The sequence below is a fragment of the Mercenaria mercenaria genome, chromosome 13, assembly GCF_021730395.1.
Source record: "Mercenaria mercenaria strain notata chromosome 13, MADL_Memer_1, whole genome shotgun sequence".
Taxonomy (NCBI): Eukaryota; Metazoa; Mollusca; class Bivalvia; order Venerida; family Veneridae; genus Mercenaria; species Mercenaria mercenaria.
In genome coordinates this window covers 60,256,300-60,328,388 of record NC_069373.1, presented here as the reverse complement: position 1 = coordinate 60,328,388, position 72,089 = coordinate 60,256,300, and the positions used below count along the sequence as shown (strand labels likewise).

The 72,089-nt window shown below is 34.3% G+C and overlaps 3 protein-coding genes across 4 annotated transcripts; 2 read left to right on the top strand and 1 right to left on the bottom strand.

Moving 5' to 3' along the window:
• The first annotated feature begins 646 nt into the window (after positions 1-646).
• Positions 647-6,259, top strand: LOC123529001 (uncharacterized). Its single transcript, XM_045309148.2, has 2 exons — positions 647-784; positions 3,415-6,259. The coding sequence occupies exon 2, from the start codon at positions 3,433-3,435 to the stop codon at positions 5,287-5,289; it is 1,857 nt and encodes a 618-aa protein (XP_045165083.2). The 5' UTR covers positions 647-784; positions 3,415-3,432; the 3' UTR covers positions 5,290-6,259.
• A 2,413-nt stretch (positions 6,260-8,672) lies between these two features.
• On the bottom strand, positions 8,673-10,268 carry LOC128547768 (E3 SUMO-protein ligase ZBED1-like). The gene has a single exon (XM_053520931.1). It carries the CDS (start codon positions 10,266-10,268, stop codon positions 8,673-8,675), a length of 1,596 nt encoding a protein of 531 aa, XP_053376906.1.
• Positions 10,269-36,505: 26,237 nt separating this feature from the next.
• Positions 36,506-43,146, top strand: LOC128547965 (uncharacterized). Of its 2 annotated transcripts, XM_053521973.1 has the most exons (3): positions 36,506-36,715; positions 36,822-36,849; positions 39,254-43,146. In XM_053521973.1, exon 3 carries the CDS (start codon positions 39,271-39,273, stop codon positions 41,176-41,178), a length of 1,908 nt encoding a protein of 635 aa, XP_053377948.1. In that variant the 5' UTR covers positions 36,506-36,715; positions 36,822-36,849; positions 39,254-39,270; the 3' UTR covers positions 41,179-43,146. The 2 variants fall into 2 exon arrangements, with proteins under 2 accessions (XP_053377948.1, XP_053377949.1); XM_053521974.1 differs by lacking the exon at positions 36,822-36,849.
• The last annotated feature ends 28,943 nt before the right edge of the window (positions 43,147-72,089 follow it).

The following is a 72,089-nucleotide window of genomic DNA, read 5'->3' as shown; positions in this document are numbered from 1 at the left end:
ACCGATTTGTCTAAACAATATAACCATTCTTCTTCAAAGGGGGCATAAAATCATGTTAAGGAGTCCAAAACGAATTTTCGAGTTAGTATGTTGAAATTTCGAGAGAATATATAACACGCACCTGACAAATGCTCTTCTGTAATTTATATTGTGAATGCAAAAATGTGTCGTCTTGTCAAAGTATATCACCTTTATAGGGAATCGATCCCTCTACGGTAACCGAATGAGATATATACTATAGAATTAAAAAATGTATACTTCCGCGTACCCGAGTTCGGATTTTTTGGAAGAATACGCTTTTTCCTAGTGCCTAATAAGCGTCCAGATAACTTGTCCGAACCGCAACGTCTTGCACATCTGTACATACATGGATAAGAGGCGGAAATTACCTGTAATACAATACAATACAATACAACACAATATGGGCAGTGTTGTTTTTATTCCAAAATCTACCTTTAAATTGATAGGGAATCGATCCTACACGTAGCGACGAAAATCGGGATCGATCCCTTCAAGGTAACATGCGATATACCGAATGAGATATACCATCGAATTAAAAAAAATGTGTCAATCCGTGCTGTCATTATACAGTTCTTTTCAAATGTTATGTTGGATCGATTCCCGATTGAAGAAGTGCCTTATTTCATATTATATTTTATGCATGTGCAGACCAATAAAAAGTCCTAAAAATCCTACGCCCGCAAAGAAAGATCAAATGCTGTTCTACTTCCTTCTTCGCCATATTTCAAACTGTTATAACGGAGTATGATTAAGAACATTTGAGGTAAATATTTTGATTTTTATGTGAATAGTTTTAATAATCCTTTGAAAAAGACGTATTAAGTCGAAATATATATCAAATAATATTTTATTTGATTGTTCTAAATCATTTAACGTTTTTGCGTAAGATGACTTACATGTATAATATAAGTCAAGTTTAAGGAATATTTAAAAAATGAAACGTTTTAGCGGAATGTGAGAAGAGAATCTTCTGAAGTAATTAATTAAGTTTTGCGTTATTTTTTTTTGTAATTTGTTTTCACTTGATTATTGTTCATTTCGTCTGAATAGTTACACATTTTATAACGGTCGCTCACAGTACCGCACAAGTTCGTTCCAGTGAAGTATTGAAATATTACAGAAATGGGATTATAAGTCTCTGAAAATCTGATATGCTAGAAAATGTCGAAAAACCGTTATAAAGTAAGTGGATTTTATATGAAATAAAGAAGAGCTGGATTTAGTGGTGTTCAGCCTGTAGCCCCGAGTGAAAATATTACATTAGGTGTTGACGAGAGAAACAGTTAAGCTCAATTAACCTTTGGGTCGGAACTTTGGGTCAGAAATAAAGTATAGGAATTCGATACTTTTGTTTCATAGTTCAATATCGTAAACAGTCAAAGAAAAAGTAAACGCATATCACATATTGGCATTTTTGTCGTTTTTCAAAGTTTCTATACTTTTTCTTTTGTAATATGTTTAAATCCGTCACACGGCGATAGTTCATAACGTACGTGCTGTTAAGAGTTGAATTTGACACGTCCAGGTTAACATAAAAAACTTTTATACTCAAAAACATCATTTTGTGGGAATCAAAACCTCCAAGTTTAGCCAGCTTCCTCTTAAAATGTATTTAATTTTAACTATCGTATAGTGGTTCTCGCTAAGCGATAAATATAGAACAATATCTTATACTTAATGTAAAACAGACAATTTTCCATTCAATGTTTTTAACCAAGTTCTTACGTTTCATAATTTCTCCCAGCGAAAAAAAATATTTTAAATAACTAGATCGCTACTTTACAAAAACAAAAAGAAAAGGGGGTGGTAACCCTTATATAAGAAAACTACAGTTCGGTAAATACAACCCGCTGAATTTACTACTTTTCGCTTCTTTCAATTTTTCTTTTCGAGACATTAAATTCTTACGCCGCCATTTTTACCTAGCATGCGATAGGAACATGCCGATTTCAATAGAATGCAAAATGATACATACTGAAACGCGGTAGGGTAAAAGTAAGCACGTTGCTGTCGAGAAAATTCACTAGGAAAGGAAAAAAGATCAGAACTATTTATATTTGGACTACTTGAACCTGTTGCTATCTGTCTTAAGTTCTCGAGCTTCTAAAACAAACAAATACACATGCAACAAAATAGTTCAGTCATTGACCTTGACAAATTTGGTTTGGTATTTGATTTATTGCTGAATAAGATAAATCAGCACAAATTAAATATCTTGAGTGAAGTGATATTAAACTGAAAAAGATAATTGATTCATTGTCAAAATATCTAAAAGATAGCGAGGTAGTTGCTATTTATACATTTATTTCTAAAGTTTTTTTTTTGTAGATTATTTTATGTCTGTTTCGTATAGAATAAAAAGAACTTGACAACTTAACAATCTTAGTTTTATCAAGCCTATTTTATCAAAGACAAGGAAGGTTTAAACGGACGGTTATCAAAAAGTGTGACAGCTTATATACCACTGAATGTCCACAAATCACTTGTTTCGTTTAAACTTTGTTTGGCCTAAAGTTTAAATACAATATGTAATGTGAAAGTAAATGGCGTTGACATTCAAACTTTTTAATTTGGCAGAGTTTCAAGAAAACATAATGTGTCAAAACATGAATATTCAGTAATCATATTTACAAACTTTACAAAATATTGAAATCTAGAAAGTGTTAATGTAGTAAAACAAATAATATAAATATTGCTTATTTACTAAAACATTTTTTCCTTTCATGTATAAAGGACGTAACTCCGCCTTTAAATAAGGTGACAGCTTGACTATTTCTTTTATTTGTTCTATATACTATTGATCTATTGTAGACGCATTGTTTATGGTTACAGAGATTTCTTCGCTTCAAGTTATAACTTTAACTCCTTTTTCATACACTATTAGGGTGTTGGTGAAAAGGAATTAATCAGCAAATACTTCAATATAATATCTGTTGGTATAAAACGGAAATAATATAATGTTTTAACTTTTAAAACAATGAGTTTTTTACGCATCATCTTGTGTCTGCGTTATGTTATCAATCAGTAACGTCACTTATCAAACTCAGATAAAATGTTAGATTAAAAATATCTTCAACTTGAAACTAAATGAACTACGACATAACAATAAATTTTCAGGTTCAAAACCTTTTATCTCTTACTTTAGAAACAACTTTTCGTAGCAAAATAGACGGTTGTTTTGATAACTCAACCACTTTTCATCTTCCCATGATTGAGTTACCACGGGTTTTTCCTGATACTGCTAAAACTTTATAAAATTGAAACCGGTCAATAAATGTTTAATATACGTATCATAACCGTTTTCCAAAAGAATCTAACCTACTCTCATTTTGAACATGACTGTGCTGTTCCCAGAAGCAATACTTTACTTGTACACTTTAAACTTATTTTCAGGTGCAAAATTCTTTGAAGATGGAAACTTCACAGAATTATTTTACTCCTATGTGTTCTGTCCATAATGATGCAGTTGCAAAAGCAGTTTGCTTGAAGAACAAAGAACTGCTTTGTTTGCAGTGCGCTATAGGTAAAGCTAAGTTAGATGCCTACACTATTCAAGAAATTGATAAAATTTCTGAAGGAAAAGAGAAGCTCAAACTTGAATATATAGTAATGAAACAAATTGCTTCTAGAAAGGAAAATTTTATTGTCGAATACGAACGAAAAGCTGGAGAGGTGACAGAAAACCTGCAACAACAAGTAAAGAAAATGTATGACCAACTGTCAGAGGAACTCTCCAAACTAAAAGAAAATACTCTACATTCGGTAGAATCTAAGAGAGATTTATTTCTCAAAGATTTATATAGCAACAAAAAGGAACTAGATGGAGTGCAAAAGACAATTAATGAAAACCTTGAAAAGTTATCTGTTGCCACAGTTAGCGATGTTGACAGTTTTGAATCACAACTACAGGAAGTAAAGAAAAAGCTGGCCGATGAGATTCCTGATCTTAATTCGAATCCAGAAGGAGTGTTCATAGCAAGCAAAATGTTTCAAGAAACGATGAGCAAGTCAAAAGGTGTTTTGGGGGAAGTGAATTTAAGCAACATGGATCACTATTCACTTCCCACACAAGATGAATCACAGGCTAATAATGCAGTGTATTTGGAACCAACGGCAAGTATCGGTAGTCAGCCACCAAAACTACCTCCAAAGCCTGATGCTGTAGCATCTGATGAATACTGTGAAAAGCCAAAACTATTACCTCGGAATGCGGAAGCGAAGAATAAGAGAACATCTATAAATGAAGACACCAGTCAAACGGTAATGAAAACAACACCAGGTAATGATATTACTACATCACAAACTGATTCGAAAAAAACTGAAACAGTTGCTGAACCCAAACAAGAAAAAGCAAAGAAACCAAAGTTTAAATTATTTGGCGGCTTGAGCGCCAAAGAAAAACCGAGAGAGAAATTAGAAGATTATGAAGATGTAACTTTCACCCCTAAAACCCCAGTACAAGCAAAATACCTTATCAATAGAACAATAACTCTATCAGGACTACAATCAATTCATGCGCCAATGAAATTCTCAAAGCTTGTCACCATAGGTCCGGATCGCATTGGACTTTTAACTAGAACACAATCTACTGTTGTCGTGGCACAACTAGATGAAAATACTAATATCAAACCGTACCGCAATGGAGTCACAAGCATTGCAGCTACAGAAAATGATCAGCTCGCTATACTTACCAAGAAAGACGGAAATAAGATTGAGACTGTTTGTGTGACTGACAAAGGCTTTGATACGAAAAGCACTATCGACTTAAAAGTAGAACTATCTGATGTTACAGGATTTGATTATTCAAAAAACAAATCACGTTTTGCAATAGGTACTAGAACAAAGCAGGTTATCATTGATGGGAAAGGAAAGAAGATCAAATCTACAGACATCGACATTACAACAGGCTCGTCGGATATCGCCACAACGTATGATTTCGAAAATGACTGTATCTTTGTTCTGAACATGGAACAAAAATCAATTAAATGTGTGAGTCTCAAAAATTTGGCACCCGTTTGGAAACGCAAATGTGAGGACGATGTGTTCAAACCAAAATCTGTTTGTTTGTATAAAGACAAACTTTGCGTAGCTTGTTCTGGATCTGTAACGATATTTGCGGCTAAAGACGGCACGCCGATACGAAAGCACGACACCACTGACCTTGTTCAGGACTGTCTTGGAATATGTGTGATTGATGATGTTATCGTGATTTCTTCCAATTCGGATGGATTGGACGAGTCGCGAAAACTTGGTTTCATAGGTATTTAGGTGAAAAATGTTGAGTTGGCATACACTGAAAACAGACAAAATACGAATTTCTAGGTACTAAACCTAATATACTTATAATTTCGCACGAGCATGAAAAATGAACATTGATAGAAAAAATTGCTTTAATTGATAAATGGAGGTAATGTTTCGCCTAAAAAGTACTGGTTAGAAAAATATGCTTTAAATATCATGGTTGCGTATATCGCTGTTAAGTGCGGGTGAACCTGCGCAAAAAAACTTTTGTATGTTTTTGTTATCCGTATAGACTTGTTTTTCGTCAGAGTTTTATACTTGCTTTGTGTGTTGTCTTTCTTATATCATTTTGTATTAGTTTAAAGTTAGAAAAAGATTAACATGTCTTTCATACGTAATAAAAAATGTTTTTTCTGCATGAAAGTTTAGTACATTGATTTAAATCTTAACATCAGTAGATGCTAATACTTAATGTTTCTTTTTTAAAAAAATATAGTGTACTTTCAATACATAGATATAAAAGAAATATCATTATTTATAAAATCGGCTTTAAAATGGTTCAACATCTCTGTTTGTTAAAAAGGAATTATTCTGCATACGTCACTTAGTCCAAATTACAGGTTTAGGACACATTTCAAAGCACAGTTTTGCTATCATGGATATAAGACATGGTGTTTAGCACAATTAACAGATTCAAAGAAAAGATAAGCATTCGTTACACATAGCAGTTTAGAAAATTCACTCTTGGAAGTTAAATAAACCGCCAGACTTTCACTTGGAACGATGACAGCCTTAGTGATAAAAGGATAATCAAGGATTATATTGGTTTTCGATAAATATTATGTTTTCATATCATGAACTTGGTGAATTCCTGCTTACATTAGTATGTTGCGTCTGTGCACGTGTGAATATGCATTATTTTGTTGAATAATTTGAATTCTTTATCTATATAAGTCACTTTATTTTTAATCAGATATTAGATAAATAAATATGTCTTGTGTGTTTGTATACGTGCAATTTAACGGTAACTGTCATTGTGAACATTGTCCAAATCGGTGACTCTAGTCACCTGTTTTGTTCTTGGGCAGATTATCGAAGAAAACGTTCGTTCTAATGGTTTGTAATATCGTCAGTCGATTCTTATAGTGGACTTTTAATATTTTTTATACTGAGATTTTTATATCATTTTGTTTATTTTCTTGACGGGCCGTAACAAGTACACATCAATGGTTACTTCATTAGAGAATATTTTTAAGTATGGTTCGCTTTTTCTCCCTGTTCGCTCTATCTCTCTTGTTTGAATATATAAGCGTCTGTCGCAAAAAAAGGCTTATATCGGCCGTAGCGCGAAAATTAATGGGTCACAAACGAAGACGATTCGGAAGAAATGTCAATGCGCACACTGCACATTAATTTAGCATTGTATTGTTATAGACATTTTATGAACAGGTAAGCTAATTCAATCATGATTACACTGTGAAATAGGATTTTTTCTATGATTGTTTCCTTTTAAAAGCATAGATCTTCAAAGTTCACTACGGACGACATTCTCCGAAAACAAAATAAAAAAAACGTTTCTTTTATAAGCAGAATAAAAGAAAACCAACCAAAAAAAAAGAAAATCAACAAATTACGTATAAAAATGCAGTTACGTGACTTAATACTATAATGACATTTTCGCAGTGCCCTACATAGATTTGTTATTGCTACGTAACAAAAATATCTACTTCAGACGAAAATAACATGAGCGGCGTTCGGCGATCATCATTACTCGCTTTCTGTGTATGTCGATATTGCGATAGGTATGCAATATTTTTATGATATTTTCAAAACATACTGTAAATAGATCAAGATACTTGTGCAGGCATACACATTTTTATAGCTCCAGTGACCTTTCTTTCGGATCAACCCTTGTAGCTACCTATACCAAATTGTAGGATGATGCCTATGATCACAGTTTACTGAATATATCTCTCCATCTCTCCAAGTCTGCAACTTGGCGGAATGATGACGTTACGAAAATGGCGGCCTTTGTAACAGGTTTATGGTACTCAATAACATTAATATATGTGTTGTTTATCAAGCGGTATATCCACCACGATCAAGAGAAAGGCATATACAGTTAATAGTGATACAATTTGAAAAGGCTGGATAGAGTTTTTAATATGCTAACAATTATAGGAATTTATTATACAAATATCTTCAAATCATATTTGAAAGCGTTATCATCTATACATAGCATGTAGCTTCCATGCTTTTTCCGAGATCCACACATGGTAAATAAACAAAAATGTAGGAGATAACAAGAAAAAGAAATTTTGTAGTCCCTGGGAAATAAACGAAGAACTAAGAATGTTAGCAAACATCTAACAATGAAGTATAGACATCAATCAATGAAGACCTGGCCGTGAACCCAGGACGTCTCCACCTTATACGGACTCATTTAAACGTTATATTTAAAGCTTAACTACTTAAATACAGATCGCATAACTAATTTGCCCCAAGTCTAATGAAACTTAAATACCAAAAAAATGTAATTAAGTTCTAACTGTATTTTATAAATGATTGGTATCTTTTAGGGATGTCAACGAATACCAAAACTGGTATCCGAATATTCGGTCAACCATCCGAACGAATATCCGGATATTCGTTCATGCACATAACCTCTTTTTTTCTGAGGACCTAAACGTGTTTATTATAAGGGCTTATGATGTTTTTTCTAGTACCAGTCGTGCTTGCAACATATTAGCGGTCGCCATTTTGAAATGGAAGAAAGGTAACTCTTACAAGATTTTTCTACTTTCGGTTTAGTTTTATAATGCAAACTGAAAAGATACGAATCGTGTTTTTCATTTATATGTAACTATTCATATGAGGCCGGGTCCAGAATATTTTCTTTCAAAAATTGGCTTTATATAATTGCAAACTCATTATGAAAAGACGGATTTGTTTCTTTGATTACACAAACACAGTAATGAAACGACGTAGAAAGTTTGTTTCGTTTATTACACAAAAAGCATAATAGATATGGTGAATAAAACAATTTTCACGCTGTAAACTAGCAACTAAAGTTATAACAACAATGCAAACTTCAAATATCAATAGATTGTCTTTAGCAACGACGTTTTCAAATTGATTGGATATATAATTGGATATACATGTATAATGTCTTTTGAAATTTTCCCAATTACAAAATCACTTAATCAAATGCAGTCGTAACTGAGTCTATAGTGTTCACACAAGTTCGAGTGTTTGCACTTACACAGAAGTAATGTCCTTAGACACTTTGTTTTTGTTCAGAAAAATAATGTTATCCACGAGGTCACTGGACAGTCTGTTTCTCAACTTATTTATCAAAAGTCCGGCGGAAGAAAATATTTGTTCCGACGGAACTGATGTTGCGGGCACAGCTAGAACCTTTTTGCAATGAGAGCAATCTTAGGAAATCTGTGTTCATTATTTTTCCACCACTCTAGAGTATCGACGTCCTTATATATTTTTTCCGACAGATAGCACATAATTTCGTCACTACTATCGTCTTTCTCCGGTGATTCAATACACAGAAAATCAAGTTTGCGCCGTTTTGGTGTTGGTTCACTATCACTTTCACGCGAGATTCGTAACGGCATTTCGTCGATTTTACTTTCCAACATTTCATGAGTTGCCTTGCGTTGTTCACGTGTCAGAAATCCGAGCCGTTTATACTTGGGATCAAGAAGTGATGCCAACATAGGCACCGTTGAAGCAGTGTCCACAGAGTCAGGCTTAAAACGCCTGATGAACTCTCCCCTTATAGTGTCCTTCACCTTCGCGATTAGTCCACTATCATCACTTGTGCGTTTGAGACAACCGTTTATTAATCCAAACACGATCGGATATATCTCTGAGCAAGACACATACTGATCAGAGCACATGTACGTTGTAACGTCCGTGAGAATACGTAACACATCACAGAGATCACTGATAATGTCCCATTCGTGATCCTTCAACAGAAGCGCACTATCATTCTTGCTTGTGATGCTAGTATCCAGCATAATGTCCGTTAACACGCGTCTTTGCTCAGATACACGTTGTAACATGTAGTAGGTGGAATTCCATCGGGTAACAACGTCCTGTTGAAGCTCGTGCTCGGGAGCACCCAGTGTAACTTGGCGTTTCCTCATTTCGGCCGTTAGTGTTGTTGAATGTTTAAAGTGGCCGACAAGTTTCCTACATTTAGCTACCGTTTTTGAAACACTCTGTAGTTCTAGCGCCGGTTTTATACACAGTTGCAAAGTATGTCCAAAACAACCGAGATCGCTCCACTCATCACATATGCGTCCAGCACAATCCATGTTTCTCGCGTTATCATGTACACATGTTTCAACTTTCCCCACGAGGCCGAATTCAGAAATGCAGTCCTGAAGTTTTCGTGCCAAGTTTGCCCCCGTATGTCTCTCTGGCATGGCACGAGTAAGCAGCACATTGCTCCTCATGCGCCACTCATTATCGATATGGTGCTCTGTGGCCGTAATGTAGCTTTCTGTTGCATTGGATGTCCACGTGTCAGTTGTTATAGCAACAGAAGATACACTCGCGAGAGATGATTTTAGCAAGTCCTTCTCACTATCATATCGTTTAACAATCCGAGAACGAATAGTATTCCTGGATGGCACATTATACACTGGCACTACAGTATTCATCAGACTTAAAAATCCTTCTCCTTCAACGACACTTAGTGGCATATAATCCATAACAACCATATTCGCTATCCACTGAGTTATTTTCTCACTTTCAGACGATGACACTTTTTTCGGTGTTGAAACAAACGCTGACAGAGATGTTTGCTTTTTTGTATCGTCCGTATTTCCACTGTTAATTGATGGATGTTTTCCATTGAGATGATTCCGGAGGTTAGAAGTTCCTCCAGAATAAGCAAGGGTAGTCTCACACAGGTTGCACTTAGCCGATTTTCGATCATTTGCACGTGTAAAGTACTTCCAAACGTCGGAAGTAGTCGGAGGCATATTGCTAGCAAATTGTATCAGTTGTTACGTCTATAATATTAAGAACTGATTTAGGACATTGAAAAGTTTGTTCAAGCTTTTATTTTCAACAATATCCAATAAATTAATTCGATACAATTTGAGTAAATTATGAGTAAAAAGGGCGTAACCTTCTATTGACCAGTTATATACAGCGAAACATGTTTCTAGTTGTTAGTCTCTTTCATAAAGCGTGAAACTCAAACATGTATGATGAAAAGAGCAGTGCCGATATTTATCGACAAATGTTTGTTGCAGCCGGCGTCAATATCAAGAGCATAAAATGCACGTGCACTAATTATTACCTTCGCACTCTCCACGTCTTTTCTTTAAAGCTGCAATATTTGCCGACGATTTGTAAACACATTCTTTTTAAATTACGCATAATTATTAATTGACAATAATTGCATTGTTTGACCAAACAGGACTACTTTAGATGACAATTATGTTTCGCACACCTGTCGGGTATGTGTCATTACCATGACGACTGTGTATTACGTTTTGACACGCTATTTACGTGACGAAAAATTACAATGCTATGAACATAAAAATAAATATTTTAGTAATGTGTATGTTACCACCGAATATTCGAATACTTAAATAAGATCCGAATATTCGTACCCGTGACCGAATATCCGGATATCCGGATATCCGTTGACATCCCTAGTATCTTTATGCTACGCAAAGGTTAAGTAATACCTTTGTTAAGTTGTAGACCGGACGTCTAGGCCGTCTAGGACAAATGAACTCAGTCGGAAGTTTTGTATTTCTTTCCAGAAACTTCCAAACGAAAGACATAAATACCCTCTAGTGTTATCATTAGATACCTGAACATGTCTCTGCTATTACATTTTTTGTGCATATGGATCTATGAGGCTTTAACCAGAAAATAAATCAATCGTTTGATACTATGTCACAGAAGGAAGAGTAATTCTGATATTTAGAAAAAAGATAGGAAAAATTAAGTATATCAAGCATAGCCAGAGTCCCACGGTTTTATTTTGATGGGTTTGAAGTCACAGTGTAACAATTATGGTAAAAAAGCAGCTTAACAGCTTTAATAGTGGTATAAGCGAGCACTTTGGCAGAACCCTCAGAATTTCGTAAGCGGAATTGATGACTTTGTCACATGTAAGAATTGTATTCTAACACAGAGGTTTCAAACCAAATGTGTTTGAGAGGCAAGAGATTCGATACCAGCAACTTTAAACATTTTTCCACCTGTCCCCTAAGATAGACAAATGAAATCACTTGAAACAATTGTTATAACTTTGTAAAAATTAACAGTTTAATTCCTCCTTTTTGTATTACTATCAGAATGAAAATATGTTTTATAAAAGGACGTGGGCGGGAAACGTTTCTAATGGGCAAAATGATAAACGATTGCTTGAGTATCTTAGGTCGGATTACAAATTGTGCAATCCGAAGGTAATGTAAATCTCACACACTTTTGATAGATTTAATCGGGTAAACAAATGACACAATTACGCTTTATATGCAAGTCACGTTTTTACCTTAAAATTAAAACATATTTAAATTCGAAGTAGTCGAAAAGGAAGTTTTAAACGATCTTTGAAACAAATTACTGTCTGAACTTGTTTTTTGCTTACTGTGGCAAAACAGAAACAGATAACAACGACTATACTTAATTCAGACAACTGAAATCATTCTTCGAATAAATATACAATGCTAGACCAAATATTAAAATGAAAAGATTATTTTCTTACTTAAAGATATTTTTTTTTTAAAGAAATAAACGCCTGTCATATTTCACGACGTAGTCCGTTGGTGGGCAGCCAACTGGTTAACCTCGGGACAATTCGTCACGTTCTCCAGTTTTATCCCGCCAATATTGCATCAGTCAAACTGAGTTGTTCAACTATATAAGCATGAACTTCCGGAAACAGTTTTCTCATTCATTTTACGACACACTTAAGTATCATACAACAAATAAGCTAAGTTATCAATATGTCTTCAGTTATGCCATGTGGTGTTGCTCGTCGAATGCGCCAACCTTTGTGCCAGGTACGAGTAGATCTCCCGAAAGCACCGAGCACCACAAACACAGCCATAGAGCCAGGCTTCGCAAAGTAGTCCCACAACAAAAAGAAGCTAATAAAATCTAGGGCAGATCTGAAACTAGGTCACTGAAAACTTTTCTGTGAGCAATGTATAATTAAAATTTTCTGTAAACATGAAATTTGACCAGATTTGATGTAATCTAGGTCAAGTTACTAGATACTAGGTCAAATACGGGTAGAATTAGGTCATTATATCAAATTATGCGAAAAACGTGTGTATAAATACTCCAGCAGGTACACTTTCTGCTTAATAACTATACACCTAGTCTGAATGTTTGTCTTCATATTTTTAACAGCAAGCACTAAACTTTCGTTTAAATCAGGAGAACAATATAGGACCCTCAAGGTCCTCTTTGTCAAAGGAATATGCTGATGTTTCCCATCACGTTATTTTCTTGTTATTTCACTGTTATGATATCACCAGACTTTGTGAGAAGCGTCGTTTAAAACTCCCCACCCATAAAACTCAAACTAGGGCTCTTAAATCCTTTTATGGGTCGTTACAGTTAAAAAAGAAAGACATTTAAACGACTTTCTCATGAACCGCTAAACGGATCTTTGTTTAACTCGGTCTGTAGTATCATTATCAGGTCTTCTCTCATAATTGTTCAAATAGGAACACTCTCTACTCTCTTAGGGGCCGCCAGAGCTTAAAAAAAAAAAATTAAAATAAAAATATTTTTAACACATTTTCATGAACCACTTGACGGATTTTCATTAAAGTCGGTTAGTAGCATCACTGAGTATCCTCTCCCAGATTTGTTCAAACTTGGGCACTCGGACACTTTTAGGGGCCATTAGTTTATATAAAAGATCACCTGGAAGCAAAGAATGCAATCACGCAGAATTATAGCAGACTCGGTTTAATTGAGTCTGTTGATAAGAATGTGATGTAATATGCAACACCTCGCACGCCCTCTAGCACCGGCTTCAGCGGAACTCTATTACACATCAATTGAAACTCCATGATCCCAAAGGACCAGAAAATATAACAACACTAAATCCAAGTACGGGGAGACTTCTTACCGCCGACACACGGCACTTAAAGATTACTGTTGTGAAAGTTAATATATAGTTGATAAAATATGTAAAAGGATCTTCTGGAAGCAAAGAATGCAATCAAGCAGAATAATAGCCGACCAGGTTTGATTGAGTCTGTTCATGAGAGGGAAAGATATATGCAACACCTCTCACGTCCTCTAGCACTGGCTTAAACGGAACTTTATTATACATCAATTGAATGGACTTCATGATCTCAAAGGACCAGAAAATATAACAAATCTAATGTACAGGGATACTTTTTACATCCACCGCACGGCACTTAAAGTTGACAGTTGTTATTCATGATTCAATGTGCCATAACTATATCCAAGGTCAAACTATTAAGATCCGGTGAGCGGTGTACGGCTACCATGGCCCTCTTATTTAAAGTTTGAAGCAAAATTAGAGAAATATATTGGATTTGATACGTAAATATTTACGCTCGGGAAATGATAAATGTACCATTACTAAATGTTTATGAACTTTATTTTATCACTTCACTGTTAATTACAACGCAATTTATTTGAAATGTTGAAATATCCAAAATGTATTTCATCATCTTTTATTATTATTATTATAATTATTATTATTATATCAGATTTATATAGCGCCCTTTTCATGATAAACACGTTGAAAAACGCTTTACATACAGCATACACAGCCACACAGGGCGCGAAATTCACCCTCCTCTAATATTACAGACACAGAGCGATCTGACCAGTGAGATAAAGCCCCCATCCCATAACAGAAAGAGAAAAATCCTTTTTAGATACAGGCCTGTCCAGCTAACTAAGCCTAGCTCTTTACGAATAAACAGTCTGGTTCTTTAACTTGCCCGGTGTATAGCAACGATACACGCGAAGCTGTCTTTCCTGGGAAGAACCAGTACAGACCTATAAGTTAGGTGGGAGACACTCAAGAGCATCTCAGAAATTTCCAGTGCCTGGACCGGGATTCGAACCCCGGACCTCTGGATTGACAGTCAAGCGTGTTACCACTAGACCACCAGCCCATTTATTTTTTTATTCGGATTTCATTTTTCTGCAAATAGATACATTGTATTTGCTAAGAATTTTCAATATGAAAATTGTGACATTCGGTTTGTTAAAGTGTTGACATTTCCACACTAAAATACTTTTAGAAAGCTGAGAATAAAAACATTTCCTGCGGCAAAAGAAGTCTCTTGAAATGTGATGAACGGTTTTGATTCATTCTGTGCCCACTTACATTAGAACTAAACTGTATGGATTTAACTCATATCCATGCAGTTTTGAATATTTAGCTCTTTTTTGTTTTGGCTGTAATTTGTCACATTTGTTTTCTGCTATCTTATTCCGAATGTATATTTACTTCCGTTCTACTGTAAGTTTAATTGAAAGGCAATTAACTCCTATTTAATTTAGGCATTTATTCCTAGCAGATTTGTTCCACTTTGTTAAGACGTTTAACATTCTGTTACTTTTTTTTCAGTAAATTCATGTACTCAAAATTTTGTCTAAGTATTTTTGAGAATTTTATTTGCGGTGAAGAATTTTTTAGGTTTATGATATCATCAAAACTGTATTTTTTTTTTCAAACTATCATATGGCTATCTCGGGAACCAGTATGTTTGTTATAGAAACTTTAAATAAATACTTGAACATTTATTTTATCTAAGTCAGCAAATTCTGACCCTACGTCTAGTACGTTAGTTTGTCAGAAATTGGGTTCCCGACAGCCATTTTCTGTCATAAACCAAAGGTAGGTTCCTAAGTGGATCCCTGTTATCATATACATTTTACATCTCCAAAGGGTCCATAATTAGGATTATTGACTTACAGAACTATAGTAGCTTATTATACTTGTTGTTATAGTAGAACGTTTTTTTTTATTAGGGGCTTTGTAATAAAATCGAATACCATGATTTGGGTTGGTCTTTAGTTTATTGGAGAGTAAACTTGATATACACAATGTACGAACCTATGGTAGTAACCTTCCTGTTGAAGTATTCGTACTTTAGAGTTATAGCATGACTGGAAATGTGCATGGCTTTGCGAGCAACGGTATATCAGTTACAATTTACACTGGGTAAAGCTTTAGACGGCTGATAGTTTTAAATAATAATGATAATAATAGATACACTTTATTAAATGAAATCCACTACAATTTAAGAGGGTCCGTTAGTACAATCGCACTTTTAGCAAACCACCAACTTATAAATAGATTAAGCGGTAAAACGAGTTCACAGGTGTATTACGCCGATGTCTATGTTATTTTGATGATGTGATCATTTATGGTACTGATTTCAAATGTACTCTTGAGAATTTGAAAATTGTATTTTCAAGACTCAGAGCAGCAAATTTCGTGTTAAAGGTCTTTTGACATACTGAAGCAGAAATTAGTGCAGCCTCCGCTACTGGCTTATCCGACGCGAGATGAAAAATTCATTTTACAATATGACGCGTCGGGCTATGCGATAACTGCCATACTTTTGCAAGTACAAGGCGACCGCGAAGCGCCAATAGCTTATGCAAGCAACTCAATGGAATTATTGTACTACTATGAGAGAATTACATGCCTTTGTAACACTTGTCCGTCATTTTAGACATTATCTTTACGGCAGGCCTTTCGTGATAAGAACAGATCACGCGAGTCTAACTTAGATTAAAAGTTTTAAAGATGCAGAAGGCATGTTAAGCCACTGGTTAAGTATCTTAGATACATTTGACTATACTATAGTATACAGAAATTGTTCACAAATCCCACTTGTTGATGATTATCCAAAATCCACCGAAGAAAATGCAAGAATATTGAGAGTTCAGATAGCGGTAAGGATACAGACAGCACATTGTAAGCAACAAACTTCTTAAAAGTTCTTTAATAACTAAACAGTCTGAGGGCGGCGAGGTAGCCGTAGCGACAACAGACCTTGAGTTTGTTGACATAGACCTTAAGTCTATGTTTCATATCCGCGGCGAAGAAATTTCCGCGGGAGCTTGTGGCAATGCTACCTATACACTCTATGCGGAGGTTGATCAAGGGGAAGATTCCAATATATGCAACTGGATTAAGTATAGAGATCGCAGTAAATTAAAGGACCTTCGAATTCAAACTCAAGACAAAGACATTTCACAAATCATGCGATATCTCTACCAAAGTGCACAATCACGTGACTTGTGACGTTTCAACTGGGGTATCACGCCAAGCAGAATTTGTAAACAAAACAGTGTTTTTGACGGTAAAATGTTTAAAGATACATTTTTGTGAAATGACATCTAGCTGGTGCAAGTCCGTATATCAATGCGTACCTCCGATGATATAACATATGTTCGTGTCTGCTTTAGTTTTGCTGGTAACCCGGACAAACCGCAATGCTTCCACAGCAAGCCTATTTTCAAATGGCTTGAAAACCAAACCCAAGCGACTGTTCCTTGACAAACGACCAACTAGTTGGCACCGCTGCGTTCTCTTTGATATCTAAGATCATTTTGGTAGGATTTTCGCTCAAAATAGCGTATTTCTGGATAGATCGCCCAACTAGAAAAATGTCCGTTCTAAAGTCCAAAAGCTCTCACAGAAAGCACTATTTTAAACCGCGATTTTCTCGCTCCTTTCTATGAATGCAATGCCGCAATTAACGCAGGTAACGTTTTCCCCTACCAACGCAATACTTTGTGAAGTTTACTGCACGTGGATAGTGATATTTTCAAGAAAATGCAGGTAGCTCAATAACATCCTCTTAAAGCCACTCGGCGATATATGACCATTTTGTGTCGATTCGCCGTAAAACCCAAGTTACTCACTCACTCTCAAAGCCAGTTACTTTATACCAATGCTGTCACATCAAGCTAAAATCTTTAGCTGACAGTTTAACCACTTTCTAGTGTTAATTTTGCCAAGAAGAATAAGCTAAATGATTCTTATTTGACATATAGTCCTTTCCCAATAGGATTTCACATGAATTTAGTTGTATCGAGACAACACAAAAGATATGACGCAAATACTAAATTTGCTGTTAACATGCGGTCAATACAAAAGGAGCATCATGGAAGGCACGTGCTGTTTTCCCGCCAAAATGATCGTCAGCTTCCTTTCCATTTGGAAATCTTTTACAGCGTATAAGATTGCCCGACATTTACGCATATCTAAGCAGTGTTTTCATCCGTTTAGGCTGACTCTTTACAATTTAAGTCCATATTCAACCAAATATTCGGAAAATCTACCGGTCAGTTGACGAAAATGTATAGAAGATCTATATTGATTTAGTACAATGTTTACAGAAATACGGTTTTGGAAAAGTCCTGTTGAGCCAACGGCATTATTTTAAAGCATACATGTATCATGTCTCGACGCCGACAAGGCTTGTCATTTCGCTGGACATGATTTATCAAAAATTAGTCACGAGTTTTTAGAAGAATGATATTACGAGGTACATGTTTTAATAAACATGTTTTATTACATTTTTATTAAATGCGAAATTAACACACTGTGATCATTTTGGCAACATACTATTTAATAACGAATAACAGAAATTAATAAGATGGATAATTCTTCGGAAACGATATCAAATATTTCGCAAGTCAAATTTTCTTACTACATCGTAAAATAGCTGGCTTTTTCAATGATAAGCAAAAAAAGTTACAGGGCTCCTATCATTAGTTTTAATCAGGCAACGAAATATGATTTGAAACTAACAGAAGGTAAATTCATCTCGCAAATCAATCAAGCATGGAAATATAATGTTTTCTTCACATAAATATTTGAGAGAAAAATGATATTCTCGAATTTTAGAGTTTAACATTGCACTGATACAAATCCTTATTAATCCAGTTCTTACTGATTTTGGCAATCTAACAAAACAGTTCGACAGAAAAAAAAAACTAGACAAAACACGTGCAATGTGCCTAATCACGTGATCGCGCTACGTCATTTTGTTCCCGCTACAAGCTCGAAAGTGAAAGTAAAAAGGTAAGCAAAAATTATAAATCAGGGCGTAAGTTTGTTATTCAATATATTGTATAAAATTCATACACATGATTCGAGACCTATTTGAAAGTACTACCCCCGGTACTACCATTTCCCCACCAAACCAACCTCGTTTTAATGCTATTCCTGTTCAACCACTTTCGATATGTGTGCTCTGAGGTGTTTCCACTACAAGTCAATTGCAAAAAATACAGAAAAAGCATTTTCTTGAGGATAAAATTCACAGCATAGGTCATCGCTATAAACCATTGATTACTTAAGACCATGATTAGCTCGGATATTTACTCGTAGTCGCTTATTGGACAAAAAATCCCCTTTAATGGAATGTTCCCACAACAAGTACATCGCAGACCATGTTCTCACAGAAAGCAACTTTTTGTTTTTCATTTGTAATCTAGGTGCTAGCGGCGAGTACGTATGTGCAGAATGCGGAAAAGCTTTCACCACCTCTACAGAGAGGAAACAACACCAGCTAAGAAAGACATGTACACGTTTGACTTGTGATACGTGTGGCAAAAAGGGAAAACCTACGCACACACAATGACATTAGGACATGCATAGTTTCATAGAATATCCAAACTGTCCATCTACATATAAACACAGGTCGGCTCTAAACCGTCACATCAGGATGGCACACAAGAAAGACTGATGTGATGTTTCTCTTTGAACGTTTCATTTTTACAGCGATTTTACACTACTATTTTCATTCTTACAAAACAAAGCCCCTAGTGAAACAAGTCTTTCTAATACGTAAAAATCACAAACTGTTGTTCCAGTCCTCTAGTATTAAAAGCTCAGTGGAGTAGCTTAAAAAATTTCGAAACTAGTTTGAAGCATTTTTGAAAATTTAAACCTTTTCAAGTTCTTTGCCATATCATTTGAGGAAAATTACAAAGTTTGTTTAAATTACTGTTCCAGAATGAGTGGTAGTATTAAGCTGTTCTCCCTTGATCTACGTAAGATGTAGGTTTATATCATACTGTATACCATTCAAGTGTTTGGGTGATACTTTGTGCCTGTTGTTAAACTGACGCTGATACAAAATGAGCCACGAAAGTTTACATTCCTTTTCACAGACACTTTCTGTGCCTAAAATTGATTATTTTATGTTACTAACACTTAAGCATTTTCATAGGATAGACCACTAGGTTCGATCGAGTTAAAATAGAGCCGTCTGGCGACAACGTCGGTACACTTAAGGTTATATGCGCCACCTAACGATTTTCAGCGGATTGTTATGAAAGTTTTGCCAAATGAAAGTTGATAACATTTTCGATTGACATTTATGCTGCGACGAAGATGTATTTTAACTTTGTAATGTCTAGATTTTAAAGTGTTCAAAAGTCTTCGCTATAAGCCAAACTTGTAATTCGTTCGAACCCAGTGAGACATTGGTTTATTGAACTTATTTCTGATCACTCAGATACGGTACTAATTCATCATTTTTTTTGACAGAATATTTCAACTGAGAGAAACGCAACCAGCTTCATTGGATGATATGATTTTAGAAATTCAATTTTAACCATGTTAGGATCTTTAACCCTCTATTAACACGTGATGGAATATCTCATTAAAAGTCTCATTAGATAGCGCACTTTCTCAGGTCAGCTATCGAGGATCATCTGTGATGACCCTCTTGCTTTATCAACATAATTTATTTGTATTTTACATGCGCCACATGTTTTATTTGAAAATAAGAATTGTAAGAAAGAAATGATATATTTCATGCTTCTTCACAAAACCAAGATTTCATACAAAAAGTAAAATGCATCTAGATAAGCATATCCTCGTTCAGTTTAGTATCATTTTATACGTCAAGACCCATCTCCAGAGAAGGTAGAATTATTTAATCATTTCTGCGTGCACAACCGTCATATCTAACTCACATGACACACTTCTTAAATGAATTTTGTTCACGTTATGGCTGAGTGAATTTGGTTTTACGGCGAATTGATACAAAATGGTCATATAACGCCTAGGGTTCACGTTTTATTGAGGTCACTTTCATTTTCTGAGTCCAGCGTGCCCTCTCAGCAAAATCATACTTATAATCACTGAATTACATAAACTTACGAATTATTTAGCAAAAAAAAAAAAAAAAAATGGTTTATTCATCAATTCTACTGTTATATGCAAATTGTATCCTTATATATCAAGTTCTTATATTTAACATAGAGTGCATGTTAAGAAAAACAAAAACACGCTCTTTAAGCTGCATCATTCTACCGTCTTTAAGACCTATATAACACAAAAAACACCCTTCAAATTATAGAAGTTGAAAAGACTATTTGAAGCCGCATCATATTTTTTTTAAAGATTTAATCTTTATACCTGCATTGTATTACAATGTTTCTTTCTGTGAGAACATGGTCTGCGATGGACTTTGGCATTTTCTGTCCAATATGCGACTACGAGTAAGTATCCGAGCTAATCATGGTCTTAAAGTAATCAATGGTTTATAGCGATGACCTATGCTGTGAATTTTATCCACAAGAAAGTGCTTTTTGTATTTTTTTTGCAATTGACTTGTAGTGGAAACACCTCAGAGCACACATATCGAAAGTGGTTGAACAGGAATAGCATTAAAACGGGAAGGGTTTGGTGTGGAAATCGTAGTATCGGGGGTAGCACTTTCAAATAGGTTTCGAATCATGTGCATGATATTTATACAATATATTGAATAACAAACTTACGCCCTGATTTATAATTTTGTTTACCTTTTCACTTTCACTTCTTTCAAACTTGTAGCGGGAACAAAATGACGTAGCGCGATCACGTGATTGGGCACATTGCGTGCGCAACAGCTTAAATACATGTTGGGCTAGCAATTTCGTGTCACATTTTGCACAGAAAAAGATTGTAAAAACTGCAGTCCGTAAGTTAGCTGTTTTATGAACGAGGAGTGTCGGGGATCATTATGACACCGAGTTTCCTAGCGACTTCTATGCTTTCTTATAAAAACGTTTCGGAAAAGGCTAGTGCTCTCACAAATATATAGAAATTACTGTCTACAGACGGCGATGATATTTATGTTACTGCTATGGTATTCAATCATACAAAGGCACTACGTCGCCGCCGAATAATAAAATGGGTACATTTGATTTGTAAACACACGAAACGAGGATTCTGTGCAATTGTTTTACTACATTGTATTTGTATGAGCAAAGAAAAATTCGACTAGTTTTAGGAAAAAGGGATGTTTATACAGAGATTTTGTTCTCAATAGAAGCACGTTTTTGTTTCAGCTTCGTTTTCATTTCTTGAACTCTCGTTAGCTACATTGCATTCTAATTCTTTTCCCTGTTCAGTTTTGGTGCGTATGCGAAACAGCCTTTACATTGAAGTAAATGAAATCATTGTTCGAAATATCGACATTTCGTAAAACGGTTTTGCGGAACTATTATGCATGAAGAAGAATGCTGAATAGTAGAATAGTTTTTCTAGAAAATTAACGATAATATAAGCGTGCCTGTTAAGTTAACATATAAGAAAACAAAATGATATTGTAACACAGAGGACTCGATCCTATAACAACGAGATGGATCAATACATGTGATATTAATTATGATGTTAATTAATAAATGTATTTATTTGGTTTTTCAATGATTATCGTTATTAAGGTTCACACACCAAAAATATTAACGGAAACATATGGAATATTCATGACTATTGATAAATGCATTCTAAACTCCACGTGCCAGTTGGATACATGGCTGGAAAATGGAAGAATCAGTCGGTCTCCACGGATTTTATCGACATCTTACACAAGTGCGAGATAAAGTAAATAATCGGTGGCATGATTCGATAAGGATCATTTTACTTTATCTTCTTGGCAAGATGTACAGTAGGAAGTGGTTAAACTGTCAGCTAAAGATATATGCTTGACGTGACCGCATTGGTATAAAGTAACTTGCTATGGGAGCATGTTTTTGAGTTACCCACATTTTCTTGAAAATATCACTATCCACGTGCAGTAAACTTTACAAACAATATTGCGTTGGTAGGGGAAAACGTTACCTGCTTTAATTGCGGCATTGCATTCAACGAGAAGAATCAGAAAATCATGATTTAAAATAGTGCCCGCTGTGAGAGATTTTGGACATTAGAACGGACATTTTTCTAGTTGGCAATCTATCCAGAAATACGCTGTTTTCTGAGCGAAAATCCTACCAAAATGATCTTAGACATCAAAGAGAACGCAGCGGTGACAACTAGTTGGTCGTTTGTCAAGGAACAGTCGCTTGGGTTTGGTTTTCAAGCCATTTGAAAATACGCTTACTGTGGATGCATTGCGGTTTGTCAAGGTTACCAGCAAAACTAAAGCAGACACGGTCATATGTTATATCACCGGAGGTACTCATTGATATAAGGGCTTGCACCAGCTAGGTGGCATTTCACAAAAATATATCTCTAAAAACTTTACATTCAAAAACAACGTTTTGTTTACGAATTCTGCTTGGCGTGATACCCCAGTTGAAACGTCACAAGTCACCGTGTCTACTTAGGTGAAGGACCTAGTAGGCATAGGAAATAGAGATCAATATTATTGCACCTTTACTAATCCTACCAGGTGTTCTGTATTACAAAAGTGCATCTATTGTGACATTTTGATACAAGCAAAACTGTATTATCTGCACTATTATTTACTTACTGGTACTTCATTGTATTATTGGCTTGTTAAAAGTTACTTTTTTACCATATGTAAGTTGACAGAATCATAGGAACCATGTTTTGAGGGGTAAATCAAGCACAAATGAATAAATCCTAAATGTTTTTGTTGTGCAAAATTGTATGATATTGTGTCTAAAACAGTTTTCATTTTCCACTCAATTGTGTAATTGCAAAGGAAGTAAACTAATAGATATTAGAGAGTTTGAGATTTCAACCTTCGCCTTCCCCTTCAACGTCTCTTGCGAAGTTAACGTATGAAGTTGAAGTTCGATTAAAATTCCTTGAGATTTCAAACATTAGAATGAACCTTACTCCTTTTAATCCGCCCATTCAATTTATCTGTAATTATGATCGTGTTTTTCGTGCATTTTGATACCAATGAAAAAATTAAAAACATTTCAATTAATATAATCATCGCATGGGTATTATATTAGAGCGATTACCAAAAAAAAAAAAACAAAAAAAAAAACACAAAAAAAACAGACAAACAAACAAACAAAAATAAATAAATAAATAAAACGATAAAACAATGTGAACAATGTAAAAACTCGTTAGTGTTGCTCCAAACATTTAGGTTTTATATAACATTTTGTCAGTATAGTCAGTATACAATGCACGATTGTAAATCATGCATGAGAGGAAATAAAAATGATTATTACATACCTAAAATTATTTTCCATTGGGTTTCAATGGACCACGATCGTGCAATATTTTTCCATATCATGACGTTGAACGCTTTCATATCGGACTAGTCCCAATCCGTGTCTCTATTTACCTCCCCTGATGGTCCGTCCATTGCGGATCTCGTTTCTTTACATTTTTGATGCTATTGTGTGTTTGTTTAATTTGTAATTATGCAACATTTTGTTTACTTTCACACTTTGATTAATCTGACCTATTAGATACTAGTACGTAGTAATTTATCAGACTGAAATGAGTTGGACTAATATAGGACATGGAGTGTTTTCTTAACGTTGTAATGGAAAGAATCGCGTGACGTCCGTGGCATCCGAGCGCACGTTGCGACAACAAGTTGACGCCATTTTCGCGGAAAATATTAATGCGCGTCAGTTTGATTTGTTTATTGCGTTTTCGGAGATATTTTTCCGTATTTTTTCCTGTCTTTTGTGACAGAACGATAATTTATATATAAATTAAGCATTTGATAGTGGATATGTAATAAAAAGGTTATCATCGTTCTTTCGCGGACTCCTAAAGTCGCGCAATATTACCGCTGCAGAACCCGTGCATATACCCCGGTATCCACATACAAAGTTAATAACCTATAATGATCATATCGACGTGATAATGACACTATGTATGACTCTGTATAATGCCAAACTCTCAGACAGCACAATATGACTTTAATATACTATTTTATAAGTAAAGCATCTGCGGATCCAGGAATTTTGGTTAGAGGGACACCAACATTAAAGAGGGGGTCACCCATTTCGGGGGTGGGGGGGGGGGGGGGGGGGGGGTAGGGGTAGGGTAGGGTCACACCGAGTTTCAAGACCGACTTTCTTTGTAAAATGTAAGAATCAAAGGGGGAATTAACCCACAATTTTCTTCTGCCAGGCTCTGGTTCCGTGCATTTCAAGAATGGAGTTATCCCATACGGCTAACAGGAAACGTCTCTCATCATGATATCATAGATCTGAAATTGTCTGATGCTTCAGAATAATTTTCCGTCTTACTAGTACCATTTTATGTTTATAATTAAAACGCAATTGTCGTATTAAGTGTCCGACAGAAACAGATTGATTTTATTTGGATGTGAAAATAAAATATCCCACCAAATGATAATCGCGCGTAATTATTTTTTTTTCAAGTAAAATGACAGTCATGCCATGTGCCTCCATCAAGGTTTCAGTCTTTGATACCGAGTATGTGGACAGAGTAGATGTAAAAAGAATGAAGTTTCGACTTTCGTGATATCACATATTTGGACGTTCAAAACTTCACTTCATACGACAAAAAGGCCCATCTGGTATAATCGATACCGCCTGGGGACACAAATATGCCGTAGAAGTTAAAGTTTGAACAAAATCTCAAAGTTTCTCAAAATCAGTTGATAACTTCATACTTCCAGGTTCAATCCAATGTATTTAGTTAAAATCATTAGCCATACAAAACTTCATTATTCTTATACCTATTGATAGTGTTTCGCATCAAATTTAGTCTAATTATATATATGGATAATCAAATAACTTAATAAGCAGAAATCCTGAAACTAAGCTTTTTATTTCGCATAGTAATAAAGAGAAGTCTTAGGCTTACGTGATATTACATGGAAAACTTTAGTAGCAACGTGTGATATAAATAAACTACACGCATATCGGTGACGTTTTACCCAAAATATATATGAGAGACGTTGAAGGGGAAGGCGAAGTTTGAAATCTCAAACTCTCTATTTCTGCTTATAAGTACTGGCCCAAAGCAAGAGTTGTCATTCTTTGTGGATCACAACATTAAATTAAAAATTAAAACTTCTGTTATTGATATTAACAAAACTATCATAAACTTCACATTTGTGAAATCAATTTTGGTTATTTCAAGGACTCGGAAATCAATTTCTACACTTTATTTAATGTATTACTATCATTGAAAATTTTAGGGTCTTTCTCTAGACCTAGTAAAGAAGTAGCTTTACAAAGTTCCTGGGAGTTTCATCAATACTAGGTGTTGTGGTTATCTTTAGAAATACATGAAAGAATCTTTTTTAAGAAATATAGGTCGCCAAATCAAGAATTTTTATGGTGCGAACAGTGTGACTTATGTGCCCAAAACTAAGCCAGGTCCAGGTGTAGGAATATCCAATAAAATCGATTAGAACATCTCAGAAATTTCAGGTGATAGCTTTAGATAAATTTGGTCCATTACCAAAAACTGAAAATGGAAATGAATACATTTTGGTAATCTGCGACAATTTTACTAAATGGGTAGAACTGTTTGCAATTATACCAGATCATACTCGCTTGACTGTCGCCGACAAATTAGTCATTGAAGTTGTATGAAAGTGTTCCTTACAAATCCACTCAGACATGGGTCGGGAGTTTGAGTCTAGTTTATTCTCTAAAATATGTCGGCTCTTAGGGGTAGAAAAAACTCTCCTTATAGGCCCCGATCGGATAGGGTTGTTGAACGCTGGAATCGTACACTAAAACAAATTCTGACTGTATTTTTCTCGGACAACTAAACTGACTAGGTAACGTTCTTTGTTACATAGCAATGGCATACCGCACTACTGAGCATAGCAGTACTAAGTTCACTTCCTATTAATTAATGTTTGGTCAAGAAGTTCGTTGTTGTATAGCTGGTATGTATGGTTCCCCTCCTGATAATGAACTAATATCTTACCCTGTTGAGTATACAGAGTGGCCCAGTCAGTCTTTAAAACATCTTTCACATTAGCCAGTGAAAAATAGAAAAAGGTTGCTTCAAAACAAAAGTCTAACTATTACGTTAAGGCTATGACTAACAGTTTCCAGTTAAGAAGTTTTGTCTGGAGGTATTATCCACCAATCAGGCAAACTAGATAGGTCCTTATTTAGTCGACGCTCTAGTAAATGAAACTACATTTTCGATACGATGCGACTTAAACGCGCCAATAGTGAATGTAACTGAGATCATTTAAAACAGTATAAAGGCAAAAATGCCACAGAACTGTGGAATTTTAGGAAGATCCTGTGCTAAATAGTTATTCAGAGACTGATTTCCGAAGAGTAAGTACTACACATGTAGCTCTTGATAGGTAGAATTCAAAATCTTAAAGGCAACACAAAGCCATTGCACGAAATGTCAGCCTAGTGCTTCCACGGAGTCATATTTCCGAGAGAATGAATTGTATGTTGATCCAAATGGTGTCTCACCACGTCTCTGGAGGTTACACAAACCAGAAATAAACTACCTCAAAGCAAGACAATCCAGAGGGAATGTTACAAGAGAAATAATTTCACGTTTGCGTGCCCTAAGAAGGCAACAGGAAGCCTATGATAAGTTATTTTTAAAACAATATAAGGAAAAAGACCCGTCTGTACCTTAAGCAGACTAATTCAGTTAGCTTTGGCAATTATGAAAGTAGATATGTATACACTAAAAAACCTATAAATTGTGTTTTCTTTATTTTATACGTCCGTCTCTGAAGGGCGGGAGGGCGTATGGCGTCAAAGCATGTCCGCTTTCTAAGTCGAACAGTTTTCATCCGATCTTCACCAAACTTGCTGACAATGTTTCTGGGCGTAATAACTCGGCCAAGTTCGATAACCGCCCAAATCTCCCCAGGCACTCTTGGATTATGGCCCTTGGCCAAGTTCGATGACGGCGTTATTTTGTGAAAGTCTGGCACTCTTGTTTAATATTTTCTAACATTTTTTCATAAAGTCTAAGGGTAAATAAATAGTATAAAGAGGTTCCTTAACCTTACTCAATCATGCTTTTCCTTGGTACTTCTTGATTATTCAGTGAATTCATGGATTAATTTAGGAATTCAAGAAGACTACGACACTTAGCACCTTCACTGTATCGTCGCTGGAGTTGTGTGAAATATAGTGATTTTTCCCTGTGTGGGAAAATAAATATGGCCATTCTGTTGGTTTTTGTTTTGTTTCTTTTTTAGTGTAAGGGACCTAACAATAGCAAGGATATGTGTATATTTATTTAATTATTGCTATGCTTATTATGCTAAATATATTGATGTCTACAATTTTAAATTATTGTTAATGTGATATCTCTTTGATGTAAGATTAGATATTTTGACATTGCTTATGGTTAAAGGTCAGTAATTCAAATCCTTCTTTGTGTCATATAAAAAACGACAACTTCAGGTCGTCTTTACGTATCTTTAGAGAACATCACTTTTTCCTACACCTATTTTTCATGAACGTTCTATCACAAATTAACGGAAAAATGAAAAGAAAATAGGGGGTTATGTAGTTCCTAGTGATATGCCAGTCAATTGTGGTCTGCTATCCTAAAAATGGCGCATATTTGCTCTCGTCCGCGCAATAAACACCTACTTCCGGTTTCGATCTGCAAAACTTGCCATGTGGGGTGTATGAACATGCAGAATGTATTCTAGTAGTGAAAAATGGCGATTAAAGCACTCGTTCTACACGAATTTGCGCAAAAAATGGGAAAATTAGGATCTATTTATTATGGACTTCTTTCGACTACACCACGGAAGCACATTTTCGATCGAATTACTGACCTTACTCATTATGTTAAATATTTTGATGTCTACAATTTTAAATAATTGTTAATGTGATATCAATGTAAGGTTAGATTTTTTTCATTGCGTTGCTTATTACGTTAAATATATTGGTATCTACATCTTTAAATAGCTGTTAATGTGATAACAGTGTCTTAAATGTTGAAGCTGGAACTGATCAGTTTGATAAATAGAGATATTGAGATGTGGCGACATTTAATAATGGGGTATCAGGATGTGACGACATCTGAGTGATATTCGGTGGAATAGGTGGTCCACTTTTAAAACCGTGTCAAATGTCCGCTTAAGTCCCTCAGGACACATGCTTGGTCATATTGTTTGGGCGCTGTCGAAACACCTTCGGCTGCTTATTTTATAATTTTGACTCATATTCAGATGGTTGACTGTTTAAACTCCTCAGGTTACATTAGGAATTATGCCGGACTTACGATTAAAGTACTGAGTGGTTGCGGCTTTGACTAATTGTAAATAATTTATGTTGAACAGATGCTAGGTCATATTGATTTTGGTACTTAGGAGTCGGCATTGACTGTTTTATCAGATTCAGATATTAAAGTTTGATATTTCGATGATTGTCCCCTTAAATCTCCAAAGTAAGGAATTATACTTGTCCAGTATGACCTCGTGCTGTTTTGGTCAGCTTTGACTATGTATCGATAGGTAGCTTTTAGTTATCAGCATACATACATATTTGATTTAGAAACACCAAGTTAATCATGTAAGTTTTCAAATTAAACGATCATTTCACTATGATATGTATATAAATAAGTGGGGAATAGCTTTATTAAGTAGCAGTAACCCATTTTCATACACTCAACATCTTTAATGCATTTGCGTATTTAAGTGTACTGAAAGTAAAAAAGGGACGTTTATGCGTAAATGAGCTCTTAATATGCTATAGGGTGCCCTGACAAAGTATGTTTGCGTATTAGTCTCAATTATAGGACAGCACTGATATGTTTTAATAATGTTTGCAATACCTCGGCTGATTTTAGCCAAAAGTCAATGACATAATTTTGTTTAAGATTGCGTATTAAATCATAGGTCAGGGTATGAAGCAATTTCAACTTGGTCAATTTTCTTTAACAAAATTAAGACATTTAACTTGTTATAGCATACTGTGTAGGATACAAAAAATACGTTCAAAATTGGCCTTCACAGAAAATAATCATTTCACAATAGTCATAGGTTAACTTTTATTTGTGTCATTAACTGACGTCATGACCTTCGATGTTTTATGTAATCAGTGGCAGAAAGTAAAAGTTAGTGTATCAATTTTATTGTCCTCGCCCCTTTCATGTATGTGATGCATTATGTGCATGAAGAGCACAGATATATCAGACGAAAAGAACTTCGGTATATTTGAAGTTTACGTACGTATAAATGTATGGTTTTTAATGTTCATGTTACTCGGAAAATTAATTACCATGTTGTTTGTTATAAACTGCGAATCGTTTTTAATTTTGTTTGGCAGGTTTCTGGCCAGGGATGTTAGCAGAAAGGGTAAGGTTTTTACAGGCGCTTAGCTGCCTTTACACAGATACGCAGCTGCGTAGTGAAAATCTGGCAAGCAAACAAACTTAGAGAGGCTAATCTCTTTCGTTGCAATCAGAAGTCTATATCATGCAAGGGAAGTCATATTCTGTTTAAAGTAGAGTAAACTCAAGTTATAGCGGGACACTCATCGGGACATTAAAAATGTGTTCGTAAAACATATAGCTAACATGTTCCTTAAAGGCATTATTTGTACAGCAAACTGATTTTAATAATTAGTGGATTTAAAGGGAAGGGCACCGCGGTTCTAACGTTACTTTCGGCTGCTGGGATTTTTGAAATCATTCAAAGAAATGAAATTTTCTTTTTCAAAATCGGAGTACAAATAAGAAAGTTATGAGCATTTGGTCAAATTGATTGGCGGCCATTTTGTTTTCATGACAACAAAAGATTTATTTAATTTTTAAATACACATTTGAAATGTACTTAATTCTGTAAAATAATTTCTCTACTTTTTTCCAGCTCTCATGAAAGGAATTATCATGCTTTACTCTAATATGAAAATTAATCTGTTTAAAAGGTTATTAATCAGCAATGTGTAGATGACGTCATAAACACACTAAAATGTCTGCCTCCATGATCAGCCATTTACTTAGGCCAAAAGTTCAAACAGCTGTATCTTTTCAATAATAGTCCGATTTCAATTTTTTTTCCAGCGTTATGGAAGGCTTGAAGAAGGCTTTCATATAAAATCAACGTATTGTCAGGCTTTCATTGCCCTTTAACATGCATTAAATTCACCAATTGTCTTTGTAGTTTTATAACAATTTAAGGTATTGCAATTTATTTCCTTATCCTACTATTTGATTACATATTTTGCAATAATCCTGAACATGTGAAATATTATAATCATACTTCGTCTAATGCTAACGGTTTTAAAAGGCAAACTTCTATAACAGAACTATAACCCAATGTCAGATAATGGGGGGAAATGGTGGCTTTCAAGCCTAAAATAAATTATGAATAGCACATATCTTATCATACTGCAGACGCAATTTTCATGATTAATGGTTATTAAATTATTTTCAGACGTCATAGAATATCTGATCTATCTTATAATTGTACATTTGTATACAATTATCAATTATTCCATGGTCACATTATTGTAGAAAATAAAATTCAAAAGAAATCAAATAAGTGCACCCAATTATTGCCTGGGTATGACGCTGGTACAAGTACGATATTACAGTTTGTGACATCCAGTTCACAGTGAGATAAATATCTTCTTTCTTTATTATTAGTGATTACATAGTTTTTCAATGGCATAATAGGTAACTAAATTATAGATGTTATATTTCATAAGACCTTAACAATATTCTTAAAATATATCAGATAAAGATTTCAGTGTAATACTTGGTTTTAGATGTCGTTGAGATATATCAACAAATACGCTATTTTTTTAATATTTATTTTAATGAACCAATATGCTAGTATAATGTCTTCCCAATGCTACAGTATTTTTAATTTAGTTCCGGTCGTCTTTGTTATATGTTCCATGTGATATTACCATGGGTTGTTCGGACATGAAATCTGGTGTCTGTTCGTTTCTTTGCTACTATCGGCACTGGCACCAGACCAGAAAGAAAATGCCTCTGTACATGTTAAACCCTACCCATAGGTATTCTATAAGAACCATGGCCATGAATAGGAAAGTGCACTAACCCATTTCAATCGAACATTTCTCACCAAAACGCGCAGTTCGGTGAATTGATACCCAGCATATTGAACAAGCGGTATTTTATCTTCCATCATGCACCAGTCACATTCTCTCAATATTTCCACATATTGTATGCTTTCGTCAAAGTTACAGAAAAAACTTGCGTGAACTTCCCTAATGAACTTCCGGTCTAGAGGATCCATCAGTGTGCGTGCACATGTTTGGCGAAATGTAAACAAACAAAAACAGAATGCAAAATATTCAAAGTTCTTCAATAAAACTCGAAATGATGAATGAAATTCATCTCAGTTATGATTTTAAAGCTGAAGTCATCTTTACTGTTTATTTAATTCATATAGCACAAAACAATATTTTATTTTGAAGCAACATACACATAACATGTACAACAAATTTTTACATGTCAAATACATGGATTGGAAAACAAGCTGATAGCTTATGTAAATTCCTTTCCTAGAGCACATTTATAGTGCATTTACACGTTTTAGCGTACACGAGTAGTTAAACGACAACTGACATACATTTTCACATCAGCCAATCAGAATGGTTTTGTAATCTAGACCGGAACTCCACTAGGGAAGTTCAACTAAGTTTTTTTTGTGTAACGTTGAAAAAACTATACGCGTTGTTTCTCTAAGATAAAAAATATTTAAGAAATGTGACCGGTACTCAACGGAAGATTTTGTTTTGGTTTTGGGTTTAAGGGGACGCATATTGCTACATTCACAGTTCATACAGCAATGCGGAAGGGGAGCATATTCAAGAAATCGATGATGGGAAAATAAAAAACATATTCCTAAACTGATATAATACTGATGGACACCTGTAATATTCAGTATTTTGTGGATAAGGATGTGGTACTATGAATGTAATAGGAAAACAGAGGTCTTTGTGAAAGTACATTCAACACAAAATATTAAGCTTTTGTATAAGGAAAAAACAGGTTTTCTACAATAAGAGTGTTCCAAATAATGTTGAAGGGATGAGATTTTCTTTCTAAAACACCAGGTTTACTTAAACATGTAAAAGTTTAACGCCACGTCAGTTCATCTCGGGATGGACGCCATATTTCTCATTGATAAAAAATGTAAACAAAAAAATCAGAGTGGGATTAGCATTGCAAGGGCATAACATGACATTCTACACAATGAATACCTTAGAACAGATATCTAAGATGCTACACAGGTCAGGCGGGTTAAATGCATAATGTCGATCACTTGAAATTCATCTTGAAAATGTGGTTAATTTTAGTTTGTTTACATGGTTTTTAATTTTCCCACGACTTCTCGGCGATTCACTGCAAATGTATAACTGCGCCGGACGAAAGGTAACTCTAATAAACAACGGGAGACAACTTAGGTGTCAGCACGTGTACGATTTTTAAAAAAAACATGTCGATGATTATAATTTCTTATCAAATAATGAATCCTATTCAGATATTCGTCTTTAATATTAGAAAATTATTAATTTCTGTGGACATTTGTCAAAAAATATTACTTACAGTGGACTACTTTGCGCATCAAACTGGTTTCCGCTTCAGTTGTGAGGCACTTCCGTTATACTTTTTGACAACAATAACAAAACACAAAATGAATCAATAAAGTCACTTATAAACCGACTGCTACTTAAATCAGTGTATAGTAGTCGCAACTTGACCGCGATGGTTGACCTTAGGCTGATTATTCATACGACTATTTCATTGTAGAAATCAAGGGTGCTTAGGGTATCCGTGTATTTAATTTAATGGAATTAATTTGTAAACAGTGCAGTATCAAAGTCTATATACTTTCATTTGATCAGTTAAAACTTTCGAATACACTAATTTATATTTACACAAATTTATATTTCATTTTTCTCGTGCAGATCGTATTTTACGTACACTCCTTTTCAATAATAGGTTGTGCCTCATTATGTATTATAATGCAAAGGTCAACCATCGGGGTCAAGTTGCGTCCACTATACGTAAAGTTGTTGTTACAACATTATACATGTTCGTTACGTTATGAGATAAAGTTTATCTTGAACTGCATAATCCATTAAATACGTTTAGATGATATTGCATTTACAACTTATTTGACCCCGTTTCTTTACGTGAATGACAGCATTCTCGTGCAACTCGTGCAAACAGAGTTATGAAAAGTATGGTGGAGAATTCAAGGGCAAATTATAAATGACATTAAAGTGAGGATAACTGTATATTCGTCCAGTTTTGATCATTGACATTCCTGCTGTCTATTAGTAACTTTTGTGAACAAGATTAGAATGTTGCTTTTGCACATATACACATTGATTGGACCTCTGAACCAAATTTCATACCTTATTTTAGGGATTTTTAAGACAGTACATTTTCAAAAGTTTGTTGAATGTGTTTTGATATTTAAGTGCATTGTAGTTCATGAATACCAAGTTAAAAATTAATAATGGCAACATTTCAAGGCCTTTATTGTAAGCCACTAGACTTCTGTAATGATAAATGTTTAATGTATTAAGGGGAATATACTCTTTTTAGTTTTGGAATGTGGCATTCCTTGACCACCGTATCTTTTCTTATGCACTACTTTGTAAACAAACTAAATAATGTGTTTTAGCTCACATATGCGAAATGAAAAGCAAGACAGTGAACTTATTTCACATTCTTTCTTTAAATTAGAATCTGTAGGGCATTGATAAATGTTTGGACAAAGTGAAGCACTATTATTTTCGCACCAAAAAGTCTTAATTGTTGACTTTGAATGTACACAAGAAGTCTTATGTAATTCAACAATAACTTTCTTGTTTCAGTTTTACTCATTTTTATTTTAGTGAGCAATCCTTTGTGTACTTATAACAGTTGAAACAGTATTAACTTCATTTACCAAAACCTTGTACTTTTTTGCAGGTAAATTTCAAAGTATGCGTCCCCTTAACGCCGTTTTTCAACAATATTTCAGTCATGTAACGACGGGCAGTTAACCTAACCAGTGTTCCTGAATTTTGTACCAGTACAAATCTGTTCTCAACAAGTAACAGCCAACTTCTCCACATGAATTATCAGAGGTAAAGGACGAATGATTTCAGACACAATGTCTTTTATCAAATCGTCACGGAGAACATACGCCCCGCCCGAGGATCGAACTCGCGACCCCGCGATCCTTAGACTAATGCTCTCCCTACTGAGCTAAGCGGGCGGGCTAAATTACCACTTGTCCAATATCCAATGTAGTCTACACTTTTACCGAATTGCGCGTTTTAGGTTTAAAATGCGCGATTGAAATGGGTTAGTTTATTTTCCCGTTCATGACCATGGTTCTTAGAATACCTAGGGGTAGGGTATAGCATGTACAGAGGCATTTGACAGTGGCTATTATTGTAAAATGTCTGCCTAAATAATTCGTCGTACAGTTTTCGTACGCTACCAACCAATTGATAAATTGCGGACGAACTGTTTATGATTACAGATTTTTTTCTGTAATCATTATAAAAATATTTTACCCAATTTTCAGATACATAATTCGTTCCAATACTATTTTTACAAACACAATTTTCATGGTTATCAGAAGGCAATACTTAGCTTGAAATTCAATAATATACCGAGGAAGCCATCCAGCTGGCTCACGGAAGGTCGGTGGTTCTACTCAGGTGCCCGCTCGTGATGAAATAATGCACGGAGGGGCACCTGAGGTCTTCCTCCAACATCAAAGTTGGAAAGTAGCCATTTGACTTATAACTGTATCGGTGCGACGTTAAACCCAACAAAATAAATAATATACCATTCACCGAAGTTTAATGAGGTGTAACTCTGCTACGCTATTTCATGTCAATTATGAGCTGCAAAATAAAGATGCTTGATTTTGATAACGTATGAGAGGTCTCCTTGGTAAAGAAGTTAAGGTGGCTGACTTCGAATCACTGGCCCCCATCGGTGTGTGTTCTAAACCTGACATGGGGTAAAGAATTCGCAGAAGACTGGATGGTTCTGCCTAGGTGTCCGCCTTGCCTTAACAATGCCTTAAGAGGCACCTTGGGGTTTCCTATACAAACAAAGGCCGGAAAAGTCGTCATATGACCTTCGGTACAACTCTTCACTCAACAAAGTAAAAGGCACCGCTATTATTTTTTCCATAGACTTCCATCATAAGAAATGACCCAGTCACATGCCCCAAAGTTGAGAAATGACCATTAAAATGTGATTCTTTCTGTAAGACCAACCTTCTCCCTTTGTTTAATGGTATTTAGAGGCAAAATGCCCATTGACACCTATATATTCTAAAGAAAGAATTGAAAAGTTAAGCATTCAGCCGGACACTTGTCAAATATTCCAAAGTTTACAGCAAACATTGTATTGCTTGATTTTGACATAAATTTAATTATTGTAGACGTTACTTTATTATGCAGTCTCATTGATCCTTTCGGGTTTCCCTACACATTTTTTTCAACCAGTCCAAAATAGCGTTTCAATCCAACCGCTGACCTATATTTTTGTTTATATAAAAAATATATTCATAGCAACGAATCAACATTTTATAGTTAACTAGATGAATAAATATCTACTAGCAAGTATATTTATTTTAATATTGGTTGAGTGAATGGGAATTTACGGCCGTTTAAATCGATATTCATTCTAAAATAAGGGCGACGAAATACTAATAACAAAATTGAAATACTAATAACCCAATCGAAGTTCGAACCCACAGCAATGAGAGGAAGGGGACTCGATGTTATTGCCTTTTACATTTCAGCCAGGCTCTAGTAAATAAAGACAAAGGAAATCACTTGAGACAGTTGTCTCAGTATCATTTCTAAATATTTCGGTGTTGAGTGCAAATTAACGGTTAGAATCAATCCGTTTCGTATCACACAGACCTAGATCAATCAGTACAAATATGTTTATGGTCTCTATATGGAGGAATGATTTACGATCACTATGGTATACCAGATCAAATTACTAATTGTAGGATTTTGAAATTTATATATAAATCTCACAGCCTTATAAATTATTATTTGATTTAATCGAGCTTGCAAAGCATACAATCGCGCTTCATATGGAAGACCGAAAAGGAAGTTTGAAAAGATCTTTTATACAATTTGTACTAATTGCATTTGTGTTTATTTGAAGTAGCAAAACCGAAGCCAATGACAACGAAACGTCAGTTTTTTATATAGTGACAGACAGGTTATACGACAGACATAATTCAGACTATTACATTCTCCGAGTTAATTACATTGGATTTATGTAAGACCTAACGATAAGCCATGTCGTTTTTTAAATTGTCTTGGAAAATTAATTGTGATAAGCGTCTTGTTTAAAAAAGAGATCTAATGTCTTTTTTTCTTTGCAGAAATGCTTAGGTTCGTCTCTTAATCGAGGTAAGACTGCTTAATTGTATTTCGGTTAACTTTTTGCCTTTTAAATGGAATGAAACACGATCATAATTTGTAAACGTTACTACAATCAACATCATATTTTACAAATGTATTCTGAACTCTTATATTGAAATTCGTCCACTCTTATAATATGCTGCCGTGTTTGAAGGATTGGCTGTGGGCAGTTACATTGGTATTATACGAGTAAGAAAAACTAAGACATTTGATTTCTTTTTAGAACAAATATATTAAAGGATAAGGAAAGCCTGACAATAGGTTATGATATGAAAGCCATACACAAGCTTTTCATTATGCTGAAAGAATTTTTAAAATTGGACCACTATTGAAAAAGATATGGCAGTTTGAAATTTAAGAAAAATACTGATCATGGAGGCAGCCATTTTTTTGTGTGTTAATGACGTGATTTACACACTGTTAAATACTTTATTTAGCAAATAACCTTTTTAATAGATTAATTTTATATGTTTTTCAGTGTGAGATGTAAACCATGGTAGTTTCTTTCATTATAGCTGGAAAAAAGTAGAGAAGAAATTATTTTAAAGATATCAGTAAATACAATTCAAATATGTGTCTAGAAATTTAATAAATCCGCCATTTTGTTTTTTGTTGCCATGGAAACAAAATGACCATCATTTTGATCAAATTTTTAAATGCTCATAACTTCCTCATTTTTAGGTCGATTTTGAAAATTCTTTCACTTCTCTAAATGATTACAGAAATCCTTTCAGATGGAATTAACATCAAAACAACATCGCCTTTCCCTTTGATCCCAACTTATTTAATTAATAAATTAACAAGAACATATAGTGCATATTTTCTGACCTGGCGGAGATATTTATAGAAAGGTCATAAATGGGCCATTCTATCATTGAGTTTAGGGTAATCGGTTATATCATTAGATTTCGTTTTATTACGTCGGATAAATCCGATAAGCACCAAGTTACCTATTGATTTTAATGGTAAAGCCTGTACTAAAAATATCTTCGCCAGGTCAGAAAATACGCACTATACATTTTTGTCTAAGAAATATATAAAAACATTTTATCGCAAGATATTTTCTTCAAATGTACAAAATCCTCATCAAATGTATTTAACTTGACTAAAATATATAAATTTAATTTTCAATTAGAACTACATTAATAATTAAATGTCATGCAGTAAATCTTTCTTTGAATGGAAGACAAAAGAATGAAAGTTAACAAAAATAACGTGAATTGTACGAGTGTTGTTCAAGTAACATGTCCATTAGCAACTGTACTTGAAATACATTGACGTCTCATCATACATAATTTGATGTTACTTAAGGTCGTTAATCACGTTTGATTAACATGAAGTGATGGCGTAACGTTATTTATCCGGAAAATGTAGAAAAATGTCTGGATTCGGCGTACGGAAATAAAAGCATTTTATGAATTAATGGCAACACGCGAGCAAATTAATTACAATGGCAATGTTACTATCTTCCTGAAGTTAATATGATATTAAAACCTGTGACACATTAAATAATTAAAAATAATGGCTTAAAACCAGCTTGAAATGTGTGGATCACTTTACTCATAGGCAAATATCTCAAACAACAAGCACACGGACCTATACATTTTATTTCAACATGTTATAGGCCATATGTTTATTTACGACAGTGAGGAGTTGCATTAAAATTTACATTGTAGAAAAAAATCTATTAGAGAAAATGTACTGAAAATTGTAATTTTTCAATAGACATCCATTATGACAACTTGCTTTTGGTTCTATTTTTTTCAAATCAGTCTAGGAAAAAACAAAAACAAAAAAAAAAAAAAAAACAAAAAAAAAAAACTAAGCACACGATCCTATCTTTTTATTCACTGACTTTTCTAAATATAATCTGAAGTTTTGAAAAATCCGAGTTTAATCAAATTTTACATTGTAGAAAAAAATCTGATCCGAACGTGCAGAACTACCTTAATAACCATAGTATTGCGCCAGCGGCCCAGTCGCTGTTTTGACGTTTTAAAGGTAATTACTGCAAACAGAATAGCATATATTTCTGCATTAGCAACATTATGAATATATCTTATAATATCAACGTGACCTCTCCGTGACGTGTATATCGATCATTCGATTTTGATAAAGCGTTCAGTTTAAGGCAGTCATAATACTTAATAATTAAAATTTACTTTAATTCTGTTCTGTATATCAATTTTGTGCAAATTGAAATGAAATAAATAACACCAGAAAGGCATAATGAGACAAAATAGTATTTGTATTTCATACGTTATTAGTTCAATAGTCATCTTTACGTTAATAATTAAGCAATGTATAAGCATTTGTTTGTTTACTTTTAGACGAAAACCTAAAAAATATATTTCGTCTAACATAATTCTTCCAGTGTCGTATTCTTTTTCAGAGGCAATATAGTAAACGATGGAAAAAGTAAAAAGTACTGTAACTGTAATGTGTTCTTTTCATAATGATGCTGTTGCTAAAGCTGTTTCCCTTGGCGACAAAACACTTCTTTGCTTTTCATGCGCATTAGATCAAACCAAAACAGGCGACAAAACTATCAAAGAAATTGACAAGATATGTGATGGGAATGAAAATGTCTTACTTGAATATCTACAGATAAAACAAACTGCTTCTAGAAAAGAGAACCTAATTAAAGAATACGAAAGAAAACTGGAGGAAGTGCAAGGAAATTTGAAGCAGGAAGTAAAGATAATGTATGAGACACTGTCAGAAAAGATTGGTAAAATGACAGAAAATACCGTTGCTTTAATAGAATCCAAAACAGAAGGACTTTTAAATGATTTCGATAGTGACAAGAAAATATTGAATAGATTACAAAAGGCAATTAACAAAAACATTGAAAAGGTATTGGATGCTAGAGATGGTGATGTGGACCACTGTAAGTCGGAACTGCTTGAAATTAAGAAAGAGATTGATGGCAAGATTGCTGATCGTGATTCGAATCCTGAAGGTGTATTTATATCAAACAAAATTTTCGAACAAATAATCAGTCCTACGGAACACTTTTTAGGGGAAGTTGATATATACAACACTGATCATTATGCACAGCTCGAGCAAGATGTGACACATTCTAATGAACTGAACAAGGAACAAAACCACACAACAAGCTCTATAGGTGTAACAACAACACTTCAAGACTTCGCCAGAAAAATACCACCCAAAGTACCTCCAAAGCCAAAAACTGCTCCATGTCAAGAAATACATGACAAACCAAAACCAGTTCCTCGTTCGAGAAAATCAGCATCAGGATCAAAACCTGATGGCACCAGTGATGGTGAAAATATTCAGCAGTCGTTTAGAGAATCAAAAGAATTTCCAGAAGAGTCCAGTGAGAAGGTTACAAATATTGCGGAAGAGCACAAAAGTCCAGAAAAAGTTGAAACAAAACATGAAAAAGCAAGAAAAACAAAGATTTTTACGTTTGACAAAAAAGACAAAAAGAAGGTCGTACCGAAATTAGAAAATTATGAAGATGTGGACTTAGCCCCAAACAAACATACACAAGCCAAAGATCTCATCAATAAATCCGTATCACTCACAGGGCTACAGTTTACTTCCTCGTCTAAATTCTCAAAACTTGTCACCATTGGTCAGGATCAAATTGGGCTTTTAACTACCAAACATTCCACTGTCGTTGTTGCACAGATTGACGGACGTGCTCATAGAAAAACGTACCCCGATGGAGTCATAAGCATTGCAGCTATGGAAAATAATCAACTTGCTATACTCGTCCAAGAAAAAGGGACAAAGATTGAGACTGTTCATTTATCCGGCGGAGACTTTGAGACCAAAAACACTATCTATCTATCGATAGAGATATCTGATGTCACAGGGTTTGATTATTCGAAAACCAAATCACTGTTTGCAATAGGTACAAGAACACAACAAGTGATTATTGATGGAAAGAGAAAGAAGATCAAATCAACGGACATCAGCAATATAACAGGCTCGTCGAAAATTGCCACAACATATGATTTCGAAAAGGAACGTATCTATGTTCTGAACATGGAACACAGATCTGTAAAATGTGTGTGTCTTAAAAACGTGAAGCACCTTTGGAATGGCAGATATGATCAGTTGATAAAACCGAAAGCTTTATGTTTGTATAAAGACAAACTTTGCGTAGCTTCCTCTGGAACAGTAACGATATTTTCGGCTAAAGATGGCACGCCGATAAGAAAGCACGGAAGCGTTGGCCTTGTTCAGGATTGTCTAGGAATATGTGTGATCGATGATGTTATCGTGATTTCTTCCAATTCGGACAATTTTGAAGAGTCCCGAAAACTTGGATTCATACATTTTTAAATGAAAATTACGGATTTTTTTCTATTTCTTTATGACATCAAGCAAACTGTGCATTCTAATTATGTACAGGTTTAAATCTAACATAGTGAATTTTGATTTTTGTTAAAAAAGAATAACAAAATAAGAGATCACTGATAAGAAAGATAATTGATAATGGAGGTGATCGTTTGACGAAAAAACTAAAGGGCGTGTTAGAAAAATATGTATTAAATACTATGGTTGCTTACGCTCTTTAACCAATACGAATTTATTTTCTTTTGTTCTTGTAAGTTTTGAATTCATTCAGAATTTTCTTCCGCTAAAGGATTTCATACGTGTGTTTGCTTTGGGTGTTACTTTCGTGCATCTTTTGTTATAACCTGGATTAATCAAATGAAGTCCATTGCAACTTTGAAATGTGATGCAAATGCTTTTTCTGCACGAGATTAATGTATCTTGATTAGGAGCTTAACATTAGTATAGGTTTAAAATAGGTACTTTTGAAAAGAATATAGTGTTATGTCTACGTTTAGATTTGAATGAAATATCATTCTTTTTTTCATGGAAATGTGGTGAAATAAACTTTAAGAATGGATTTAAACATATGTACTAGTATATAGAAAAGGAATTATTCTGTGTATGTTACGCAGTCTTAATTACAGGCTTGAAGACAAATTCATTTTGACTGTTTCACAGTTTCGCGACCTTAGATATAATACATCATGTTTAACACAATGAACAAATCCAAAGAAAAGAGAAACACTTATTCTTGTAAAAATACCTGGAATCGGATTTGTGTCAACGGAGGAAAATCATGTATAGACATGGTAATTAACGTTATCTTAATACATTTTCTTTTAATTTTCAAGTGCTGTGCCAGGGCCGAAACGCTTTTTTGCGCAAATGAACATCTTGTATATACGTCAGTTTTTTCAATAACATTCTGTCATATATATAATACATACATGAATATTACAATCTTAGGCATATTATGTTATGTTACATTAACCACGAGCCTCAACGCACTGTCATTACATTTTCAGTGTCGCCGCTCGATTACTGTAAGAAAAAGAAATATCGGGGTTTCCCCGATAACCATGAATATATTGAGTCACACGACAATTTTTACGATTGTGAGTTTCAAGAATCGTATCAACGATGCTGTGAATTATTAACAAGTATATTTTAATTTCTATCTAAACGCATATAAGTACTCAAAAGTATTCGTACATTTTTTTTTGTGAAATTGTGTCCCTGCTTTCTGTATTTTAAACGATACGCAAAAATATCGTTAATTTGATGTTTGCAATAAAGAGAATTAAAAATTATTGATTGAAAACATTGAAGAAATGGTTTTGGTTAGTATCGTTGATTTGTGAGCTCCATAGATATTAAAAAAAACAAGAATGAATACCAAAGAGTTAAAGAAAACACACGAACACGATGACGTTTCCAAGAAAAAAATTGCACTGGAATAATACAGGTTTAATCATATATTTAATCTTTGTGAGATAATTTTATGCATGGATAGCACCATTACACGTTTGTTACACAAACAATGAGTTGGGATTCTTCAGGCGTTGATGCACAGAAAAAATAAAACATAAAAAATAAAACAGTTTTCACAGTAATGTGCATTATGTTTTGTCACTCTTGGAGTTACATCTAGTGTTAAACCTTTTAATCTTTTATTAAGAATGATAAATATTCCAAGAAATAAACAGATAATTAAGGATTATATTGGTATTGATAGATATTCTGTTTTCATGTTTTGAACTTGAGTTCCTGTTAACCCTTGTATTCTTAAGTGGTCACGATTACGTGCGGTTGTGCATATGTGTTGTTTTGTTTCAACAAAAACTTTTAATTTGTAAATTGTAACACTTTTGAAACTGTTTTACCTGATTGTATTTGAAAATTCTTTTATCTAAATCTCTCAGTGTACCGTTACATGTAATCAGATATAAGAAAATTAAACATCTCTCCACTCAGGCGTTTGTCACGTTTTGTATTTGTGCACGATTGAAAAAGAATTACATTACCGTGATGGTTTATGCAAATAAAATCTATGAAAGCATAGAACGCAATCAAAATGCATAACAACAGACTCTCGGTTTGAATGAGTTTGTTCACAAGAGATAATGAAATATGCTTCCCCTCTCATGCCAACTAGCACCGGACTAAGAGGAATTCTATTTAAGTAAAATTGAATGTACTTAATAATCCGAAACGACCATATTACAACACTGAGTCACTCTAAAGATCACTGTAACTAGTAAAGTATTAGCTTTTTGTAACCTGTTTTAGCATAACCGGACTGACAGACATATGGCCATGACCTTATTCTGAACATTATATAACAACACTGAGTCACTCTAAAGATCACTGTAACTAGTAGAATATTAGCTTTTTGCAAACCGTTTCAGCATAATCAAACTGACAGACATGTGGCTATGACCTAATTCCGAACAGTATATAGAAACACTAAGTCAATCTTAATATCACTGTAACTGGTAAAATATTAGATTTTTGTAAACCGACTATGACCTACTTCTGAACAGTATACGCATTCGTCTAAAATAAAATGACACGTATTGTGGTCTGAAACCTTGAAATCTGGTGGAAACGTGCATGTTGTCATTTTAAACCCTCAAAATATTCCACGTGGTGAGAAATGCATAATTTTAGTCTATGGATCCATTTCTGGAAATCGTCACGGTAGGCCGATTTTGGTATACTACGGAGGTACTGATGGACCGCAGAACCGAGAGCTGGTCGCGATCATCAATATCTACGACCAGAAAAAAATCAGTTTTAGAAACAGAAAGATGTCGCATGGCGCCAGATCTGGGGAATAAGGTGGATGTGTTAGCACATCTCTCGGATTTCAAAAACTGTGTTACTGTACTAGAGGTGTGCGCTGTTGCATTGTCATGCAACAGTCGAACATGTTTGAAACCTATGACTGGGCGACGATTCTTGTAATACGTCTTTATTTTTTTTCAAGATTTTGTCACGGTAATACATACCAGTCACACTTCTACCCTTTTTTACTAGAATCTGTATTGCTATACCTTCGCTGGAGAAGAATATGGCATACAAAACGTTCTTTAAACTCAACGAGCGTTTTGCAATAATTGGCCTTTTGCGATGTTTGTTGGTCCATATTTTGTTCCTAACCTTTCTGACAGGTTAAAACTATTGCACCCAGGTTTCATCACCTGTAACAACATTTGCAAAAAACATTTTTTGTCGTATTTTGGGAACATTTTAGCAAACTTTTGGCAGTTTCAACATGTAGCCCTTTTTGGTCGTCAGTCAAAAGATAGGGTACCCTTTCTAACTTTCAAGATTTTCTTTAAAAAATGAACTGTTGATAGTCAAATGCCAGCAATGCGTGCTTTATCATGTACAGTACATCGAGCATCATTTTGAAGAATTTCTGTGATTTTCAGAACGTTTTGGTCACACGTTGGTGTCTTTGGTCGACCTGATTTTTGGGCATTTTCAACAGACTCTGCACCACAATCAAATTTCTTTTTCCACCTGCGAACCGTCTCATAAGACATCTTACTAGACCTATAAACACGGTTTATTTCGACAAAAACTCTTTCGAAAAACAACCGAGTTTACTGCGAACTTTTATGTATGACCGAATTTCTTCAGTATTTGATACTCGTTTTCCAAACTTTTTTTTCAAATAGCGACATTGAATGGGTATATGTATATACTAATGTTTAGATATTGAATATAGGAAATCAGCTGTATAAACATTGTTCAAATGGCGTGTCACCAAAATACACAATACTTTTTGAACACTCCTCGTAAATAAACTCCAAGGTCAAAATCAATAAAAACAATAGCAATTATAACCATGTTTGACTGGTTTAGATAAATTTCTTCAACAATCGTCTGTGTAGATCTAACCTGATTAGATTTAAATGTCAATCACTTGTCAATTGTTTATTGCACTGAACGCAACGTAAAAAGAAACCTTCATGGTACTCGAAAGTCTCGTTTTTCTTTTTGTTTTCGTTTTTTTTTCGTATAATGTTCTATCGTAATACCGGACCGGAAGAAATAAAAGAAGTTAAAGATAAGGATACGTTTCACAGTCACTGTAAATCCTGGTATGTATACAGAAAGGTAATGCTTTATGGCTCTCGGTTACAGCTGTAAGGTCATGGTCAATACTTCATATCTTCTATCGATGTGATTAGAAACGAAACCGGATACTCGCTTGTTGCTCTTAGTCTCTGGTATCGAAAAAAACTTTTGTTCTGGCGGATTTGTTGTCCCAATACAGAGCTGTATCTCCATTAAAAAGAAAACCAAGGACAAAAGGTCAACAGGTAAAGCCATATTCAAAGACCGCAACCTCCAATCCAGCATTCCACTTGGAATCAAGGACACGTGTACCTGTAAACACGTACACAGCGGCTAAGAACATGTGTCTATCAACCCAAATAAATCCAGTGATGATGACAACATAGAATTAACAAACGGAACCTGTTTAACATGAGGTAAGAACACAAGACACCATTTTTGAACGAACGGGAAATGGCAGTGGCAAAAAACCATTGGAAGGTTAAAAGTAATTAACTGGCACCAATGCCCACTCTATAATCTCCACCATGTTAATAAGTTTTTAACCAGTTTGTCTGTTGGGAGAGTATACTAAATGGTTTGCTAAATGTCCCCTAGTTTAATAAAGGTAACAGTTAACCTTGAGGCAAGTGATTCGAAGTCAGCGAATTTAACCATTCGGCCATGGAGGCCCTTCCTATCCCCAATAGGAGGTGATTAAGGAAAGAATTTTCAAAAATTCACCCCCACCAACGATACAAAAATATTTATACCTTGCAAATGCAGTGTAAATATATTTTTACTGTAGATGAAATACTAATTTTAAATTTGATAATTCAGTGTGGCGCGTATGTCAATACATATCTTGTTGTTGCACGTCCTTTGCCTCGAGATAAGCAAACGGTAATGGTAAAGTACCTTTAAGCAATTAGCAAAGCAAACACAGCCAAAGTCACACATCGCAAAATAGGCCAGCTACAAACAGAATTTGTCAAAGAAAGATACTGATGATAGGTTACTTCAAACATCCATTAACAAGTACATTCTAAATATATAAAATACATAATAATAAGGATGATTAGGTAATAGGGGATGGGTGACGGGGCCATAAAAGAGTGGGGATTTGAGACATATTATAGAGACAAAATAAAGGACGGGGGAAGGCGGGGGAGAGAAGGGAAGTATCTTTTATAGTATTATTATTTTCTGGGCTAAGCTATCTTAAGTAATATGCATAGACATAAAAAACGAAACGGGCAAAACCAGGTTGAACTATTCTTAACCGTGTCCCCCTCTCTCACTCAAGGTATGCGATATGCAACTTAACATAAGCGCTTTAAAATGATCATGTTTTGTTGTTTTACGAAAACCCCGAGTGTTTAGACATTGTAAATAACCTTACATTTCGATGAGGACGGAAACGTCTATAAACAAGTCTAGAATTGATCACGCGTACATTTAAGAATTATCCATTTGACTAGATTATAAATTATAAAAATTCTTCTTTGTGTGGCAGAAGCAAACGACAAAAATGTTATTATCTTGGACCGGGAACCAGTAATTTGTTAACTTCAAAACTCCACTGATGGTAAGTAAAACGGTGAAAAAAGAAAATGGTAACGAAACTATGGAACGTACTTTAATTTCAGTCAATGCTTAGGAATACATGTAGAACTGCATTTTGAAAAATAGATTCAAAGCCATAATAAATTAACTAAGTAATCGAAAGAAGACATAATAATTTAAAGTGTAAATATGCAATACAATTTAACGGATATTCTCAAACGTGCTTAATATCTAGACATATTGCTGGAAATATAAGAAGTGACCACAAAAAAAAAACAAAGAAAGAAAACTTGTTTTATAAGAGGGGATGAAAAGTGGAACATCCATCGCGCCACCCGAGCTACGTCTAAAGCTTTATAAGTAAGATCTATCCCATAATTCCAAACGACTATGAATAATAACACACACACACACACACACACGCACACACACACACACCAAGCTAAAGTACGGGTCGCAACACGTACGCAAGACTGATGTTGTGAAATATAACCAAATATATGAAAGCGTAGAACGTCAAAGATTTCAAATGTTAGAGCAAACCGCAGTATGTATTAACAGACTCACTAGTTGCCTACAAACATAATTTAACAAGAATATTTTGTATAGATTACTTGTAATTAAATATAGGAAATACAAAATTAAAGAAGAGATACTAAAATATTAGAGAGTTTGAGATTTCAACCTTCGCCTTCCCCTTCAACGTCTCTTGCGAAGTTAACGTATGAAGTTGAAGTTCGATTAGAATTCCTTGAGATTTCAAACTTTAGAATGAACCTTACTTCTTTTAATCCGCCCATTCAATTTATCCGTAATTATGATCGTTTTTTTCGTGCATTTTGATACCAATTGTCCGAAATGGCAGGAATTTTACAAGAGGTTTTAAAAATGAAAAAATGAAAATTAAATAAAAACATTTCAATTATTATAATCATCGCATGGATATTAGAGCGATTATCAAATAAAAAAAATAAAATAAAAAAAAAACGATAAACGATAAAACAATGTGAACAATGTAAAAACTCGCCAGTGTTGCTCCAAACATTTAGGTTTTATATAAAATTATGTCAGTATAGTCAGTATACAATGCACGATTGTAAATCATACATGAGAGGAAATAAAAATGATTATTACATACCTAAAATTATTTTCCACTGGGTTTCAGTTGACCGCGATCGTGCAATATTTTTCCATATCATGACGTTGAACGCTTTCATTTCGGACTAGTCCCAATCCGTGACTCTAGTTACCTCCCCTGACGGTCCGTCCATTGCGGATCTCGTTTCTTTAGATTTTTGTTGCTATTGTGTGTTTGTTTAATTTGTAATTTATGCAACATTTTGTTAACTTTTACACTTTGATTAATCTGACCTATTAGATACTGGCACGTAGTAATTTATCAGACTGAAATGAAATGAAAGTTATATTTACGTCATGAGTTGGACTAATATAGGACGTGTACTGTTTTCTTAACGTTGTAATGGAAATAATCGCGTTGCGACAACAAGTTGACGTCATTTTCGCGGAAAATATTAATGCGCGTCAGTTTGATTTGTTTATTGCGTTTTCGGAGAATTTTTTTCCGTATTTTTTTCTGTCTTTCGTGACAGAACGATAATTTAGATACAATTTAATCATTTGATAGTGGATATGTAATAAAAAGATTATCAATTTTTTATGTGGATATATGCACTCATTCTTTCGCGGACAATATTGCGCTCCTAAAGTCGCGCAATATTACCGCTGCAGAACTCGTGCATATATCCACATACAAAGTTAATAACCTATAATGATCATATCAACGTGATAATGACATTCTGTATGACTCTGTATAATGCCAAACTCTCAGACAGCACAGTATGATTTTAATATACTATTTTATAAGTAAAACATCTGCGGATCCAGGAATTTTGGTTAGAGGGACACCAACATTAAAGAGGGGGTCCCCCATTTCAGGGCGGGGGGCGGGTGGGGGGGGGGGGGGGGGGGGGTAGGGTCACACCGAGTTTCAAGACCGACTTTCTTTGTAAAATGTAAGAATCAAAGGGGGAATTAACCCACAATGACCCTTTGTCAGGCTCTGATTCCGTGCATTTAAAGAATGGAATTATCCCATACGGCTAACAGGAAACGTCTCTCATCATAACATTATAGATCTGAAATTGTCTGATACTTCAGAAGAATTTTCCGCCTTACTAGTACCATTTTATGTTTATAATAAAAAAACGCAATTGTCGTATTAAGTGTCCGACAGAAACAGATTGATTTTATTTGGATGTGAAAATAAAATGTTCCACCAAATGATATTCGCGCGTAATTATTTATTTTTCGAGTAAAATGACTGTCATGCCATGTGCCTGCATCCAGATTTCAGTCTTTGATGCCGAGTATGTAGACAGAGTAGATGTAAAAAGAATGAAGTTTCGACTTTCGTGATATCACATCTTCGGACGTTCAAAACTTCAATTCATACGACAAAAAGGCCTATCTGGTATAATCGATACCGCCTGGGGACACAAATATGCCGTAGAAGTTAAAGTTTGAACAAAATCTCAAAATTCTCAAAATCAGTTGATAACTTCATACTTCCAGGTTCAATTCAATGTATTTAGTTAAAATCATTAGCCATACAAAACTTTATTATTCTTATACCTATTGATAGTGTTCCGCATCAAATTTAGTCTAATTATATATATGGATAATCAAATAACTTAATAAGCAGAAATCCTGAAACTAAGTTTTTTATTTCGCATAGTAATAAAGAGAAGTCTTAGGCTTACGTGATATTACATGGAAAACTTTAGTAGCAACGTGTGATATTAATAAACTACACGCATATCGGTGACGTTTTACCCAAAATATATATGAGAGACGTTGAAGGGGAAGGCGAAGTTTGAAATCTCAAACTCTCTATTATTAAATCGATGACTTCCGAAGCAAACATTTAAAACTTACACGTTTAATGTTGGTTCAATGTTTGCTTACTCAATTGCATACTAGTAACATAAATGTCTGGCTTTAACTTAAAATGTCAAAATGAGGAAGTTCAGATCAAATGCAATACACGCAGATACATAGCTCATACAATTGAAAAAAGTCGAACATCCACAGAATCAATGGAAAGTATATCGCAGACGTTGGGCATGCTGTTCAAATACGAGCAAATGTAGGATGAATTTGACAAGTCACTGATACTTAGCGAATGTCATCAGCAGTACCTAGAAGAACAACTGTACGGTTTCATCGAAGATGATATTCAAATGACGCACACACTGTTCATCTAGGACGTCTCTGATCCAGAAGCAAGCTACGATACAGTTTTGGCGCAATACGATATGAGGATGTTAGTTCTGCTTTTGGACTTTTATTGTATAGATTCGTAGATGGATGAAATAACAACGTTAGTGGCAAGTAGTGATTACGTCTACTGGATATTTTTCAATGCACTTTTGATTATGTTATTCTTTGGCCACGAAATTGTAGACAGATTTAACAAACGTGTGGATCGTAAGAAACATTGCAGACCGATGCCACTATTTCACTGAGAGAAGACGACGTAATGCCACACGTTTTGCAGACATTATTGCCGATATCGTCAAAAGATAATGATGAAATATCATACAAATTAATGCAATTAAAGTTCATCATTCTCTGAACATTTGCTTGTTGTACTTTTTATTTTAACCTCCCATAGCTAAAGAGCAAGACTGATTGTCACAATAACTTACTCAAAGTTTCTAACTTTCAACTAGATGCATTTTGCTGAAAATACATAGTTCCGTGTAAGGTAGTTCTAGGGCAATGGGTTGCGATGTAAAAAAAAAAAAGATAAATAGTTATAACAATGACCAAATTCAAAATTAAGCAGAGCACTGGCAGATAAATAAAACAAGAGTTACGCTTACGGATCCAACGCTCGCCTACAAGTGCTTGTCTTGAGGCATTATAAAATGCAAGAAAGTGTAAAAGTGATGGGCATTCTTGCCTACTGATGACAAAACGTATTCAAGAAAAGTGAACGCTACCAACAAAAAAAAAAATCATAAAAAATAACATTTTTCTAAATAAAAAGAGCCATAATTCTCAGAAAATGCAAACGAGTTATAATTCTTGACTCACTAAATAATCTATAAGTAAACAAGTGAACATAGTTTCAAAGCTTTAGCTATTAGAATTTATAAAACATGGACCTATACAAAAAAATTAACCAATAAATTCAAATTTTCTAAGTACATAAAGGGTATTATTCTGACAAAATACATATCAGAGGAGTTAGCGTATGAACTCACCTAATGATGATAGACAAGTTTGCATGGTTTGAAAGTTATTGCTTCTGTTAAAGAATGCAAGTAAACTTACTGTTAATCAAGAAATTCAATTTTGTGAGTAACGAAAAGGGCCATAATCAAAATGCACATGAGAGTTAAGGTTGTTGGCCTACTTATATATCTAATGATGATAAACAGGTGTGCAAAATTTCAAGGTAAACAAAATGCTTAGCCAACGCCGACGACGACAATAATTGGTAGATATTATTTTCAAAAAAGAAAAAAAATCAGACGAACTAAAAATGCATTAATGTCTAAGGACTCCTAAAGAACTCAAAATAAACATGTTTTAATTTGAGAAGACATTAGATACTGTTATGAAAATTATTTCTGTTAAAGTCTTTATATACTGTTTTGTGTTTCGTAAAAGGGTTTTCACGTTTTCAGCAATCATCAAGAACTACAAGAATTAGTTATAGTTATATTTTCAATCAGATATCGTAATGGTAGCAACATAGCTAGTTTAGCTAATCTAAAATTAGAGAACTATTTAACGAAGGAAGTTAAATATTTAGAAGTTTATTAAGCAGTTTATCGTAAGTCAGGATAAGCATCGACCTGTACTTTTATAATAGTAAATGCTAGCTATTTATTCAAGTTCTAAATTTATTCAAAATTTATATAGCCGATTTGATAATAATTTGTTTTCAAATTTCTACTGTAATGAACAGTCATTATTTTTTAAGATAAAGAAACTGGAGCCACTTTTGATTCTGAATATCAAACTTAAAGGAAGAACAATGTGTAAATCGCCATAGCGCGGGAAAGTAATTTATTATGCCATTACCATACCAACTTCCTGATGAAGCCTGTCTGAGAAAAGCAGCCTTTCTCAGGTCAGTGACTTGAGAATACTTTACATTGTGCAAACCTATGAAAAAATCCAAGGACATCGGATTGTGTCTACCTCAGTTGCATTTAGAAATTAATACGCCCTCATACTGCACTGGAAAAGGTCTTAAAAATTCCAAATATCATAAAATAAAAGCGGAAAAACAAAGGCTAACCTTGTATTTTGTACCCGACATCTCTGTTCTGATGACCATGAACGAAAAGCTTAATTTGCTGCCAAGTGAAATTTTATCCGCAGTTCAGTTGCAAGACGGATACCCATTCTCAAGAAGAACCGTTAGACGTGATTTAAATAGGCACGTCATAACGCCGCTTGGCAGAAATAGGCATTACCGTTTGCTCGATGATTTTATTCAATAACATTCCATTCCAAATGCAAAAATCCTTGATGTAAGTGCAAAGAGCTAAAATCCTGAACAAACGCTTTACACGAGACATTTTCCGTTTTCTACAAGCGTTTCCTTTATAATAACATTTTTGTGGTAATTGCAAATAAGGTAGGCATACGCTATGCATTAGTGACATGGTCTCACGTACCTAATAAGTGCGTGTTTATAAAAATAATTGCTTAAATATGTTTTAGCAGTTATTCTCAAAAACAAGATGGCGTCGTTTTGAAAAATAAATACTAAAAGAAGTCCGGCAAAACAGGACCATATCTAGCCTCGTCTGAGGAACCCATTCTTAAAAGACAGTAACCTGTTATTCTCTATTTATAAAACCTGATACGCTTTGATCTGTACGACACGCGTTACTTTCACGACTGATCGTTCGTGGGTGAGGTCGTTCGGCTTGAATGCTAGTTTTTATTGGTCAGTTTATTTGTTACCACGCAGTGGTCTAATATAAGGTAATTGGTACGGAAAGGGTACAAGGGCATTCTGGTATCACAAGAACATTCCAGCCAAAACGAAATATGCAAGTGTGTTATAAGTTTACAATTACGATGCATGTGCAGTAAATTTGCATTCACTGCCACATGTAAATAAATATACTAATGTAGTCAGCTTTAAGTTTTGTGAAAATAAAGGTTATAATGTGCAAAATAAAATTACAAGATTTATGTTCCCACATATCACTAAAACAAAACCGTAATTAGTATATTCAAATTGTTATCTAACCAAATTGCTATCCTAATGATAATTAAAAATCCTCATTTTCTCAGTATTGTAAAGCAAACACATCCATGTTTATTTCTTTGAGAAATATTGAAGTTATGTAATCGCAGATTCATATTACAATACGAAAAAGTAAAACGTCTGTGGAATAATTGCACGCGGTGTATAGCCGGTTCGGAATGTTTAAATATATAAAAATATGAGCATTTATTTCTATACATAATTAAGGTAAATGAAGTAGAGAAACCAGATATAGTTCATGGTGAGTAGACCTGTCGTCAATACGTAACCTCACATTAAAATCTTAGGAATTGCTAAGGACTGCGTAGACCTCTGGTAATCATAATTGTTTTTTTGTTCTTTAACACAGTAGATAAAATGTTGTAGCGCTCTTTGTCGGTGTTTATATGGAACCAAATGATATGCCAACATGACGTTTCTGTTCGATATGTATTATTCTAGGGACTTTAACAAGAGATTTCCAAAAGTTATTGACACGTTTCCTTTTGACGTGCAGTATTTTGTTACACTATATATAGATATGATTTAAGGATATTTAAGTCTTATAATGACAGATAAATTTGTATTTTATTATTAATTAAAGCCATCTTAACATTTTTTTTCCGAGCATGAACGTTATTGTTTGATTTAAGTTGTTGTTAATGCATGTTAAAGTGATACGTGTGGATATACAGAGAAGTTGGCAATGATTTTAAAACAGTTTAAATTGTCAAAGTTAGAAGGTTAATGTGCATTATCTGTATATCATCAACAAGTTATAGTTATGCAATGACTGTGTATTTATGCTTATGTGACAGTTGATCCTTTTAGTTTAAAACTGAAGTGATGCGATTGCATCTAATATATTACTGTGACAGTGTATATAGCAGTTCGTGTTAATATGTCCATTTTCATAGCATGATGTTGGAGTAACTGAAATATATAATTCATTGTGTATACATAAAGCATATGCTAAAGTGCTAACTACACTGCATTGTTTTGTTTATTTGCAGCAAGGTTTGCATGGGTGAGTGCATGAATGAGTTAATGTGGCTGCGTGAGTATTTAAGCATGACGTTCTTATGGCTAATTTTATAGCATTGGTGTTTTCACATGAAAGATTTTACATGTTAAAACCTTTTTGTAATAAAACACTTAAAATGTACTTTTGAATGTAAAAACCTTATAATCATATATTTCACACAGACCTTCTAACATAAAACATTTTTGAATTGGTGCAATTATTCAAAACTAAGATTTAGAATATTTAAGACTCAGCCATTTACAATGCTTATACCTGATACTAAAATGACTTACTCTCAGAAAACAGTATCCGATGCACTCTTTCGTCATCGGAATTCGGATAAAAATAAATAATAAAAGGCTTATAAAATGTTTTTCGTAACAATACAAAATGAATTTTGCGACAAGGGGTGCAGAGTAATCACTTGTCAGAAAACTGACGTAAATAATGTCCACTAAAACTGAGAAGGCTTTACAATATTCGTCAAATGTCAATAAAGTACATTTTTCATCTAGTAAAAAGGCTTTACCAAAATAGCATGCGAGAAATGTAGCATTCACCCTGGCAAGTATCTTTAACATTTTCTATGGTCTTTAAAATTTCAGAGATAAAACGCAGTAAAAAACATTAACAGCAGGCTTGTTTGATAGATTAAGTGTATTTTTGAAAGCTAGTAAAATAGACAAAAACCCATAATGCCTCACAGCATCGACTTAAATGGAACTTTATTATAAAAACTTAATTGACTGGAAATCGAATAGACAAAAATATAATGTTTGGCACATTAATTGTATTTGTATGTTTGTAAAACGGTTGTTTTAATCAAAAAGAGCGAAGTTCTAGACATTTGATGGATCTTTTGAAATGGTCTGTGTCTAATGGTGGATTTTCTTGTTTTAAATGATGATTATAGCTTTATGAGGTGGAATCTACTGGGTACAACAGTAACTAAAATGGTGTTTAGAAATTGCTTGAAAATTAAAACCCGTACAAAGCAGCAGGTCCAGACCAAATAAAACGTAGAATTTTAAAAGAATGTGCAAATGAAATAGCTCCACTTTTTACAATATTGTTAAATAAATCTCTTGATAGTTGTACTGTTCCCACAGATTGGTCTGATGCTTATGTAACACTAATCTTTAAAAAAGGTGAAAAGTTTCAAGCTTCCAATTATAGACCAGTCTCATTGACATGTATAGCTTGCAAACTATTAGAACACATTGTGGTCAGTAATATCTTGAATCAATTAGACAAATTTAACATCCCGGTGGACAACCAGCATGACCTGTGAAGTTTCTAATTTTTCTATTTTAGCTAAATCAGTTCAGCGAAGCCATCATGGTCTTTAGTAAAGCATTTGATGTAGTACACCATAACCGGCTTTTATCAAAATTAGATCATTATGGCATCAGGGGCTCTGCACATTCCTGGATCAAAGCTTTCCTAGGACATCGAACATAAAGTTGGCAGTTACTTGCGGAGAACAGTTTTGTACTGGTACAGAATCCAGGAACACTGGTTAGGTTAACTGCTCTCCGTTACATGACTGATATACTGTTGAAAAACCAGTGAATACCGTCTATACTTTACATGATCAGCCTCTGTCTGTTGTCAGTAAAGCTACTTACCTAGGTGTAGAAGTAACATCTAACTTATCTTGGTCCCTCATATTAACAAAATATCTAGTAAAGCATGTCAAAGTCTTGGTTTCTTAAAACGTAATATACATTCTGCTAAGAGTAGTACCGAAACAGCTGCCTGTAACACTATTGTTAGACCAACTTTAGAGTATTGTTCCAGCGTTTGGGATCCTTATCATCAGAAGAATATAGATAAATTAGAGAACATTCAGAGGCAAGCTCCGAGATTTGTAGTAAACAATTGTAGCCAGACCCCGGGCACAGTCACAAATATCCTAACAAATTTAAGTTGGAATTCCCTCCAATCAATAAGGAAATATATTAGGTTGGTTTTATTTTATAAAATGGTTCATAATTATGTTGATATCGATCCTACTCAGTATCTCGCTCCATGCACAAGAAAATCTAGACATTACCATCACTCAGCTCTGCAAATACCTTTACCACAATACCTTTACGAGGATAGGCTAAGAGTACGGAATTGTTTCTGAGCATGAAATTTACGTTGAAACATGCTTAAAATTAATTAAAATGTCTTTAATGAAAAAAGCAATGACGAAATAAAAATTTGCGTTTTATTTACCATCTTTTGAACTTTAATCATTCGAGAATGACACTGCAATTAGTTTAATCCAAAATGGCGGCCAGATAATTACGAAATCAACGGCAAACCTGTAACTCGCTATTTTAGGTGAAATAAGTAAGTTTACAACAACATAAATGTATATATTTACGTATACATTTCATGTCTCATAAATACTTCTGCAATCCTAGCCTGTCCTAATATGGTTATCTAGAGATACGGAACTTCGGTAATCCTAGAATCGGTACCGTAATCCTAGCCACTGCCTTAAAATAAATGTAAACTTCTCCTATAGCAAAATAGGCTATTTTTCAAACTCGCCCTTTGGTGACGCAGCCTGTTTGTTATATGTATACTGGGTTCATATAGTGTATGAATGCTTAACATATAATACAAAATACATTTTCCGGCCGAATCTCTCGCTTGAACACAATCCTATGTGGTACATATTACAGTAAAGCAATGACTGCCTCGTCTGAAACATCTAATTTACAGAAATTGTTTACGTAATCCTGTTGCGTGACATTAAAATTATATTGTCGTCCTTTGCCTCCCACAGCGTATATCACGCAATCGCCACGCAGAGATGTCTTTCCTTACAATCGCATTCTCCTCGTCAAGATTTTTGACGTAACTTTAAAACGTCATTTTTCACAAGGTTTAACAATACTGGTTCCTTCGGCACAATCAGTTACTTCAACACAAAGTATCCATAAAAGAAAGCATTTACTAACATTCTAAATGTACGGACTATATTTTTGTTTCATATAGTAACTCTGTATATAGTGTTATGAGCAGCGGTGCAAGAGAGTGCGTAGCTGCGATTCTTTGAGGTTACTACATCTACACGGTCTGTCATTGATCTTCTTCGTTTTGGCTTATGGAGCTAAAGTAGCGATGAACGCCACTTCCGAGCATTGGCACTAAAAAACAAAATATAGTTGCTAAATATTACATTAAAGTTTTAGATAATAACGGAGGTGCCTCAATATACGTAAAATATAGGTGCTTTATATTTTGATGAAATCGTGTTTTTAAGAGTAGAAATTGATTTTAAAAGATTGGTTTTTTTCTTCTACTATTTCTACGGATAAAAATTGAATATATTTGTAAAACCTATGCTCGAAACATCACAAATTTAAAAAAAAAATGTAATAAACGATTTACATTTGCTGCATTTGTTCAGCAGTACTCAAACTGTAACGATTATCTGGCGAAAACTGCTGAAGCTTCTCATTTTGTTTTCATGCAGGTGGAAGCTTAGAAGTTACTTATGTTCCGTGATAACATCAGTAAAATCAACTTACGTCTCTAAAGTCGTAATTTTTCCACGTACTCGCCTCCTGCTCCATAGCGTGTTTACATTTTTGTACTTAAAAATTCGTTGCTTATACAAAAAATTGGAGGTACCGCAAATTTTGTACCAACAATATAGAATTGATCATACGCCGTGCAATTGACTTAGTACTCACGATAAGACAATATCACCTTTCAGATTATTTAGTATTCAATTATAGAAAGAAGTAAGAATTTAAAAAAAAAAAAAAAATAAATAACTTCTAGCAGATATGCATGTAATCAATTTGGTCAGGTTCGCGCCATTTTTCGTCCGAACAGCTGTTGTATTCAAGCGGTCTTAACATAAAATTTAGCCTGGTGACATTTTCAGCCATTTTTATGTTCACAATACAATTATCTATACACAAGAAAAACAAGAAAAAATTCTATGAAAGTTTTTTTCAAAATTAAAAAAAAGTATTCTTCACTATGGGTATTTTTCATTGAAAAAAAGTTCACAAAAGTGAATATGAAACAGTAGTTTTTTTTTTCATTTGTACACATTATTGTAAGGATATAGTATTACAAATATGACTATGATATCAAATAAGTATATGATAAAATCTGTAAAAAAATAAACCTTATTGTGCTGTCTTGATGTATATTTTGGTTGGTATTTATAAAAAAAGCAAAAAATTATGAAAATGTTGAAAAATCGCTGTCAGTTTCAGCAAAAGTGGGTGTGTTTAAAACAATTTTTCACGAAAACAAGCCTGGTGACCCATTATTTTTATTTGTTCATTATTTTCAGCACAAGTTTTCCTATCATATATATGAATTTGAAAAAATTCTATTAAAGGAAAAAAAACAGTATAGGAATTCTCTTTAAATATTTTGAGAAAACCCCTACTGTGAGTACGCAGTCAGCTGTCCGCAGTCCGCGTCGAAGTAAGTTGAAAATCTCTAGTACGATGATGTACTGTCGCGTTATCACCATCGTACTGTCGCGTTATTATCATCGTACCATTTGGTAGAGATATTGATGAAGATCGACAGCTTATTTATTGATAACGCTCCGGGTAAAAATACGACTAGATATTCGAAATGATAAATGAGGCCTGAACTTTGAAGACCTCAAACTTTTTTTACCTATGAATAAATCTTTCTTATAAAATGCATAGATGCGTCCAAAATACAGTACCTTTAAAAGTCTCAACTGGCAGATTTAACCAAAAACAGTGATCTCATTTTTGTGAAATTAATCAAAAATGTATGATATGATGATCAGTTAACTTTTGAGGTATAAATACTAACATTATATGAAAGTGTTGTGGTGTTTTTAATATAAAAATGGTTCAGATTTGATAATCTAAATTTTGTAATTATTATTATAGTAACATGGTTAGTAACAGAATAGATTTTGGGGTAAAAAAAACCCCGAAAGCTACGCAATGTCGTTTTATTTTTAAATTTTACCAGCTCAAGGTCACCAGTCAAGGTCAAAGGTTTGAACCTTTGACTTAATTTTTGCTCCATTAATGAACGTGATTGACATTTTCCCCTTCCCAAGACAAAGTGCAGAATTTGTGCGCCGATTATGGGCGCTCAGGGCCAAGGTCTTCAGTGAAGGTCAAAGGTTTGAACCTTTGGGTTTCATGTCTGCTCTTTTTCTCATACCCTTGGAAGGATTACCATAAAACGTGGGCGATATGCTCCCGTCCTGAAGGCTATTAGCAATACCCACAAGCAAACCTTGGATATGACCCTTTTATGACGGCTGCTTGAAGGGGAAACAAATGTTCCAAGTGTTCCGATGGGCACGTGTCTAGTTTTTCATATCTATGGTGTTCAAGTATATAGATAACTGGCAGACAAGTGGGCATTTAACCATAAAGTGGCCACATGAGAAAGGTGATAACGCGACAGTACGATCAGGATAACGTGACAGTACGATTATCATAACGCGAATGTACGATAGTGAAAATGCGACAGTACGATGACGATAACGCAATAGGATGATAATGAAATTGCAAATTCACGATACTATGATAACGAAAACGCGATATCACGATATTACGATAGTGAAAACGCGATAGTATATCGCATTATTATCATCGTACTATTGTAGCATCGCGTTATCTTCATCGTGTTGTCGCGTTTTCGTTATTGTAGTTATCTGTTGGTCATGATCAGCCTCCGTAGTAATTCATCCTAGATCCAAGCGTTCTCAAGTTATCGTCCGAAAACTGTTTAACTGTTCTGGATCACTGTGACCTTGTCCTTTGACCTATCGATCTCAAAGTCAGTAGGGATCATTTGCTGGTCACCAATCTGCTTTTTCATACTCCTAGACCCAAGTGTTCTCAAGTTTTCGCCCGAAAGCAGTTTAACTGTTCTGGGTCACTGTGACCATGACCTTTGACCTACTGATGTCAAAATCAACAAGAGTCATTTGCTGGTCATGACCAACCTACTACCAACTTTCATGGTTCTAGACCCAAGCATTCTTGAGTTATCATCCAGAATCCGATTGGTCTAAACAATAATCCTTCTTCTTCGAAGGGGGCATAAAATCAAGTTGATGAGTCAAAAAGGAATTTTCGAGTTAGTATGTTGAAATTCCGAGAGAATAGATAACACTCGCCTGACAAATGCTCTTCTCTAATATATGTTGTGAATGCAAAAAATGTGTTGTCAATTAAGTCGAAGCGACGAAAATCGGGATCGATCCCTCTACGGTAACATGCGATTTACCGATTTGGACATATACTATTGAATTAAAAAATGTGTACTTCCGGCACGTGCACAGAGCGACTGAATTCGGATTTTTTTAGAAGAATACGCTTTTTCCTAGTGCCTATTAAGCGTCCACATAACTTGTGTGAACCATAACGTCTTGCACATCAATACAAATATGGATAAAATTAAAATTATGGTATGTATAAATAAACATACCTCTCCGGAGCGTGCGCCTATTAAAGAGGCGGAAATAACCTGGAATATAATACAATATGGGCAGTGTTATTTTTATTCCAAAAATTACCTTTAAATTGATAGGGAATCGATCCTATGCGTAGCGACGAAAATCGGGATTGGTCCATTCACGGTAACATGCAATATACCGAAAGAGATATTTACTATCGAATAAAAAAATATGTGTCCTTCCGTGCTGTCATTATACAGTTCTTTTCAAATGTTATGGGGTGAGTTGAAGTTGGATCGATTCCCGATTGAGGCAGTGCTTCATTTCATATCATATCTTATAAGTGTGCAGACCAGTAAAAAGTCATAAAGTCCTAAAAAGCTAGCCCCGGAAGGAAAGATTAAGTGCTGTTCTACTTCCTTCTTCGCCATATTTCAGACTGTTGTAACGGAGTATGTATAAAAGACAGCAGAGGTAAATTAGTTCTGGCTACCATAACTTAACTGACGCTGTTTTTTTTCTGATGGCCGCGTCCATTAAGTTATGGCGAAACCCCATTTGGTTATCTAACCAGTATCAAACCGCAACATCTCGCACAGTCTCTCGTAAGAATCTGATGACGTCATGCAACAGTTCAGAGCACGTGGTTATATTTGAAAATCAAGATCAAAATTTTACCTATTTATGAATTTAATTTAATCATAAACATAACCATTTTTGATAAAATTCATAAAAACATACCTTAGAAGGTTTAAGTCCTCAGAAAAAGGTCAATAAATAAAAATTCTATACCGCCTATTGGTTTTCAAAATGAAGAGTACCCTGATCAGGTGACAGCTGCAATGGCTGACAAAATATTGCAGACAGGGGTACCAATTTGAAACTTGTGTGTATAACTTGTGTTCAAATTATGTTGCATGGATTATTTCATGCCAGATCAAACGAAAAATGGATTAGAAATATTTTAAAGTAAAAGACGTGTCCATTGCATTTCATTTGACAGCATATAAACATCTCTGAGCTGAAACGTTTAGCTAGAGGTAAATATTTTGATTTTTAGGCGAATAGTTTTAATAATCCTTTGAAAAAGACGTAATAAGTCGAAATGTATATCAAATAATAATTTATTTGATTGTTCTTTATCAGTGAGCAGTTTTGCGTAAGATGATTTACATGTAGAATTTAAGTCAAGTCTAAGGAATATTTAAAAATGGAACGTTTTAGCGGAATGTGAGAAGAGAATCTTCTGAAGTAATTTATTTAATTTTGCATTATATTATGTGATTTGTTTTCACTTGTATATTGTTCATTTTGTCTGAATAGTAACACATTTTATAACGGTCCCTCATAGGACCGCACAAGTTCCAGTGAATTATTGAAATATTAGAGAAAAAAATTGCTGAGAAAAATTATCAAACGTAAAAATGTGGTTAAAAGCATTAGAAGAAAAATTGTCTGTTGTACATTAAGTATAAGATATTGTTCTTTATTATCGCTTACTCGGCGGGAACCACTGTACGATAATTAAAATATAGTACATTTTAAGTGGACTTCATGTTAACCTGGCCCCGTGTTCACGAAACATTTTCAGTCTCAGCTGAGTTTGATAATGAAACTTTATTTGTCATTTATATCTAAATAGCATGATTAAAACTAAATTTTAAGTTAATAACGATTTTCAAACGATTTTTTCAGTAATGATGGTCAGTCTCAGTTGGAATTTAAACTTGAGGTTTTAGGAAAATTGATGTTAAAATTTCAAACTTAAACTCAGCTAAGACTAAAAAATGTTTTGTGAACACGGGGCCTGAACGTGTAAAATTCAACTATTAGCAGCATGTACGTTATGAACTAGAGCCGTGTGACGGATTTAAACATATTACAAAAGAAAATTATAGAAACTTTAAAAAAACGACAAAAATTCCAATATTTGATATACGTATACTATGTCTTTGATTGTTTCTCGTCAACAACTGATATGACATTTTCACTCGGTGCTACACAAGTGCATATTATGTTCACTCAGTGAAGTATGTTTGCAAAGTATCTTTATTACTGTATCTTTTGTTATCGGTGTTTATAAGTTCTTTTTTTCATTTCGTTAACATAGAAGATTTTGCTTGCTGTAAATAACACTGTTCTTAATCTCATTGAACCATACTGACGATTTTTCTCGGGCTTCTAAAACAAACAAACTCACATTACAACAAGGTATTCAACAAATTTTGTTTGGTATTCAACTTATTGCTAAATAAGATAAATAGGATAAATCAGCACAAATAAATATCTTAAGTGAAGCGATATTGAACTGAAAAAAGATAATTATTTTATTGACATAAAATATCTAAAAGATAGCGAACATTAAAGTAGTTTTACGAGGTAATTGCTGTTTATACATTTTTTTCCCTAAAGTGTTTGTAGATTATGTTATGTCTGTTTTGTATAGAATAAAAAAAAAACTTTAATGTAAAATTAAACATAGTTTTATCAAGGCTATTTTATCAAATACAAGAAAGGTTTAAACGGACGGTAATCAAAAAGTGTGGCAGCTTATATACCACTGAATGTCCACAAAGTTTAATCTTTATTTAGTTTAAAGATCAAATACAATATGCTATCTGAAAGTAAATGGCGTTAACATTCAAACTTTTTAATTTGACACAGTTTCAAGAATACTCCGTTATCATGTTTACAAATTAACCCCGAAAGGAGTTAACGTAGTGAAACAAACAATATAAATTGTCCACTTTAAAAGAGTTCTATAGAAGTTGCTTATTTGCTCAAACATTTTGCTTTCTTTCATGTTTAAAGGACATAACTCCGCCTGTAAATAAGGAGAGAGCTCGACCATTTATTTTATTTGTTCTACCGGTATATACTATTGATCTATTGTAGACGCATTTTTTATGGGTACAGAAATTTCTTCACTTCAAATTATAACGTTCACTCCTTTTTCATACACTATGAGGGTGTTCGTGAAAACAAATTAATCAACAAGTACTTTCATATAATATCTACTGGTGTAAAACGGAAAGAATACAATGTTTCAAGACATTGAGTTTTTACGCATCACCTTGTGTATACGTTATGTAATCAATCAGAAACTCAGATAAACTGTTAGATTAAAAATATCTTCAACTTGAGACTCTTTGAATAAATGAACTGCGACATAACAATATATTTTCGGGTTCAAAGCATTTCATCTCTTATCTCAGAGACAACCTTTCGTAGCAAAACAGACACTTGTTTTGATAGCTCAACCACTTTTCATGTTCCCATGCATGATTGAGTTACCAGGTTTGTTTTTCCTGACCATATTCTTGTATACTGCCTAAACCTTTATAAAAATGAAACCGGCCAATAAATGCGTATCATAAACATTTTCCAAAAGAATCTAACCACGCCTGCTCTCGTTTTGAAAATTACTATGCTATACCCAGAAGCAATACTTTACTTTTACACTTTCAACTTATTTTCAGGTGCAAGATTCTTTGAAGATGGAAGCTTCACAAAATTATGTTACTCCCATGTGTTCTGCCCATAATGATGCAGTTGCAAAAGCAGTTTGCTTGAAGAACAAAGAACTGCTTTGTTTTCCATGCGCTATAGCTAAAGCTAAGTTAGATACTTACGTTATTCAAGAAATTGATAACATTTCTGAAGGAACGGAGCAGCTCAAACTTGAATATATACTTATGAAACAAATTGCTTCTAGAAAGGAAAATTTCATTGTCGAATACGAACGTAAAGCTGGGGAAGTGAAAGAAAACTTAGAACAAGAAGTAAAGAAAATGTATTACCAGCTGTCAGAGGAACTCTGCAAACTGAAAGAAAACACACTACATTCGGTAGAATCTAACAGCGATTCATTACTCAAAGATTTATATAGCAACAAAAAGGAAATACATGCTGTGCAAAAGACAATTAATGAAAAACTTGAAATATATTATCTGTTGCAACAGTTAGTGATGTTGACAGTTTTGAATCACAACTACAGGAAGTAAAGAAAAAGCTGGCCTATGAGATTCCTGATCTTGATTCGAATCCAGAAGGAGTGTTCACAGCAAGCAAAATGTTTCAAGAAACGATGAGTAAGTCAAAAGGTGTTTTGGGAGAAGTAACTTTAAGCAACACGGATCACTATTCACTTCCCACACAAGATGAATCACAGGCTAATAAAACCGCATATTCGCACCCAACGGCAATTATCGGTAGCCAGCCACTAAAAATACCCCCAAAGCTTGGTGCTGTTTCATCTGATGAATACCATGAAAAGCCAAAACTATTTCCTCAAAATGCGAAAGCGAAGCCTAAGAGAGCATGTATAAATGAAGACACCAGTCAAACGGCAATGAAAAAAGCACCAGGTAATGATATGACTGCAGCAAAAACCGATTCGAAAATGTCTCCGAGAACTGAAACAGTTGCTGAATCCAAACCAGAAAAAGCAAAGAAATCGAAGTTTAAAATATTTGGCGGCCCAAAAGATAAACTGAGAGAGAAATTAGTAATTTATGAAGATGTAACTTTCGTCTCTAAAACCCCTATACAAGCAAAGTACCTGATCAATACAACGTTACCTCTGTCAGGACTAGATTCAATTCATACACCATTGAAATTCTCAAAACTTGTGACCATAGGTCCGGATCGAATTGGGCTTTTAAATAGAAAGCAATCTTCTGTAGTCGTGGCACAACTAGATGGAAATGTTCATATTAAACAGTACCCCGATGGAGTCACAAGCATTGCAGCTATGGAAAATAATCAGCTCGCTATACTTACCCAGAAAGAAGGGAATAAAATTGAGACTATTTGTGTTACTGACAAAGGCTTTGATACGAAAAACACTATCGACTTAAAAGAAGAACTATCTGATGTTACTGGATTTGATTATTCTTATTCAAAAAACAAGTCACGTTTTGCCATAGGTACAAAAACAAAGCAGGTTATCCTTTATGGGAAAGGAAAGAGGATCAAATCAACAGATATCGACAATACAACAGGTTCATCGGATATTGCCAAACGTATGATTTCGAAAATGACTGTATCTATGTTATGAACATGGAACAGAAATCAATCAAATGTGTGTCTCTCAAAAATTTAGCACCAATTTGGAAACACAGATGTGAGGACCAGTTGTTCGAACCAAAATCAGTTTGTTTGTATAAAGACAAACTTTGCATAGCTTCCTCGGGAACAGTAACGATATTTGCGGCTAAAGACGGTGCACCAATAAGAAAGCACGAAACCGTTGACCTTGTTCAGGACTGTCTCGGCATATGTGTAATTGATGATGTTATCGTGGTTTCTTCCAATTCGGATAGATTGGACGAGTCCCGAAAACTTGGTTTCATAGGCATTTAGGTGGAAATTGTTGAGTTGGCATAAACTGAAAACAGACAAAATACGCATGTCAATTTCTAACAGGTACTAAACCTTCTATACCTATAATTTCGAACGAACATGGAAAATGAACATTTATAGATGTAATTGCTTTAGTTGATGAATGGAGGTAATCTTTTGCCTAAAAAGTACTGGTTAGAAAAATATGCTTGAAATATCATGGTTGCCTATATCGCTGTTTAGCACTCGTTAAACCTGTGCAAAATAGCTTTTGTATGTTTTGTTATCCGTATAAACTTGACTTTATTTATTCAGGATTGTTTTTTGCCAGATTTATACTGCTTAGTTTTTTTCTTATATTCTTAAATCATTTTGTAATAGTTCATAGTTAGTAAACGATTAACATTCTTTCATACGTAATGAAAATGCTTTTTCTGCATGTGATTTAAGTAGCTTGATTTAAATCTTAACATCAGTAGATGCAAATACCTAAAGAGTTTAGGTTTATTTTAAATATAATATACTGTCAATATTCATTTATTAAAGAAATGTCATTATTTATAAAATCAGCTTTAAAAATAGCTCAAAAAGGAATCATTCTGTATACGTCACTTAGTCCAAATTACATGGTTTAGGACACATTACACAGCACGGTTTTGCGATCATGGATATAAGGCATCGTGTTTAGCACAATGAACAGATTCAAAGAAAAGAGAAACATTTGATACATTCAGTAGTTTAAAATATCACTCTTGGAGGTTACATAAACCGTCAAACTTATCTTTCACTTGGAACGATGACAGTCCTGGTGATAAAACGATTATCAAGGATTATATTGTCATTTGATAAATATCATGTTTTCACATCTAAGTATGTTGCATCTGTGCACGTGTGAATATGCATAATTTTGTTGAATAATTTGATTCGTTATCTATATCAGTCACTTTATTTTTAATCAGATATTAGAGGCTTGTGTTTGTATTCGTGTAATTTAACGGTCACTGTCATTGTGAACATTGTCCAAATCCGTGACTGTAGTCGCCTATTTTGTTTTTGGACAGATGTATCGAAGAAAACGTTCCTTCTAATGTTTTTTTTTGGAATTTGTAATATCATCATCTGATTCTTATCGTGGGCTTTCACCATTTTTAAACTGAGGTTTTTATATCATTTTGTTTCTTTTCTTGACGGGCCGTAAAAAGTACACATCAATGGTGACTTCATTAGAGAATATTTGTAAGTAATGTTCGCTTTGTCTCTGTGTGTTCTATCTCTCTTGTTTGAATATATAAGTGTATGTCGAAAAAGGCTTGTATCGGCCATAGCGCGAAAATTAATGTGTCATAAACGAAGACGATTCTGAAGAAATGTAAATGCGCAAAATGCACATTAATTTAACATTGTATTGTTAAAGAAATTATATGATCAGGTAAGCTAATTCAATCATGATTACACTGTGAAATAGATTTTTTTCTATGATTGTTTCCTTTTAAAAGCATAGATCTTCAAAGTTCAATACGGACGACATTTTCCGAAAACAAAAAAAGCGTTTCTTTTATAAGCAGAATAAAGAAAAGCAACCAAACAAAGACAATCAACAAATGACGTACAAAAATGCAGTTACGTGACTTAATAATATAATGCCCTGCATAGAATTGTTATTGCTACGTAACAAAAGTATCTACTTTAGACGCAAATAACATTAGCAACGTTCGGCGATCCTCATTACTCGCTTTTTATGTATGTCGATATTGCGATAGGTAAGCAATATTTTTATGATATTTTCAAAACATACTGTAAATAGATCAAGATACTCGGGTAGGCATTTTGTTGTTTTCGTTTAATTATTCACATTTTTATAGCTCCAGTGACATTACTTTCGGATCAACCCTTGTAGCTATCTATACCAAATTGTAGGATGATGCCTATGCTCACAGTTTACTGAATATATCTCTCCATCTCTCCAGGTCTGCGACATGGCGAAATGATGACGTTACGAAAATGGCGGCCATTGCAACAGGGTTACTACACTCATTAACATTACTATAATGTGTTTTCATGCAAAATATAATGATTTCGGTACTTGATATCTGATAACATAAAAGAAAAACTGATAAACGTTTGAATTTATTTCGTAAGATGTTTACACTTAAAAGGAAAATAAAAATAGTTATAATTTTTTTTGCAAATAAACGTACAGATAGTTTTGTTAGGTAGAAAAGATCATTTGTATTTCTAAATTTTAGAAAACAAGCAATATTTTACCATATATCAAACACTTTTTTCCTTACTCCCGGCCGTTACCCTAAAGGGAAATATTCAACATTTGACAATGTATATATTTAGAAAGAATTTAATAAATACTATATACTGTCAAACAAATTATGAAACTCGGACTACAAACAAAAATAAAATGGCAATTAATCAATTTATTAAACAGCAGCCATTTTGGACACAGTACTTCATCGTCCTTTCCTTACATAGTAATTTTTTTCAAAATATTGTATTAATGGTAATATTATGTTAAATACAATTAAACATGGAGCTTAAGGTTACGGTATACACTTTCTTATATCATATTTCTTTAAGTTGTTATTCACTGATTTTTCAATATATGGTAATGCCCATATAATGAAAGAATGAAGGGGCCTCCGTGGCCGAGTGGTTAAGGTCGCTGACTTCAAATCACTTGCCCCTCATCGATGTGGGTTCGAGCCTCACTCGGGGCGTTGAATTCTTCATGTGAGGAAGTCATCCAGCTGGCTTACGGAAGATCGTTAGTTCTATCCAGGTGCCCGCTCATGATGAAATAATGCACGGAGGGACACCTGGGGTCTTCCTCCACCATCAAAAGCTGGAAAGTCGCCATATGACCTAAAATTGTGTCGGTGCGACGTTAATCCCAACCAATAAATAAATAAATAAATAAATAAATAAATAAATAAATAAAAATAAATAAATCAATAAATAAATGAAAATAAATAAATAGATAAATAAAAAAAAAATAAAAAAATGAAAGAATGATGATGTCACTGTTATATCTTTTATGTTTGTTGTCCGATTTTGATACTTATTTCGTTAGTATTAATGTTTCACCTAATTCTTTCTGCGAAAATTGCATATTCCCCTTTAAATCTGGTAGATTTTATCTATATAGACATTTGTGGTAGTAACAGTATCAATCATAAATTTTAATACAGTGTCTTTTCAACAACCTGAATGTACTTGTAGTGTAATGGAATCAATATAAAAATGATAATTTTGACATACATCTCGGTCAAGGTTATATCGAGCAATAGAAATCATAGCCTATCCCTAGGTCCGAAACAATAGAGCGGGATACGTCATCGAGGTCATGTTCAGACAGGAACGGACCAACCATTTTTGCGTCACAGTCATGAAAACAATAGGAAGGGTTTCAAACCAAAGTTGCACACGGTTTCACTTCGTATTGAAAAATAGGACATATTCAATTACATCTGATTATTTTTATGAAAACAATGGACACCTACCAACGAATATTTAGCAAGACCGAAACCCGGTTTCATATCAAATTACATAATTCTATAACAGTATCAAAAAATTATTCCATGTAGTATCAATTACATTTTAATCTTTACACTTTGTAAGTAAAACACTGTCACGCACGGCGTCAAATTGTACACTATTTACCCCAAAACAAGCGGTATATCCACCATTATAAGGATAGACCTTGAAAAGGCTGGATAGATACTTTTATAAGCTAACAATAATAGAAATTTATTATACAAATAACTTAAATTTATATTTGAACGCGTTATCATCTATATATAGCATGAAGTCCATGCATTTTCAGTGACATGGTAGACAAACAAAAATGTAGGAGATGACAAGAGAAAGAAATTTTGTAGTCCCAGGAAAATAAACGACGAACTAAGCATGTTAGCAAACATCTAACAATGAAGTATAGTGGACGCAACTTGACCCCGATGGTTGACCTCTGTATTGTAATACATAATGAGGCACAACCTATTATTGAAAAGGAGTGTACGTATGAATATATACGCTTACGCTAGGCATCCATTATTTCTACAATTAAATAATCGATATGAATAATCAGCCTAAGGTCAACCATCGCGGTCAAGTTGCGACTACTATATAGACATCAAATAATGAAGACCTGGACGCGAACCCAGAACGTCCCGCAACTTATATGGACTCACTTAAAGGTCATATTGAAAGCTTAGCTGTTTAAATGTAGACCGCACATCTAATTTGCCTCAAGTCTAAAGAAACTTAGATATTTAAAAAAAGTAATTAAGTTCTAACTGTATTTTTTTTTATAAATGATTGGTATCTTTATGCTAGCAGATGTTAAATAATACACCGACCTTTGTTAAGTTGAAGACCGGACGTCTAGGTCGTACGGTTACAGGATAAATGACTTCAGGCTGAAGTTTCGTATTTCTTTCAACGAAAGTTATAAATACCCTATAGTGGTACCATATCATACCTAAACACATTTCTGCTATTACATTTTTGTGCATTTCACATATGGATCTAAGAGATTTTAACCAGAAAATAAATCCATCATTTGATACTATGTCACAGAAGGAAGAGTAATTTTGATGTTTAGGGAAATGTAGGAAATATTAAGTACATCAAACATAGCCAGAATCCCACTGTTTTATTTTGTTGGGGTTGAAGTCACAGTGAAATAATTATGGTCCAGAGACAATCTAACAGCCTGAATGGTGGTATAGGACAGCACTTTTGCAGAACCCCAAACCTTCCGTAAGCAGGATTGATGACATAATCACGTGTAAGAATTGTACTCTAACACAGAGGTTTTGAACCTAATGTGTTTGAGAGGCAAGAGATTCGATATCAGTAACTTTAAACATTTTGCAACCTGTCCCTTAAGATAGACAATTGAAATCACTTGAAACAGTCGTTACAACGTTCGGTCTCGTGTAAAAATAATAGTTTAATTCCTTCGTTTTATATTACTATGTCCAAAATTGATCAGATGGAAAATATGTTTTATGAAAGGACGTGGGCGGGAAACATAATGCCAAATGATTGCTTGAGTGTTTTAGGTCAGATTACAAACTGTACAATTTGAACGTAATGTAAATCTCACACACCTGTAAATTATGATAAATCTAATCGGGTATACAAATAGCACAATCACTCTTTATATGCAAGTCACGTTTTTCTTAAAATTTAAACATATTCAAATTCTTAGTAGACAAAAAGGAAGTTTGAAACGATCCTTGAAACAACTTACTGTCTGAACTTGTTTTTGCTTACGGTGGCAAAACAGACACAGTTTACAACGACTACGCTTAATTCAGACGATTGAAATCATTCTTCGAATAAATATACAGTGTAATACCAAACAATAATATGAAAAGATTATTTTCTTAATGGGCAGCCAGCTAGCTAGCCTCGGGACAATTCGTCACAATTCTCCCGTTTTATCTCGCCAATATTGCATCAGTCAAACTGAGTTTTTCAGCTATATGAGCATGGATTTCCGGAAACAGATTCCCCAATCATTTTTCGACACACTTCAGTATCATACAACATATAAGCTAAGTTATCAATATGTCTTCAGTTATGCCATGTGGTGTTACTCGGCAAATGTACCAACCTATGTGCCAACAAAAAGATAAAAGGTAATGGTAAATCTCCCGGAAGCACCGAACACCCCAAACACAGCCATAGAGCAAGGCATCGGAAAGTAGGCCCACAACAAAAAAGAAGCTGTAACGTAAAAATATTGTAACGGGTTGCTTCAAACATCTAGTACATTGTAGATATATAAGAAAAATACAGAAAAATGGGGGAGGGGTTAAAGGGCAGATTAAAAGGGCGGATGTAGGAATGTGGAGCAAGCATGAATATTCAACAGGGAAAGCAACGTTCCTTAAACGTAGTATTCCTACAACATCACAGTCACACACGTACAAAGGACACATACACGTTTTCTACTTTATTTATTTAAAATCTAGGGCAAATCTGAAAGTAGGTCACTGAAAACTTTTCTGTGAGCAGTGTATAATTCATGTTTTCTGTAAACATAAAATTTGGCCAGACTTAATGTAATATAGGTCAAGTTATTAGATACTAGGTCATATGCAGGTAAAATTAGGTCATTAGATCAAATTATGTGAAAAACGTTAAAACACTACAGCAGGTACATTTTC

Excerpts from the sequence above, each read along its gene's own strand:
- LOC123529001 (XM_045309148.2), top strand. The coding sequence starts at position 3,433 with ATGGAAACTTCACAGAATTATTTTACTCCTATGTGTTCTGTCCATAAT.
- LOC128547965 (XM_053521974.1), top strand. The coding sequence starts at position 39,271 with ATGGAAAAAGTAAAAAGTACTGTAACTGTAATGTGTTCTTTTCATAAT.
- LOC128547768 (XM_053520931.1), bottom strand. The coding sequence starts at position 10,268 with ATGCCTCCGACTACTTCCGACGTTTGGAAGTACTTTACACGTGCAAAT.